Below are 72,089 nucleotides of genomic sequence, written 5' to 3' on the forward strand. Positions count from 1 at the left end.
CTGTGAAGTTGAAGAGAGATGTCTTGGAAATTTGGGGCCCAAAAGGTAAAAATAAAAAGAAACATTGAAAAAATTACAAGAATATTTAATTTACAAGTATGTTTATCAGTATGTAAAATGTATAGTAAATAGAGTTTTGGACAAGGCTCTTAGAACTAACAAAGACAGATATTTTCTTTTTAGTATCATAGCAACCTACCCACCCAATAAACTGCCCAGCCTGTGTTCTAAGAAGCTCGAGAGTTTGCCAGAACAGCAGAACACCACTTTTATTTTTAGTAGAAAATACAGATCTGTTATTAGCAGCAGCAAAATGCAGTATGTCTTATAGGAACTTTGCAGACAGCCATACACATAACAGTCTTTTTTTAACTTTTACCATGGATACTACTTTTCCTCTCAAAATCAAGATGTTATGCAAAGAACGCCTTTCATGATTTGATGCTCCAGGCACAGAGCTGAAGTTGTGTAGATTTCTCCTCCTTCTCCCCTCCTATCTAATGTTTTTTCTTTCCTCTTCATTCTCCAAAAAGAAAAATGAGACTTGATGGAGCGTTCAGTTTTTGTTGCTTTTTTTTGGTAGAAACAGTCTGTTAGGGCCATGGAGAAGATTGCCCAGGACACCTGAAGGCATTATTTTATGCCAGTCATCTGCAAGGTATGGTTTTTAAAATGTTTATACAAAAATCTAAGAGCTGGGCACTCCCATTTCAATTCTGATCAATGTATAGTTGCGTAATTATAAAGTAGAATAAAACCAAAAGTTTATTTAAATCACCAAAATCAGCTTTCTTAATGGGAAACACATTGAAACTAGTTCTCATTCAGAACTGAATGAATGACATCATGGCCAAAACCTTCAACTGATGGAATATTTGATGCATATAAATAATGTAAAGTTGCCGTAGAAGGCAGTCTACGGGATTTCTAATACTTCAGCTATTGCTGAAAAGTACTTCAGGTTTTCTTTTCATAGGGACCCAAAGCAAATTCTCATGGGTTTTTATCAAAGAAAAGACAGAATTACTTTTGAAATGCTTCTGAATTCTCATTAAGTTTGAAATACTTGCAAAGTCTGCAACATCTGCAGTCTTTCTTTTTTCCCCAAAGAACAAGTACCACATGCAAGATGGAATATTAATTGATTTTTTTCTTTTATGCATTTTTAGTAATGCAAGTCACTTGAGGAAAAAACTTAATTGCAATGGCACAGCATCCACAGACTCTGAATAGGCGGAGTATAATGAATGATTAAATGTGAGGTCTCACTACTGTGGCAGAAAATTGGACAAACCTAATGATACCAATGACTCTTTCTTTTTTGCAGATTTCTTATGATTAAATTAAAATGGTGAGCCAAAAATTTCTCCACCATTAAAACCACTTAAGATTTCTTGTTATATGGAAGTTAAACAGAAGTCGTGATTTCAAATCTTTTTCAAGTCCAGTAACCTCCAGAGGGTGGAGCACCCAGACACCTTGAAGCTGATCTATTTATTGACAACCTGAGAAACAGGAAGCCCTTTGTCTCTAAAAGTCTCCAAGATCCAAAGGGGCTTCTCAATGGATTTGTTAACAGTGTAGCAGGGGTACATGCAGAGAAGATACGTCAGTGTTTCTGTGGTTTAAAAAACACAGCACATGGTGCTATTTAAGAAACCTGCCCAGTAAAATTGCCGCAAGTCCCATTGTAAGAAGATTCTGTATGGATTATAGACCCATTCACAGCTCTTTCATTATAAACATCACTGTTTCTATGGCCCTCAGAAATTTTTATTCTTGAAAGAACCCACTTTTTTTTCATTCTGGCCGTACCTCTACCACTGCTTACTCAAATCAGTGTAGCTGAGGTCATTTTGCATTTCTTGTCTGGGGCTGTCAAATTTATTTTCAGCCTTGTCAAGTTCAGTCTTTGCTTTTTCTCTCTGTGCTAAGGGGACATTTAGTATAAAAATGCTTCTGTTGGCATTTCTTCTTCTGTCCCCCTTTTGACATATTTTTGTACCACATATTGCTCCGTGACTGCTCTTGGTTCATTTTAAACCACAGACTATTTTCTTTCTTCACTGTCTCTCTTACAACCCCTAATGCAACCTTCAGGCTCCCTGTGGAAAAGCAGATATTTATGGTATTTGTTTGCTATTCTTGTTTCATCTGAAGTGAACTCAGAAATTTTATCAGAATACCCTGAAAAATAAATTATGCAATGCTACATACGGATTTGGGAAAAGCATGGTAGTTTCTCTTACCAGCAGTAAAATGCTTCCAGTGGTACACTCTGTATCGTAAAAACCATTTCATTAGCTCTGATGACTTTAGAAAAACAAAAGCCAAGCACAGCTTTGAGAAGGATTGAAATCAAAATATTTTCAAGTCATATGCTATGGAATGGAGAATAGATAAATCCCACAAGGGCACAATTTCTTTACTTATTAATCCCATAATTTACTTAAGTTAATAGCTACATATAGTCAAATATTAGTTCTCTCACTGATAAGCAACTCACAATTCAATTTTGTCCTGGGGGCTCACTACTCAGAGTTAAATTGCTGTAGATAAAATCAATCATAGGTAAAATTTAAAATGTCTTTATTGAAAAAAATTCAAAATAAAGATTAGGAAGTAGAATGTATAAAAACTAAATGGAAATTTGTTTCAGTGGTAAAAATTCATGGTACTGATTATAGTAATCACTTTGCTATACCATTGTAAACAGTTTCCATTTGTTCACAGATCAGTTCACAGATTGATCTGTAGAGTAAAATTACGCAGTTCCATGCTTGCTTGTTTCTATGCACTTACTGATTTGTTGTGTATTCACCAGGAAGCCCCCAGCACATCTGTGGCTTTTATAGCATGTTGTGCTAATCAGGGGAGCACTGCTCACTCACCCAAGCTTCTGCCAGGTGCAGTGGTTCAGATGTTCAAAATTTGGAATAAGTTCTTCACACAGCCTTTTTCTGTTGGTCTATCATTTTTTCATCCTTAAGTTGTCTGTATCTGCATGTTTCCTAGATACACACAGGCACATCTCTCAAAAAAGGGGGTATGGTCATCCATGAGCTGAACAAAGTTGCATCAAACCATGCTCTTGGAACAGGAGGATTGAGAACCAATTTATGGATGCAGTTTTATTTCATATCTTTGTCAAAAGAAAGGCTATTCAGGTTGAGCACATTTTGCCAAGGGAATTCTGGATTGTCTAGAATTTTTGCACATCTTTCAGCATTATTGAGGGTCAAATGCACATCTACTGTATACTGTGGATTCAAATTTTTCTGTGTACATGTTATTGCCAGTACGTAATTAAATGTGTAAATAACAGAAAGCTCCCATCACAATTTTAGATTCGCTTGGAAACACACATGGTCAAGCCAGATACCTTTCTTCTGTTAAAAAACAAACAAACAAACAAACAACTCCAAAGAGACCCATTGTAATAAAAATATTTTCATTAAGGGAATTGGAAGAAGCATCACTCTTACAAATGAATAATTGTCTGGTTTAAAATATATGTATTTAGGTTTCTGTGATGCCATCACATTCTTCCTCCCTTCCATTTCATTCTGCATTTCCGTGGAATAAAAATCTGCCAATAATTCCACAGTGAACATCCTAAAATTTCCTCCCTGCTGGAGGGCTGAGTCTCCACAAGTCTCTCCTGGAGTGTTTGCCTTGAGATGGAAGGGTTTTCTGTTTTCTTGTCCTGCTTGCTCAGCCCTGCTTGTCCTTCATGTGCAGAATCTCCCCAGGGTCGCTGGCAGTCATTTTGCAGTTTTACAAACTTGGCAATTGACCTTTCTTTCTAACCCAGGGCAAGGACTGCCACAATTCCACAGGAGATAAAAAGCCATGTGCAGATCCACATGTTCAAGAGCAGTGTCACTCCTATATTGCTGCTTGCTCAGGACTCCTCAGTATACAGAGTGTATGTATGACAAAACTTTGCTGTTGTTCTGGTCTGTTTATTTCCAGGAATGCAATCCAAAGCGGTGTGAGAACTGATCAGTGCTGCACTTGGCATGAACATAAGGGCACATCTTAAATGCCATAAAATAAAATTGCAGTGGTACACTTGTGAAGTGGATATCAATCAATCAGGATAATTAAACCACTATTCTTCATTCTCCCTCATTTTTATTTTTAATTTTTTTTTTTCTTTAGATGGATGCAATTGTATAACTGAGACTGTATAATGTGGAGCTTTAGGTGTCTATAATGTGTGTCTTAATTTCAGCTGGAACAGAATTGACTTTCTTCAGCATGTCTGAGTAGATACTGTGTTTTGGTTTTAGGAGAAAAACAGTGAAGGAAACACCAGCATTTGTAGTTGTTGCTGAGCAGAGCTGTACAGAGCCAAGAACATACAGTTTTCCCTGCAATCTTGCCAGTGAGGAATAGACCAAAGATGCTGGGAGTGGGGGACTGAGCCAACAACCACATAGAGCTAAACTACCTGTCAACTTAAATCACAGCACTTCAGAGAAACAAAACCAGCAGCTCCGATGATCAGAGCCAAGCAACCCTAGAATGTGCAAGAAGGTTCAAAGGAAGGAAATTAATGGTGGAAAAGCAGTACTCCTGGTAAGAAAATAGCAGCACTTTGATTTCTTGGAGAGAGCTGGAGACGGTCTGTTCTGTTTGTGTGGAAAGGAATAGGTTTCCTTGTTATTCTTCACCTTTTGAGCAGGGTTCTGAGTTTTCTTATCTTTGTCCATGCAAACAATTGAATCATGGATTATCGTAGAGTTAATAGGTATACCATTTCTGGTCACTAGGTGGAGGTGGGTAACCAAAATGAGGACGAATTACACGCAACTTTTACCTTTAACGCTGTCGTCCTTTGGACTGCAAGGAATCTATTTTATCCTTAGAAATACTTCTCATACCGGCTTGCTTGAGAACAGCACGACATCAGTATTTGCCAAACCATAGGTCTGTATCAAGCAAAACTTATTCACTGCGGTTTTAAAATAGATATCAATATACATGATATACATACACATATATATATATATATATATGGTAACAGTTTGCATAATTTAATCTGAGGTACATTTTATTAGCAGTAATTCACTTCTACATTTAGACAAAGAAGAACATCATTTAGGTCATGTATGTTTATACACATGTTTGCAGAAAATTAATACATGATGTAAGGAGAGAAGAGTGATTTAAGAATATTTATTTAATGCCTACTAGACCTGGAATCAAGTACAAGAAGTGTTACGTACTCCTTTCTTTTCGGTAAGAACCCATTTCATCTTTATAATTCATGCTACAGCTACTTGTTGCTTAGTTATTGAAAGGATCAGTTTCTAGGGAGAGTGCAAACAGTCAGAGAAGGAACTCCTTCAAGCACTGAAGACAGTTACAAGGATGTATTTTAGCCTAGGACTCCTCTGTGCAGACCTGTATGGCTGTGATAGTGAAGGAAGACTTGCTGCTGAAGCTGGTCTTTTGCTTCCTATGAGACAGATGAGAGCTACAGAGTTGCATTCTGAGCTTCTTGGGAAATACAGATTTTAATTTTCTGATACTGTTCATGAAACTCACAGGCCTCTTTTCTTTAGCTGAAATGACTGGTTAGTAAACATCCTGCCCTTTCAGAAACAGTGTTGAATATACACTGATGGACTAGATGTATGCATATTTTTACCATGTTCTTGCTATAAATGGAGATAAGCAGGACTGTGTACTGGTTGCAGAGCCAGGTTTGCTGCATTGATCAGCACAGCTTGTAGGTGCAGTACTGGCAGCACTGTGGTGTGTCATACAGACAACTGACATTGGAAGATGTGCCCCCTTAAAGAAGTAAAGTTGGCTGGTGCTGCTGCAGAGTGTTGTTGGCAAATGAGAGAGGACAGGATGCAGTGGCATATAAACAGGACTACTGTATTAGGTGAAACTACACATCTGCCTTGCTACGTAGCTCACATCCTGTGTGTGTATGCAATGGTCATTTTGGACAAGATTATAACAGCATGGCTAGTATACTCTTATACTAGCATAAGATAATTCCTCTTGAAAATGACAGATTGTGGGTTTTGATGAAGATGTATACACATGTGGTCATGACCAATCTCTTCCATTCTTTCTAGTGTTCCATTTTTTAATCTTTTCTTAGTCCTTTTAGCTTTCACAGCATCCTATGGCAGTGAAGTCTATAATTGACTGATTGCTGTATGGAGAACCTCCACATTATGTTTGCTTTCTTCTGATTATCCTTCAGATCTCATATTATAAGAAATCATAATATGTTTTTTCCCATTCCCAGTCTTCATCACATTCATTATTTTTTATGTCTCAGTCACATTCTTTTTTCAGATGCACAGTTCAATGTGCGGAAAGAGGAGGGATGGAGATCGTACCATCAGCAGGGTTCAGTCACACATTTTTGAAAGTGATTTAATATGCATCTGCTTGATGAGGTGATGTTCATTGGAGATGCTTGTTCTCTGTGTTCTGAAGGACATAAAGTTGCTTACTCTCTTCTCATGTTATAAAAGGTAGTTTGCACTCAGGCTGAATCAGTCTTTGATTAGTAATATATTGCTGCCCAAATTTGAAACTCAGAATGACAAACTCTTTGAGCCCTATTTCTCACAATGATGTGTAGAGTGCTGCTGCCAAGCAGAACAATTTGCAAGTGCCCAGAGTCTTCCTGGGGAGAGGATTTGTCTGCTCATCCTCCTTTGTGAGACTTAAGGCCTTCTTCTGCTCCCTTATGACCAGTATATCCAGAGAATTTATCTCAGTAGCTAGCACCATCTGCCTAGGATCTCTTGAAGATCTCTGGATGTTGAAATTTTTTTTCTCTTAGGGTTTGTCTTTGAAATTCATTTTTAATTCCTTGTTTGTTGGTGCAGGAGAGTCAGTTCAGCTAATAAGTTTTACTCAAGGGTTTATTATCTACAATAGTCTACCTCTCTCCTTACTCCTCCAGCTTTTGTTTGATGCTTTCATTTGACTCTTTCTTCCCTTTTTGTTACATCTTTGTCATCCCTCAGCATCCTGTAAGTGAAGTAGGACAATTCCATCCACACAGTAAAAGCACATGCACATGTACAGAGGGAGCATAGAATCATGGAATCATCTAGGTAAGAAAAGACCTTTAAGATCACCAAGTCCAGCCATCAAACTGACCTATGAAGACCCATCACTAAACCATGTCCCTTCATTCCACATCTTCGTATCTCTGTGTCTTCAGCCTGTCCCTTCATTCCACATCTTCGTATCTCTGTGTCTTCAGCCTGGTGCTGCAGAAATTCTAATGCTTGGTAGGAGAAACACTGACAGTAATGCACTGCTTTCATTCCAATAGGAAGGATGTTCATCATACATCTGGTATAATGTCTCAGAGGATTTGGCTGAGATATTTTACTGATTGCAGTGTGTTCACAAGGCTTCCTTCACAGTGCTGGAACAGTCCACCTGTCACAGTGATGAAACAACACATGTTTGTTTAGTTCTTGGCAACTGGAATCCTATCAGGATTCTTGAACTTGAAAACTACGATTTTTTCAGTTTAAAAAAAAAAGGTTTTCTTGAAGAATGTGGATTGACTGAACTCTACTAGTAGGACTTGGTTAGCTGGGAAAAATTTACCCCTACAAATAATCAACAACTGCAAAGTACAAAGTCTACTGAAATGTAAATGAACTCATTATCGATTTCTACGAGCTTCTATTTAAGATTTGAAAGAAAAAATGACCCACATATAACAGTACAAGAATGAATTGCATAATTATGTTTGTTAACTAGCTCCTCTCTACAAAGCTATCTGAGGTCCAGATATTTGCAGTGTCTTGAAAAAAAGTCCTGCAAAGAGTAAAATATGTTAATACTCAGCAGCGATGTAGACTCTCCACTGCTGTCTCCCAGGTGGAAATCCTTTGGAGCTACCAAAGGATACAAAGCATAGACTTTTATGACTGTAAGCATGGTCTTCATGCCAAATATGATGACCATGTTTACAGTCATAAAAGAATAAATAATCACTAGGATACTCTGAGCATTACTGAGGCATAGGCAAAAATTATTGAACTTCTCAATTCCATGAGCTCATTTATTTCCTTTTTTTATATCACTTTCTCTATTTCTGTGGCTGTTAATAAAGTAAATAAATGCTAGAACCTGTAAAAGTACATCTAGTATATTTTGCATATTTCAAGACTCTCTGCCAGAAAGTATTTTTGTTGCTATGTGTGAATTCCAGACTAATCCAAGAATGGGCTCCACAGAGGAAAGTCTTTGGATGCTTTACTGTGTGAGGCTTGAGATTCAACCAAAGTCAGCTAGTACGTCATCACTGTTGTCAATAGCTCTGTGCAGAATTTCTAGTGTACCTGGCTTTTCTCATTTAACATAGTATGGGATTAGACAAACACACAAGAAATTCTACACAGGGCTATATAGTGCTCTGTTTTAACTGTATTTTCTAAGTTATTTAAGAAACTGTAGCTGTGTCAAAACACAGTAGATACCAGGATGTCCTCTTTTGTTGCAAGAAGCAAGTGTAGTGCAAAGGGAGACCAAGGAAAAAGCTGGGGAGGGAGAGGAAAACCAAAAATGGAAAAAATAATATCATTGCTTTCAATCAGAGCAATATTTAAAAAGAAATGCCATGGAAAAACATTCTACTAGATTTTGTCTTAACATTTTGATGTTTATTTTAGAGTAAACATTCAGTAATCATTTTCTTTCTGTCTTGGCATCAAGTTATTGCCCTTTTTTTTTTTTACTTTTTTTTACTGGAGCATTGCACTCTTGACAGGATCCAGCATTTTCCATCAAACTTAGCTCAATCACAAACTTTTCTTTTGTTGCTTTCCTTTCTATCTCAGTAGTTATTCCCAGTCATGCCTGATCAAAAATTTGCCTTCATATTAAAATTTCAGTTTCACCTAAGCATCTTAAAACATTGTTTCTTGTCCTTTTAAGACTACTTTATTACTTTCATATGTAGTGTATACATTATAGTTTTGTATGTTTTATATATTAGATGTAGATTGAGTATACTTTGTTACTCATATTTTCCCATTTGCCTTTTCTTGAAAACTTACATAAATTTGCTTAGGTAAGAATTTTAAGACATTTTTGAGAGATAGACATAATGTCAGTGCCTTCATTTTTATTTAACTTGTTAGCTAGTTTTGCTAATTGCTTCATGTTTTTAACAAGAGACTGTACTTTGCTCTTGTACTAGCAGCTGTCCTGTTGACCTTTTTCTTGTTTGGCTGTACTTCAGCTTTGCATTTGTATTTTCTGTAAAATTCCACTTGCTATTTGTCTTCTGATATTTATGTGAGGATATTTCTGCTCCTTTGAGGGCATATGAGCTTCCTTGAGGGCCCAATTAACATTTTTTTCTTGAACTGTAGGTTAGGTTGGCATATGAACATTGCCACTAGATTTCTGTAAATCATTTCACTTTCCATTCTTATTAATATAGCAAAAAAATGAGTCCTGTATGATTTCTAAAACAAAAGTCTAATACTTCAAAATGCAAATTTTGGGAGGGATAGTACACACTACATACCCAGAACAGTACATCTCTGGTATCTGTGTTGGAACCCAGATCTTGTGAATTCCAGTTCCTGGATCTTCTGCTGAATCAACTGGTGAAATAAGGCAGAACTTTTATTTTTCTGTCCCAGTTACCTTGTGTAAAATTTGAGCAGAATGTTTATGTGAAATGGAAAGGTTAGGTGCTATCTCTATCTATAAAAGCTCTGTCCAACACAGAGGAGAGAATGTGCCATGTGCCAGTGTGCATGTGCCATGTGCATGTGCCAGTGGGAATAGGAAATAAGAAAATTAAAATCAGGAAATCATACAGTTATGAGATGTCTTTTTTGTCAGCAAAAACTGAAAGACAGAGTGTATAGTTAAACCTTCAAGGATATTTTACAGATAGTGAAAGAGAGGTCCATTTAACATTTTGGTTGTTAGAGTTAGGGTATTATGGTTAGGTTTATGTTGGACATGATGATCTTTAGGGTCTTTTCCAACCTGAACAATTCTATGATCCTATGATTCCAGGCTTTGAGGAATATATAGACAAAACTAGAAAGACAGTACAACACAATTTAAAATATTAAAGAGGTATAAAGAAAGAGAGAAAGCAATGGAGAATGCAAAGGATTTTAAAACAGCATTTTTAACATTCAGTGAATTTGTGACCTACCCCAGATTGCCATCATTTTTTGTTCTCGGCAACCAGCTGCCAAATAATCCACTGCTTTCATTGAGAAATGCGTGATCTCATTTTTTATCTGCTTACAGAGGAAAAATGTCCACAGTAATTTGTAAATGTTATTTCTTCTTATTATTTATTTATAAATCTTTGAAGTACTTGTAGTAAAAAATGCACATTTCTAGATGGGAAGGAAAATGGAATATTCATACAGTACCTGCAATTAAAGTCTGAAGTACCTACCCCTTAAAGCACAAACTTCATAAATAAATTTATAGACCATATTATGAGTGCATGTTGAGGTGAGTGGGGAGTTCTTGAGAAGCTAATTACTATTCTATATCCTAAAGGTGTCTTATCCAATTTACCAGCATTAATAATTCTGCTTATGAGTCATACTAAATTTAAGACTTTGCAGCAATTTACCTCATATTAAAAAGTAAAAGAGGGAATATTCTTCTGTTCGATAAAATACATGCCAGTTTTAGAAAAATTCCCTCAACAGCATAATCAATACTACAATCAATAATAGCTAATTTCTTTCTTTGATCATAAAAAAGAAAAAAGTAATTAAAATCCCAAGTGAATAATATCACTCGCCTTTACCTCGCTCTTAGTTTTTTCAATGGCAAAATGTGTTCCAATTAATCTTAAATTGTAGTTTTGAAAAGGATAATTTTTTTTAATCTGTGTGCATGCACATATGCCTGTCTGGGCACGGAGGTGATGGGAAGTGTATCCTTAGGCCCCAGGGATCAAGTCTCTCTCCAGAGTCTAGCTGTTGTCTGTTTTTAGAAGAGAAAAATAGGCTCAGCAGAGGGAATTTCAGACAAACTCAGCCTGTTGTCTTCTGCATTTCTTGTGCACTGCAGAGATGGTCACTGAGATTTAGCATCAAGCATACATTTCTGTAGCTTTTTCCTTATCACAAATGATTCATCCAGTGACTTAATGGAATATAAATTAGATTTCCCTTTGAATAGATAATTCAAATCTGTTCAAAACCAGCATTTTTTAACATCAGCTTCAGAAGTGTCCTCTTGCAAGTTAACAAGTTAAGTACAATAACTGTGTCTAATCTATTAGAATATTTTAATACTTTTCCCGTAACATAGAGATCTGTGAGTATGTAGTTACAAAGTCATTTCTGGGACAGTTCTGTTAGTCAGCTAGGCAACAACTAAGACTTCATAAGATAAAACACTGCATTTTAAAAATGTTTATTGTTTACTTATCCCATTTTTACCTAAAAACTGTGAGGGGCACTTTCTTATTCACTTTTTAGCATATTTCATTTTACTTGAAGTAAATATATTATATTTATATATAATACATTATACACATAACATATTATATATATAATATATTATATTAGATTTACTTGAAGTAAATATATTATAATAAGACCACCACTTCCCTCAAAATCTATAACAAAATGGAGCGAAGCATTTTATAATACAAATTCATATATTTAGAGATAAGCAACAATAATTTTTGTTCTTGCTTTGGCACTAAGAATTGAAAATATGAGAATTTTAATTATACTAAACAATACCAGGATGTTTGTAAGCCATGAGTATGACGAAGCATTATAAAGGCAAATATGAGCCTAATGTAACAGATAAGGTAGTAGGAAGAAATGATGCTCAGTTTTTCCTCTGGAGGTTTGTCATTACTGGAGCTGCAGGGTCCCAGGCTTGCAGGTTTCCTTACCTGCAAGTCAATGGTAACTGTAACACCCTATCAATGCTTTGCCCTCTTTCTTTGCTACATCTGCTCAGTATTACATTTGTCATGAATATAACTTACTTTTGCAAACATAATGTACTATGTATACTGGTGATCAGTATAGATGCATACTGATGTGTCCAGAAAAATGAGTCTGAGCCATGTCTTCCTTCCATATACATTTAACAGTTTCTTATGCACAATAATTTATTCAGCATGGCATGACAGAAAATCTGAAAATTATTTTTTTGCTTGGAAATGCATTTATCCATACACTAAATACATATGCAAGTTGCAGTCATCAACAAGGCTGTGTCCAGTTCATGCTATGGTTCTTTTGAGATGATGTTCTGATACTTCTTGATCTGCATCTTCTCATTAATGAGTACATGGGATCCTCCCCAGTCCTCTGATGGACTAGACACTCAATTCATTGAAGTGATAGTTAGCTCTCACACTCTCAAAAACCACATTGTTTCTGATGGACAAGTAAAATACATATTTAGGCTTTTAACTTTCCATGAGGGTATGGTAATACTTTGACCTGCAGTGATATCTATCAGTGTAAGAGTGGAAGATAGCAGCAAAACTACTTTGGATGACCATTTATAGCTCTTGTCATCCATGTACACCAACAAGAAAAGAAAAGCCGTATACCCACAATGTGGATAAAAGTTAGTTTGTAAGACCATAAAGAATAATGTGAGTCTACCCTTTAAAAACGGACTAAAAGATTTCACATTTTTACTATTTAAGAAAACCTGTAAAAGTGTTAGTAACTATTCTAACTGTCCTGCCTAAAAATATGCAATGTGTGTGTACAGTTAAAAACTTCAGAGCTGATTATCAATAGGGGCAGAAAATTAAATACTAGAGGAATGTTTGACTATAAATTAATTCCACTGTAGAAAATCAATTTCGTGGTTAAGTAATGTTTGCTAGCATAACCAATAAACCTCATTATTGAAAAAAGATTGAAATTCCTTATCTTTGCAAAGCTGTGCTAAGATAAGAAAAAACAACATTTATTGCAATTAAAATGAACTTTGTTATATTTAAAAATATTTTATTTCTAAAAAGTGAAAAATAATGAACATTACCAGCATGTATTTTTCCATAGTCATAACAGGTAAAGAAAAAAAATTAAACAAGCTTTATTTTATACCCTAAATCCAAATCCAGTGGAAGCTCTGGAGATGTGCCAAGAATGAAAAATTATTCTCTCAATCTGGGGTCTGAATTAAATTTTGCTTTGTTCTTCTTTTACTCTTAAAATGGCTTTTTACTTCAGTGTTTCACTGAATGAGCAAACAGGTTACTTGCAGATGTACCTTAACTGTGGATATTGGAATCCAGATTCGGCCTTGGCCACATCTCAGTCTGATGATGAAGGTCTGTGCCACACCAGTTATCTTACATCCCGTGTTTTTTGTGGTGAGGAAAGTTGTGTCAATGTGTAGTCTGAGGAAGAGTACTCCAGCAAGTATTTCACCTTTAGCCATAGTGCAGGCTCCAAGCCAAAGCCTGTGTAGCCTATATTCAGCAATGGAATTTTGGATGTACTTTGTCTGTGTCTTTTTCTGCTCTGGGCTAGATGGGAACCTGTACAGGATCTGCATAAAGAGGTTTTAGAAAAACGTCTGTTTTAAAGCTGAGATGCTGTTCACTCAAATTTGTATTCGAATGATGGAAGGAATGTACCTCAAGGGCTGACTGCTGGAAGTGGTACAGGCAGATATGCCAGTGTTTGGATTCTGAGGGCTGATGGTTATCTGTTCTGTTTGATCTCTGTACTTCTTACAGCTGAGATGAAATTGGTCAGGTGATTGATATTGGGTCATGTTAAAATACTGTGTTGTTGCCTGTGGCAGCTCAGGAGTGGATATTTCATTCATTCAACTGCCTCTACTTTTGGAGTGAGAACTTTTAGGAAAGGACTGGGGTCTAAATCTGAAGGCAACACCTATCTACAGCTGTTCTACATGATGCAAGGTCTTCATCCTTTTGTTGACACTGACAGGCAAGATTCCAGGGCAACCTGAAGAGGATAAATTTGAAGTTATTAAAGTCTTCCCATTCTGAATGTACAAATTCCAGCCTTAATTCTCTCACATCAAATAATTTTTCCTTTCTTTTTCCTTTGGCTCTCTCCTTCCCCTCAGCAGCCCCCATCTTATTAAGTGATAAATTCCTGACATGGATCCGTACTTTTAAATACAAATCTTTTGCACTAACAGCTAGTTTCTCCCTGGAACTAATTTGAAGCTTAGCAACTATTGGCCTTTTCAGACTTTTTTAATGTGTGTCAGAGTTTCCAAAAATACTGACCTCTTGTATCACTGTAAAAGTTGTAATACTTCCTGGGATACTGCTCTTGATATCAAATCAAATGATAACTGAACTGACCGAGCATTCCCCTGGGCACAGGAATTAGCATAGCACTGAGCACTGTATGAATGTCAGAAAACAATTTTGAATCTAATATAATCCACGTAACAGCTGGGCACAGTGTACCTCTTAACTTCTTTTCCTGGATGCATGGCAATTAATAAGAACATATGCCCTTATTTTGAGTCATGGTTTTTATATTTTAATACAAGTTCATAGTCATCAGCATGTGCAGGTAACAACTTGAAATATCATTAGCACTCTTAGCTTTCTTGTATGGACTCTTTTTTTTCCTCTATTTAATTGCACCATCGTGAATATTATTCCTGTGTTTAAAAACATTGCATAACACCATAATGCAGTCTATTACAAAGTTAGCCCCATCTCCCTCTTTTTTTATAGCTGTTTAATGGTTTAGTTTGCAACCTTAGAATTTTTAACACTTATGTGTAATGCGATTAATGTTTTGACATGATTAGTGATTTATTATTTAGTAATTAGTAGTTCAGTTAAATATTTAGTAGTAATTTTAGTAATTTGATAAAATATTTAGTAATTAACATGATGCTAAGGTTGTAACATTTGTAACATAAACAATAAGATCATGAAAATCAACACCTGATTTGGCACATGTACTGCTTTCAAGTACAATTACATATAAGCATTAAGATACAATCTTTTAATATTCAGTGGAATAGTGTCAAGGAAAAGTAATATGAACAATGCAGTCCAGTAACTTTTTGGACACTGCTCAATTTATTAATAATTTTTTTTCTGATATGAATTCAGCAAGTCAAGAATGGCTTTCGGGACATTGAACACAAAATGAAGAATGGGTCTCAGTTTTGTGCTGTACATAAAATTCTAGGTGCACATTAGAAACAAATTAAACTATAATTTTTTTTCCAGCATCTTACATTGTTCATTATTTGGTTCTTGCACTGGGGTCACGTTTATATGCAAGCTGTGCTACCCTCTTAATTTCAAAATAATCTTTCCTTCTTTCACATTTTGCATGAAAATGGTTGTCTTGAGTTGAAGAGATAAAGAGAACTTACACTTTGTATTTTGTTTCAGAACTATCTTTATTTAGATATTCTGAACTTTCTTTTGTTTATATTCTGAAAGTATAGAATTTTTTTAGTAGAAAAATTGATAGGTGAAAGATAGTGAATACAGATCTCTCAAATCTGATCATCAAATAAGGGAATTTATAACAGTTCCTGGGCTTTTACTCTTATTCATTTTATACAAAGACCATACCCATCCCCTTTTCAGTCCTGTTCTAGGGAAACCTCTTTAGCAGGGACTAGACTCAGTGATCTCTACAGGTCCTTCCTAACCTCTACAATTCTGTGATTCTGTGATCTTCTATTAATGGGAGATTACACATCTGTAATCTGGAATCTGGAATTTAGCTGTTTGGTACTTTTAGTGATGGCTGTGCCATTTCATTAACACAAGATCTGATTTGCTTGGAAAATATTTGACTCAGAGAAAGCTTTTGAGTACCTCAGCTGTCCATCTCCATGGCAGTTTTATGTCTCTGATGACAAAAATTTCTGTATGGTTCAGTTGTGGCTGAAGGTGACTAATGTGCAGTCCTTCCTTGTGTTAATTCCATTTTATACCTTAAGTATTTCACATCTTAAAATGTGAAATTACCTGATCGTATTTATAAAATTTTATAGAGTTTTTTTTTCTTACAATTGTCCTTGCTCTAAGGAAAATATTTATAATAATGATATAATTTATAATAATGATATAATAATATGCTTTTATTTCTTTAGGGCTTCATTCTTTGCAATGCATTATGTGGTTTGGTGAAAAGGGTGAGCATTATGAACCTGAGTGATACTGTCCAGGTTGCTTTTGAAGATCTCCAAGGAGGAGGGGTGCTGCCCAGTGTTCTGTCACCTGCACAACACAGAAGTGCTGCCTGGTTTTCAGACGGAAGCTCCTGTGCTCCTCTGTGCACTCTTGTCCTGGCTCTGGGTGCCCTTCACATCATTCAGATGTGACTGTGCTGTCATTCAAGTTCTCACCAAATCACATTTGATTTTAGACAAAATCTTATTTCTTTTCTTTCTTGATTACAACTGGCTAGCCTGGCAAATTCACAATGTTTGTTTTAAGAAAATGTCTTTCTACAGATTCTATAGGAATACAGTCCCATCTTCCCACAGTTGTATTTATGCGAGAATTGTGAAGTTAATGGATGAACAGTTTTATCAGCCTTCTCCTACATAAAGCCAAGGTTGTGAAGAATTTTATTCAATAGAAACTTTATGTATCTTTTTTTAATAAATCCACAGATAATATTTTGGTATGATATTGGAATATATTAAAGTAGTATTAGCTTCCTTAATATTCACAATGTATTAATATTGGGGAAAAAAAAAAAAAGAAGAAAAGAGGAAGAATGAGACCATAACTTCAATGCTGGCCTGAGAAAATAAGGACAAATGAATACCTAGAAAGTTTGCCCAAACTACTGGGTAAGGTAAAGTATACTTCTTAATTTTCAACAGGAATATAGTTAGAACATAAGTGGAACTATTTTTCAAGCAATAGAAAATATCTGTCATGTAGATAGAAGATAATTTTTGTAAAAATTTCTTATGACTTTAAAATGCTTTGAACACATGTATTGAAATCCATGTTTGCATAATTCCTGTTAAGTCTTTGAGCCCAATATTACTGGTGGTTAAGTGTACCTGATGTTTAGAGCCTGTCTTCAGGACAGGTGTACAGTTCTAATGCTGGCTGGATGAATACAGTCTTCACCCTGGAGGTGTTCAAGGCTAGGTTGGACGGGGCCTGGGCAGCCTAGTCTGGTATTAGATGTGGAGGTTGGTGGCCCTGCCTGTGGCATGGGGGTTGGAACTTCCAACCCAGGCCATTCTGTGATCAGCCTGACCTTGGTGCCAGGAAAGGTTATGGAGCAGATCACCTTAAGTGAGAGCGCACAGTATGTGCGGGAAATCTGGGGGATTAAGCCCAGCCAGCATGGGTTCATGAAAGGCAGGTCCTGCTTGACCAATCTGATCTCCTTCCATCTGATCCACCTGATGAATGAGGGAAAGAGTGTTGACGTAGTCTATCTAGACTTCAGCAAAAACTTTGACAGTATCTCACACAGTATTCTCCTAGAGAAGCTGTGGCTTGGACTGGTACACTACCATTAAATTATCTTAAATATGAGTAGAAGAGCAAGCACATTTTAAAAATGTGAACACAACTGTACTTGAAAATGATGCAAGTGATTAACTGGGCAAACAATAGGACTAGACAATCTTCATATAGAAAAATACCATCACTACTGTAAATAAAGTGCCCTAGAATTTGTTTTTCAGTGTTCTGCTGCGAGTCTTCTTCATGCTATGAATTTGATATAGTAACATTCTGTGCCTGGCATTAGTCATTATGATATTAGGTAATCATTACCTTTGTATTAGATTGTTGTTCAGTAGTCAAAGCACTTCATAAAGCATTTATATGTGTCTTTATATTTTCCAAATATCTTCATGTCAGACCTTTTTAAATTATGTAAGCAGTGTTTGAAGTTACTCCTAGCCTCTGGAACCTGAGTCAACAGCATGTATCTAGGTAAGGGGAACAAAAAAAAGCTAAAACAAGAAAAAATTCATAAACCCTTTGTTACCACCACACAGAAAGAAATGGAAACTTACTTCTCCCTACAGATTAATACAATATAAATGTAGGCTTTTTTTTTTTACTTAGACTTACTCACTATCACTATTCAAACAAAAATAATGGCTAAGTACTACACCTCCTCTTAAATATGGGATTATGTGAAAAATGTTCTGAATATTAAAAGTTTAAGACATATTGGCCGCTCTTAAAATACCTCACTGGGTAATTACTCAATGTTCTGTTTTTGTAGTGTGTATTGGTTCTAGCTTCAAATACTGATAAGTTGAATTTTGCAAGCAAATTTTCATGAATTTTAGTGCTACCTGAAGAGATGGAGTAACTTAAAACATGAAAAGCTGTTTTTAAATCTTAAATATTTAAAAGCTCAAGAGACGTCTGTTTTCCCTTATGAGTGCAGAGAGAGTCCTAGCAACTAGACTAGATGTAGGTAAAACAGAACTTTTCAGTAGCTAAATGTTGGTAAATTGATTCATGGTATCTCCCTTGTACTTCATTCTCTTTACTGCTTTTGTAGTTTTAATAAAAATGATTTTAATTTCTTTTCTTCCCTGAGCTGATCCAGTTAGCCTGCCAAAGTGATAGAAGTGTCTCTTAATTTGTGACACAGTTAGCTATCTCATACTAAGTTAACTTCTGTTTAGTTTAGCTTAGTTTTCCTCCTTGTTAACTAAATAGAGGTAGCTTTTCTGTTAAGCCAGTATCAAAACTTGATTTCATGGGAATATATAACCAACTAAAATGTTCTTAATCTTTCATATTCGGTGATAATAGACAAAAAACAAAAACAAAAAACAAAAAACAAAAAACAACAAAACCCAAGCCCCCTGCCCATTTCACGCACATTACTTTCAAGTCATTATTTGACAATTCTGTGTTTTGCAGATCTACAAATTAGCTGGCATTTTAAGTTCTAAAAAAAAACATATCTTCAGTAGGATTTTATAGGAATTTATGGGCAAACACACATAGCAGCTGTATTTTTTTAGTGACAAATGATATTTTAATTTCATTCCATTGCCATGAGATAATTCTAAGACCAATAGGTAATAAAAATACGAGGTGTCTGCAGCTGTTGAGGCAATCTTGTCATTTCTACTTTGTGATGCAAATTCAATTTTTTTTATCAAGCTTCTGCTGTATAATAATTTGAAGTTAATTCATATGAAAAATATAATTATTTCTGAATCAAGGACTATTGCAATTAATGCATTTCTGTACAACATAAAACAATGCATTTTCTACTTAAATAGTTTAGCTTTAAATGAAGCACAATATGCACAGAGATTTGTGTATATCACTGCTTTTTGGAAAAGTTGTCTTAGAAGAATCATAAAAGATAAGCATTAAAGTTTGTCACTTCTAAACAGCAGTCTTTTTGCTGATTCAGTCATCTCAACTCTAAATTGGAATTTATTTAAGAGCTCAAGAGTGACTTAAAACTATCAAAATAACATTTCATTATCCTCAGTGAATTGGTATTGTTCAAAGTTTTAATTAAATGAAATGGATTCAATGAAATGAAATTAAATTCAATTGGATTCAATCCAATCTGCGTTTGGATTGCTAATTTAGGATCTGTTGTCTTCATTTAGATCAATGCAGAAAATGAAGGCTTAGAAAACTTATATATAAAGAAAGAAATTAAAAATTCATGACTAAAATTTCTCAAGTTTCTTTAAATAAATCAGGAATGTTTGATATTTCCTCTGGGGGAGAAAAAAAAAACGACAATATCTGGATACAAAAAATATCGTGTTAGATTAACTGACAAAGTACATAGTTATAACATTCAATTCTAATTAACTAGTCCATGATGTGTTGGAATGAAAAGCACTGAATGATTCTGATTCCTGTAAGAATGTAGAACAACCAAATAAGGTGATGGTTTTCCAGGCATTTTAGCGTTGCTCCTAGTATTTGGGGCTTTCAGTGATCACTAGTTAGATGAGCCCGTACTTTTATTAAGTAGCGGAGTATTTCCAGAAGAGTGTAAACTGAAATACCCACCCTAAAATCTTTCGATAACAGGGTCTAAGAGTGCGACTTTTTGAACCTTGCACTTAACCAGTACCGATATCTTTAATATCACCTTACAGGCGTTACAGGTTAAAATACCTGTAGTGACACAAAATATAATAATTGTCCTGTTGCAGCAAATAGGGGACTGTTTTATTTTATCTGAATTCTTTGATTTATATGTGAGACACAACCAACGGTGAAGTGGAATTTATTTAAATTTATGAACTTTAGGATCAACAAGCCGTGGTTATGCTTTCTGCTGCCCGCGTCATGTCATTTTCCCCTCTGACAGTGATTTGGGAACAAGAACATATGGTAGAAAATATAAGACTCCTTTGACTCTTGATATTGATGCCCATAGAAAAACTGTAATAGGAACATAAGTTACCAAATAGTAATTCCCAAACAGACATAGACTTGTAAGTTAAATATTCATTATCTAAAATACATGTAAAATAGAAATGTAGATGTAAATGACATTGCATTTTGTTAAAAAATTTTATTATTTATTTCTTATTCCCTGAAGCCTATCCTGAAGGCATAGACATACAAACCCAAGTCTGATGCTTGATTTAATCAAGACTATCACAGTAGTTCAGTCTCTGTGTGTGATGAAAATAGCTGTTCAAAAAAAAACCTCCACCTTTTGTTGATTATTTTCTTAATGTAGCTGCCAACAAGAATACTTGAGTACATGTATTTTAGGTTATGTTTGTTGCACCTCTTATTCATTTTCATCCTCCAAACATCTGAAAATCAATACACCAGCTGCACAGTATGATACATTTTATGGTTTAGTAGAAACAGCGATTCTGAAAGCTTTAGTAAAGGAAAGGAAATGATAATGCACTGAAAAATATAGAATTAATGGAGTTGGGTGGGATGGAGTGAGGTAAAATTCTTAGCTGAATTCAGAAGCAATGTTTTCTTGTGGGAATCAAAAATCCTATTTAACATCCTCTGAAGTTCTCTCTGTGATTTTGTTTTTGACAGTCAAATCTATAAATTCATTGGGCAGATATTAGAGACCTATTTCCAAATCATTTCTTATTTAAGTCATCTTAAAAGAAGAGAATTAAATCCCTTGTTTCTACTTGAGCAATTAATTCATCCTCTCAGTGTTATGGGTGAATCATAATTTCAAAGATTTCATGATTATTCATGCAAACAAAAAGGCAGAAAAAATAAGTTGATTAATTTTTGCTGCTTTGGAAAAGGAGAAAACTAAAAGGAATATATAGTCTCTCTTTCTCTCTTCTATGTACATCAATCTAGGTTTTCATTTTCCTTGCTTCTATTTTAATGAAATTCAATATCATTTTCCTCTCTAAGGAACCAACCAACAATATTTCCAGCATTTTATCTGACTTATTTTGGGATATGTCTGAAGGAAAATGATTTTTACAGATATATTTACTTTTTATGCATGTAAACTAGTTTTCTTTGCAGATTTTAAGGTGCTCTGATCCGTGACATAGGGGAAAGATCCTAAGATTCAGTCATACACCTATGAGGACTATCCAGTTGTATACTGGACCATCTGGAAGCCTTGGTTCTAGTACAAGCACTTTCAGGAGTATTATATACATTACTGTGTGCTCCCAGTGAACAGATACAAGATTTTCTTCTTCTCTTGAAATGTGAACCTCAGCTGTCTAGCATGCAGTGGATATTACACCTGCCAATGTTTTTAAGCACTGGGATTAGTTTGTATTAGGGTGGTTCCTCTATGTTGCTGGAAGCAAGCTGACTGTAGACCGGAACAGTTACTTCAGCCAAGACTAAGGCAGCTGCTTCAGTCCTTCAGTTCTACAGTACAATAGCTTTCAAAATTTCAAGAGCAATTTCTGAGGTATCTTATAGATTTTTATAAGAAATCCACTTCAGCTGAGTCTACAGAGGCAAAGCAGAATGACAACACATGAAAAGTTGATATTATGTCAGAGCATAAGAATTTTACATATCTATACTGGGTGCAAGCACTGCTGTTATGAACATTTCAAACAATTTTTATGAGCATGGTGTTGCACTGAAGGTCATTCATGTAAGTAGTTTGCTCTGACACTGGAGCACAGAGCAAGGTACTGATAACTAAAAAATTTTTCTCATGAAGTTGTTCTTCATGACACTGATATAACTGAAAGTTTAATATTGGAAACTAACTTATTGCCTTGCTCAGATTATGGTTACATTTTCTTTCTTTTCCGAGTCGCATGACAGGCTAGTATAAGACTTATTAGTTCAAGGTATTTACTAAGTCTAGAGAGTCTTCAGCAAATAAGTTCTTCCTATTCTTATAAAAGAAACCATAAATAGTTATCTCGCTTCCTCCAACCAAATGACTCTTTCAGGAATAACCCAAAAGTTTTGCTTCAGAATATAATAAAACAATATCTTCTTTTACAGACAAAAAGTTCCCTGGGGGCTGCAGACATCTGAACAAATTCTAGGGATTGACCTCTGTTTTATACCTACTAATGCCCAAGCAGAATCTTATTGTCTCCATTTCTTTTCAGTCTTCTATCTTAGTACTGTTCTGCTATTTAAAGTCCTGTCTCCCCAGCGTGTGCCCTCCAGCAGCAAAGCTGCAGAGAGATTTGAATGTTGAGATGACTGAAGTCTGTGTGCTTCCTGGGAAAGAAGTTGTCCGCAGGCACTCTGTTGAGCTAAGAATACTTTTTCCAGCAAAGACTGTAAATAATGGAACTTTTTGCTGTTTTGGGGATGGCTCAAAAGAGATTTTGCAGTTTTAAGGAGTTTTTTTTCTCTATCTAGTATTTATTTTGCTGATTCAAACCAGAATATTCAGTGTTGTGATTCCAAAGGAAACATTTTTAGGACAAATGTTACTATATTACAGGATTGATGTTTTTTTTGTTTGTTTGTTTAGCTGACTAAATAGTGCACCATTTATTAAATTAACTTTATTTATTAATTTAATTTAAATTAAATAATAAGAATATCACCTACTTTTCAATAAATATATTATTTATATGAATATATATAATAAATTATTTACAGAATAAATAATAGTAATATAAATAATAATATAATGAAAATATAAATAATGAATTATTTATATAATAAATATAAATAAATATATTTATTGAAAAGTAGTTAATATCCTTGTTATTTAAAACTATATATATTTTTTTAATTTACAGCATTTGTACAAGTTTGATTTACTGTTTATGACAGATATGGAACTTCAGAGAACTTGCTGGGCAAATTTTATCTTTTGGAAGATTAAGTTGATAGTACTTAACCTGGTAATTCTGCTCAGAATTTTTCCTTATATTCTCGTGGCTTCACATGCCCTCTGATTTCTCTGGCTGTCTAAAATTATAATACATAGAGTAGGAGTTATCAAAGTAAATTAAAATTACGAATCTTCTCCAAGTATTTTCCCTCATTTCTACACTAAACATAAGGTATAATGTATTCTTCCTATTAGTTCTCTTTCAGTATTTTATAATTTTTTTCCTTTCCCAAGGAAGAGTCCTGCCCTTTGTGATCCTTGAAGACACTGAGTAATTTTATCTAATACTTCTTTATTTTGCGTACAGGGATGGAGGTAGCTGGAAACTACAGAAGAATCTGTGCTGAACACAGGTCCATGGAGGCTATCTGCAAAATTAGCGTGCAAACTGGAACAGCAGTGAGATGTGGTGTTGGATTTGTTATTAGTTTCTTTGGAAGAAGGCATAGGGAAGCTACACTCTCAATAGCAGGTAAGTGTTTGGGAGAGAAGTGTGTGTGTGTTTTGGGGGTGTAGGTAGCTGGGTAGTGGTAACAGAACTTGGCTATCCTAAAAAATGTCAAAGGTCTTCCCTGTGCAAGTAGTTTCAACAGACTATATGAAGTAGAAGAGTGCAGTAACAGAGGAAGCCTGGAAGATAGGCAAGATCATACTACAATTGCATTTCTTAAAATTATATTAGTTATTTGAATTTGACAAAAGCAAAGAGCTGTTAGCTGTACCTGGATACAATTGGATTCTTACTAATATTTAAATAGATAACCAGATAGGTACTGACAGTTCATTGTGTTTCCCTTCACTTTCTCCCACTCTCCATTTATGAGAAGGAAAATAACTTCTGAACAATAATGAACTGTATATGTAATAACCTGGTTTTTACTGATTTGCTAGTACAGATCTGAGTCTTGAAATATTTTCTTGCCATCAGACCACAGCAGCTTTAAACTGCCTCCTGGTCCTTGGTGATGTATGCTGTCCAACCTTTACTTACTGTTCTTTTGAAGGCTGGTGCCAGTAGATGCTGTGTAAAAGACAGGTTATTGTGAATGCTGCAGTGCTAACACCATCTCAGGTACTGCCTGACAAAATTCTGGTATGCAGGGCAGAGCACTCATCAGATGCTGTGGTAATTTAGCTTTCGCTGATGGATGTCATTGTGCATCTGGGCTTATCATATGATACTCTGTATAGTAAGATACATTTGTTACTGGGGTCATACTCCACTATTTTACTGGAAAAGTGATTTATTATTTATTTTCCTGAAAAAAAACCAAAAACTTTTAGTAATCCTAGCATACAAAAGATAATGTCATTTGATATTTTTACTTATTCATTGCACATTACAAATTTTGTTGTTTGCTTGTTTTTGTTTTTCATTCCATTTAATTCAAGATAGAAAAAGATGGATAAAAAGGCACAAAGAAACCATTTCTGTACACTCTGATGGACTTGTCTAATAGCAAATAAACAGATTATGGGAAAAGATATGATACATAGTAGAAGGAAATAATTTATTTGGCTAACTGTAGCCAGCTTTCTGTAGTGAATTTGATACATACTTGCATGGATTCTGTCAAAAGTTGCTAACTACCAGAGATCATAAATTGAACGTGGAACATTGAACATTGCACATACTCTTCCAATGTCCAAAAAACTCTGTACAGTTTGATTATTCTGGTCATAGTCCTGTGGAATAGTTCATTAATATGCAGCACTCTAGTATTTCCCAAAGAGTGGAATGTCAATGTAAAATTTTGATCTGCAAGGACTCCCCTGTGGCACTTGTACGAATGTGTAACATCATAAATTTTGGCTAGCAACCAGTGTTGGTAGAAGTTCTAAGGCGTAAACTTCACAGTACATTCTTTACTTTCTGCCACTTTTAAAAATCTTTTCATAGGAAAAAGAGAAAAGGAGATTGCATGCGTACCTGCATGGATAAAAATGGAGGGGAAGGTGGGTCCCTTCAGAATAAATTTTTAGTTATTTTATCATTACTGCAAATAGAAGTGACTGTCTTAAACATATATATATATAGACTGAAGTGCAAGGACTTTCATTTTTAAGTAACTGAGCATGATTCTTATCCTTTCATTTCCAATCAATAGTACCCACTGTACGCTTACAGTACTTACACCTCAGACAATAAACGCTGCTAGAGCACACACATACAAGAGTACAAGAAGTCCTGGTTTAAGGAAGGTGAAAACTGTGTACCACTTGCAGAGCAAGGAAGGCTTACTTCATGCTGCGCTGCTACACCACCTAGTGAAAATATTCTTGGAGATGAGCATAAATACTAACACATGCTGTGTGACTATTGAATGACTTCAAAAATCCTTTTGTCCTATTGAAGCACTTTGGTTGAAGTCAACAGGGTTGCACTGAAATGAGAGAGTACTTTTATGTATGACATTCCTTTTCCCATACATCATACCAGACTCCTTTGACCTATACAACACCTGCATTTTGGTGAAAATGTGAAGGCAATACTTGGCAAATACTTTCTTTGTCTTCCCTTTTCCCACTCCCTCCCCATTGATGAGAGAGTTCTTGAATAGTTTTTGAAACTGCTCTAATCACTTGGCATAGCAGTGAGAGAGACCTGATTCCATGATGTGTGATGTATATCCCCATCAGCAGGGAAGAAAGAGGAAATGGCTTTTTCTTAAGTTGGTAGGTCAGCTTCCCAGAATACCCCTTAATACACCTTTTCACTTTTTTTGTGTGTGGTAACATTTAGATTTGTAATAACTTAATTTCAACTTCAATTGAAAGAGCAGCAAATGGAGCAAAGCTAGGAGACACTGGGAAATAGTGTTTGGGCAGTGAACAGAGGGCAGTCTTACAATGGAGTGCAAGTGTCTGCAGGAAGATCAAACCTGAGGCAATATATAGGCTTACCTAGAAATAGTCCAATTTTTCCCCAGTGAAATTAGTTTTTCTTATACTCTGAAAGTAGTCCCATTTATTTCAAAAAAATATCTAAATGAAGAATATAGATCTGGGAGCATCTGGGTGGGTCAAAAGTCAGTCCTTGTCCCAGTCTTTCTTTCCATACTCCACAAAAATTCTCACAATCACAATGACATCAGGCCTGGGCCTACCAGCATATTTAACTAGAGATGAGAAGATTTTTGCTTGGAATTATTCTGTCAGCCAGTTCAGCCACACTAAGTAATCCTAAACTAATTACAAGAGTACAGTTTGCTAACCTTTACTCTGTTTTCTCTCTAAAATGGTATTAAAAGGCAAATGCCTGAAGTGACTGTGACAAAAAGCTCCTGCAGACATCCATTCAGATGGATGTGGCGGGTTCAAAAGTGCCCCACTCCTAAGAGAACTAAGCTCCCTGCTGCCTGCTGAACTGCTTATATTGAACAATTATTAAGTTGCTTATTAGAAATACAAGTCTTGAAGATAAAGATAAACATGGAAATGGTGCTTTGACAATGAGATAAAAATCCAAATAATTCCTTTGGCTGAAAAAATATAATCTTTTCAAAACAGGCTTACCTACATTAGTCTGATTTGATGAATGCAGAAATACAAACCTTAAATCTAAAGAAAAGCATGGTAATGGTATCTTGACACTGTAGTAAAATTTAATTAATTCCTTGTAGTGAAAAATATTAATCTTTTCAATCCTTGCTTACACTGTTTCAAGTTTTTGGTTGCAAGTGTGAATTAGATAGGGAGCCCAGCAAGTCAGATTCTGGATGTTGTGAATTTACTGATCCTTTCAGCTGCTGGGTTAATTCTATGACAGCATTTGCTTTAACAGTGACATTCATTGCATAAGAGAGCACATTGGCCCATATGTATGCAGTGGATTTTCATCTGAAATTTGTAGACCCTCTGTGATCCAGAAATCTGTGAACTACCATTCAAGGCAAAAGGTTGTGAGTAGTAAATAAAATCAGTTGTTTTCCAGGAAAATCAGTTGAGTTAGCTGCTCTGATTTCGTGTCATTTTCTTTGGGTAACTCGAAAGGCCGTTGATACTGCACAGGAAAGATCTTCACATTGGTAAAGATGCAGGACATATAAAGAATAGAGATTATGTGCTAGAAATGGATACATGTTAGAAGAAAAGTGGACAGTATTTGCTCCTAATTTCTTTTAGGTCTCAGGTGCATTAGAAGAATCTCAATTTGAAACAAATTTAAAAAAAATCATTCTTGTCTGATAGAGACAATCTGCTATCCCTGCATAATAAAGAGAGTTCAAATGCAGGACTTGATTTAGAGGAAACATTACTATACCCAGGAGCAAATGCAGACACTGCTCTGATTTTTCAGCACTCTACTCAGATGCAGTGGAAATGCACAGTGTATTCAATTATATTTAAAAGGGAAGGGACATGAAACTAGAGCTCTGCTTCCTGTTATCCACGTGAACTTAGGTGTATTTGTCCTTTATGAATGACAGAGAATGTTCTCATCCTATTTTCTCCTCCAGTCTATGTAATTGCCTGTATTGTAATAGTTTTTGGAAAAGCAAATACATGCTATGAGAACCTATTCACAGAAAGAGGGCCAGTGTCTTTTTGCTAGCTTTTTTCTTTCCCCTACTTCTTCTAATGCTGAGTTTGAGATTCCTTCATATAATAACACTAGATTCTTTCTAACATTTTTAAACTGTTTATTTCTGTGAGTCATTGGGAAGACAATGGTCTCTTCAGACTGTCATAGCCTTTTTAGCATGATAGCCTGCTATTATAGGAGTAGAGTTAAACATCTGCAAATTTTCCTGCCTGGAAAACTAATTCTATTCTAATATTTTCTATAGGAGGCAAAAAAAGCAGTCAGTCTTTAGAAAGAAATTAAAAGAAATTAAAATTATCTACCTCTATGATTAAAGAGCTTGTTAGAAAGGACTACATTTTAAAGCCCAGAGTGACAGCTAATCTAATGCTACTGCTAAATCCTTTAACATATCTAGACATTTCTATGTTAAAAATAAATACACAAATTTCAATTTACATTTTAGAAACATCTGCAAGTGTACCAGAAATGAGGAGGAAAAAATGATTTGCAAAAGAAAATGACACATGAAAATTCTTCTCCTTTTTGTGTTGATATATTGAATGAATGGTGGTTACGACTCAATTAACTCATACTGGTTTGAATGAGAACCAAATGTCTACTTAGAACTGTTCCCACTTTGTTTTAGATTCTGTACTGTCTCTGGCACGTGTGAAACAGCACGTCATCATTAGGTTACCCATGAGATGTCAATAAAATGATGTCATACTTGGGAAGGTAATTGAGGGACAAAGAAAAAAGACATGAAGATTAGCATTGAAAGTGAAAGATGTAAGTGTATTGCAAAGCAAACTAAAGTATGCCCTTATCTGAAGCAGGTGATAGAAACTGAATGTGAATATTATAGTTCTTTACAGTGCTGAAGACAATCTACTGATGTTAACAACAGAAAAAAATCTGCCAATAATTCCACAGTGAACATCCTAAAATTTCCTCCCTGCTGGAGGGCTGAGTCTCCACAAGTCTCTCCTGGAGTGTTTGCCTTGAGATGGAAGGGTTTTCTGTTTTCTTGTCCTGCTTGCTCAGCCCTGCTTGTCCTTCATGTGCAGAATCTCCCCAGGGTCGCTGGCAGTCATTTTGCAGTTTTACAAACTTGGCAATTGACCTTTCTTTCTAACCCAGGGCAAGGACTGCCACAATTCCACAGGAGATAAAAAGCCATGTGCAGATCCACATGTTCAAGAGCAGTGTCACTCCTATATTGCTGCTTGCTCAGGACTCCTCAGTATACAGAGTGTATGTATGACAAAACTTTGCTGTTGTTCTGGTCTGTTTATTTCCAGGAATACAATCCAAAGCGGTGTGAGAACTGATCAGTGCTGCACTTGGCATGAACTTAAGGGCACATCTGTATACCTCAAAATTTAGAAAAATGTGGTGAGTAGATGGTCTTCAGATCTCTGGAGCAACACTTTCTCATCCAGAAACAGTCCCACTCCTCACTCCATTTCAGCTGTATGGGCTGGTGGCAATCACTGCTTAATTGGAAGGTCACTGTGCCACCAGCCTGTTCTTTGCCATGGCAAAGAAGCAAAGACCCAACCTGCTAATGAAGATGAGGCAGACTGGCCTATACTTGAAGGGAGAAAGGGCTGAGCCAAACATCTCCAATTTCTGAAGAGACAAAGTATACCTTTGCCAAGCTGTTCTCTAGGGAAAGTAATCCACTTGGTATTTGTGGGGAAAACTGCAGTTGTTTAGGCATATTTCAACAGTGACAACAGTTGAAATTTAGTAGCACTATTTCACTTAGCAACCTTTGGGTGCCTCCTGGCAGTCCATATTAGTGAACAGTGAGTCAAAACAAACAGGAGCAATAGTAGTTATCAGTATCTTTGCAATATCTAGACACAACATAATCAGCTTCAGTACTTTGTGTTTGCTTTTTGTTGTATGGTTGTTTCTTTTTTTTAAATTAGTGGTGGAAAGGAATTTCCTTAGAAATAAAGAGTTAACTCCTACATTGCAATATGTGTTACCTGTACTGAAGAATTTTTTAATCTGGACACTGGAAAAGGCACAGTAGTGTCTGATAAGTATACTGTTTAGCTGATACACTGATCCCAAAACTCTAAGATGAAATATGTAGCACTGTGTTATGACTACAGTAAATCTAGCAGCAAGGGGCTTCTTCATTATCTCAAATTTATTTATTATTTATTTATATTTATTTATATTTATTTATTTCCCTAATTTATTTTTATTTATTTTTTTTAACTTAGATGGACATAATTGTGTAACTGAGACTGTATGACTTGACATAGAGATTAGGAGTCCATAATGTTTGTCTTTGTTTCAGCTGGAATAGAATTCATTTCCTTAAGCATGTCCGAGAATATGCTATGTTGTGATTTTAAGAAAAAAATGTCGTCAATAACTTCAGCACATCTAGGTGATGCTGAGGAGAGCTACACAGAGACAATAAGATACAGTTCTCATTACAGTCTTGCGAATGACGGATGGGCCCAACAGTAAAGGAGTGGGGGAGTGAGTGGGGTACTGCCTCACAGTTAAAAGAAACAAATGAATGGAGGAAAAGGAGCAAACCCTGTAAAAACCACGTAAAAAAACAGCAAAAAGAAACGTAGCACATCACATAGCACATCACAACAAAAGCAATGTAAAGGTAAGCACAAGATACCATATGAATAACACGAAACAAATTTTATTGTGAGTAAACAATTCACATTGGACACTGGATGAAATAGTAATGAAATAATACCAAAGAAACACCCACAGACTGAACATATGCAGGCTCACCTCCTGACAAGCTATTGTCTCCTGGTAGCACTCAATGCTTCTTCCAGCAGGCTCCATTTCCCACTCAGGTGAGGGGAATTGGCTCTTGCCCTCTGTATGGGGGGCCACGTCACCCAGGCAGCCAAAGCAGCAATAACGCAAAAGGCCAACTACAGCAAAGACCCGAGCCCTGCTTACAGGGAGGTCGCCCAGCTCAGAACCAGCCTGGTCACCAAGGTGCCGGCAGCGCTCTACTGAAATGAGACTGTGCTCCCGCTAACAGGGAGGTGCTTTTGCCAGAAAGCCTCTCCTTCTCCCACATCCACAGGCTTCTGCTTCCTCCTCTTGCTCGCTGTTGCCTCCCGGTTCCATTTGCTGCTTTTTCCTTCTCTGGAGCAGCGCCTGAAAAATGAAGGGTCCCATTACACCAGAAGATCAACAACCCCACCACCCAAGGAAAACAGGAAACCCAACATCAAGAGGGAGCTCGGCACACTACAACCCAGCTACAGAAGTATTTACACCCCCCTTTTCAAATTCATCCCAGAAAAAAACAAAACAAAACAAAATAAAAAAACCCCACACAAACCAGAAAAAAAAAAAAAACAACAACACACAACCAAAAAACAACCAAACCAAAAAAACAAAACAAACACAGAAACACAGAACAGCATTCTCACCCATGCTGATGCGCTGCGGAGCTCCAGCCGGTGCTGCGGAGGGTCACAGAGGCGGGCAGACTGGGCAAATGGGGCTGGGCACACCAAAAGCAGCAACCAAAGGGTCACCTTCCCTGCTTACAGGGGTCCCCTGACGCTGCCACCATTGCAAAGGGCCTGGGACTCCAAGGCACGGCCAATCCCTGACTTACAGGGCAGCCTTGCTCCACAGGCAGAGGGAGGCTCCTTCTCTCCCACACCGGGGCACCTTGACCCATACCCCACTAACGGGGGGGTCGCCCCACACAGGCTGCCAGCAGAGCTCAAAGGCTCACGCACCCAGACCCTGATTACAGGCGGGGCGACGACACCCACGGAGCCACAGAGCTCGGTTTCCCCCCCAGCAGCAGGAACGACACTCAGCAGCCAGGCAGCGGGGTGGCACGGCCAAAGGCCACCATCAGGATCCCAGCCCCAATTGCAGGGAGGGCGCAAGCCCAACCTCACCTCTCTCAGCCCGAGCCTCTGAAAGGCCGGGGTCACATACCCGCCTGACTACAGGGGGTCTTCTCTCAGAACACAGCTCACCAAACACACGGGGCACACACAGCCCTGTCTACAGGACGGTGCCCAACACCTCAGCATCGCCAAGAAGCCCCACGGAGCACGCGGCTCCCACCAACGCCTGAGCTACAGGCTGGCCCGCCCGGCTGCAGCACAACACCACGCCTTTGCAAACCCAGGGAACAACCTCGACCCGCCAAGCGGGGAGGTCGCCCCAGCTACAAGCAGCACCTCAACCTGCACCCTCTGACGGGACAGGGAGGGGTCATTCCCACCAACTGGCTGGCTAAAGCAGCCGCCCCAGACCTGATTACAGGGGGGCGGGCCGCTACGGGGACACAGGGCTCCACAGATTGTGACACGCACCCTGAGTACAGGGCCATCACGCCGCCAGCAGAACAAGCGGCCACGCAGGGACAGGCCCAAGCCCTGGCTACAGGGCGGCCTCGGCCACAGAATTACCATGTACAGGGCTGTCGTCTTGACAGGCCACCAGCAGGCAGCAACGCCGCGGGGCCGGAGGAACAGGGGCAGGGAAACGGCACCTACCCTGCTTACAGGGCGGCCTTGGCCACAGAGCTACCGTGTGGCTCTGAACTCTCCTTAGAATAAAGGATGTGACAGGACACTCACTGTGCTCGTGGGACTAAGAGGGAACACCCCACTTGTGCCACGCATCAAGCCCTCCATTCCCCCTTGGGAAGTCCAAGCTAAGCTGCAGCCATTTTTGTGGAGGCCTAAAGGGAAAGCTCAATCACACTGTCACAACACAAACACGTGCAAGGAAAGGAAGGGGAACACACACACACAGATGGAACGTTCCAGAAGGGAAGGACAACACAGCGCAGCTAAACCCTGGGAATAAACCCGCACCCACGAGCAACAGGAAAGAGCCTGTGACCTGCCTCCAAGCTGCGCGGAGGTTACAGACCTCAACGCGCCAAAGGGCTTCGCACATAAGACAGAAGGCTGAGACAAGCACCCCGAGTACAGGGCTGTCGTCTTGACAGGCCACCAGCAGGCAGCAACGCCGCGGGGCCGGAGGAACAGGGGCAGGGAAACGGCACCTACCCTGCTTACAGGGTGGCCTTGGGGTCCAGCGAGCTCCATTTCCCACTCAGGTGCGGGGAGGTGGCTCTTGCCCTCTGTACGGGGGGCCACGCACCCCAGGCAGCCGAAGGAGCAATAAGGCAAAAGGCCAACTACAGCAAAGACCCGAGCCCTGCTTACAGGGAGGTCGCCCAGCTCAGAACCGGCCTGGTCACCAAGGTGCCGGCAGCGCTCTACTGAAATGTGACTGTGCCCCCGCTAACAGGGAGTTGCTTTTGCCCAGAGAGCCTCTCTCCTTCTCCCCCATCCACAGGCTTCTGCTTCCTCCTCTTGCTCGCTGTTGCCTCCCGGAGTCCCACTCGCTGTTGCCTCCCGGAGTCCCACTCTCTGCTTCTTCCTTCTTCTGCAGCAGCTCCTGAAAAATGAAGGGTCCCATTAGACCTGAGGGGCAACAACCCCACCACCCAAAAGACACAGGAAACCCAACATCCAGAGGGAGCTCGGCACGCGACCACCCAGCCCCAGAAGCCCTTACAGCCCCCGTACCCAATTCCTCCCAGCCAAAACCACTGAGAGCAGCTATTCTCACCCAGGCCGATGCGCTGCGGAGCTCCAGCCGGTGCTGCGGAGGGTCACAGAGGCGGGCAGACTGGGCAAATGGGGCTGGGCACACCAAAAGCAGCAACCAAAGGGTCACCTTCCCTGCTTACAGGGGTCCCCTGACGCTGCCACCATTGCAAAGGGCCTGGGACTCCAAGGCACGGCCAATCCCTGACTTACAGGGCAGCCTTGCTCCACAGGCAGAGGGAGGCTCCTTCTCTCCCACACCGGGGCACCTTGACCCATACCCCACTAACGGGGGGGTCGCCCCACACAGGCTGCCAGCAGAGCTCAAAGGCTCACGCACCCAGACCCTGATTACAGGCGGGGCGACGACACCCACGGAGCCACAGAGCTCGGTTTCCCCCCCAGCAGCAGGAACGACACTCAGCAGCCAGGCAGTGGGGTGGCACGGCCAAAGGCCACCATCGGGATCCCAGCCCCAATTGCAGGGAGGGCGCAAGCCCAACCTCACCTCTCTCAGCCCGAGCCTCTGAAAGGCCGGGGTCACATACCCGCCTGACTACAGGGGGTCTTCTCTCAGAACACAGCTCACCAAACACACGGGGCACACACAGCCCTGTCTACAGGACGGTGCCCAACACCTCAGCATCGCCAAGAAGCCCCACGGAGCACGCGGCTCCCACCAACGCCTGAGCTACAGGCTGGCCCGCCCGGCTGCAGCACAACACCACGCCTTTGCAAACCCAGGGAACAACCTCGACCCGCCAAGCGGGGAGGTCGCCCCAGCTACAAGCAGCACCTCAACCTGCACCCTCTGACGGGACAGGGAGGGGTCATTCCCACCAACTGGCTGGCTAAAGCAGCCGCCCCAGACCTGATTACAGGGGGGCGGGCCGCTACGGGGACACAGGGCTCCACAGATTGTGACACGCACCCTGAGTACAGGGCCGTCACGCCGCCAGCAGAACAAGCGGCCACGCAGGGACAGGCCCAAGCCCTGGCTACAGGGCGGCCTCGGCCACAGAATTACCATGTACAGGGCTGTCGTCTTGACAGGCCACCAGCAGGCAGCAACGCCGCGGGGCCGGAGGAACAGGGGCAGGGAAACGGCACCTACCCTGCTTACAGGGCGGCCTTGGCCACAGAGCTACCGTGTGGCTCTGAACTCTCCTTAGAATAAAGGATGTGACAGGACACTCACTGTGCTCGTGGGACTAAGAGGGAACACCCCACTTGTGCCACGCATCAAGCCCTCCATTCCCCCTTGGGAAGTCCAAGCTAAGCTGCAGCCATTTTTGTGGAGGCCTAAAGGGAAAGCTCAATCACACTGTCACAACACAAACACGTGCAAGGAAAGGAAGGGGAACACACACACACAGATGGAACTTTCCAGAAGGGAAGGACAACACAGCGCAGCTAAACCCTGGGAATAAACCCGCACCCACGAGCAACAGGAAAGAGCCTGTGACCTGCCTCCAAGCTGCGCGGAGGTTACAGACCTCAACGCGCCAAAGGGCTTCGCACATAAGACAGAAGGCTGAGACAAGCACCCCGAGTACAGGGCTGTCATCTTGACAGGCCACCAGCAGGCAGCAACGCCGCGGGGCCGGAGGAACAGGGGCAGGGAAACGGCACCTACCCTGCTTACAGGGTGGCCTTGGGGTCCAGCGAGCTCCATTTCCCACTCAGGTGCGGGGAGGTGGCTCTTGCCCTCTGTACGGGGGGCCACGCACCCCAGGCAGCCGAAGGAGCAATAAGGCAAAAGGCCAACTACAGCAAAGACCCGAGCCCTGCTTACAGGGAGGTCGCCCAGCTCAGAACCGGCCTGGTCACCAAGGTGCCGGCAGCGCTCTACTGAAATGTGACTGTGCCCCCGCTAACAGGGAGTTGCTTTTGCCCAGAGAGCCTCTCTCCTTCTCCCCCATCCACAGGCTTCTGCTTCCTCCTCTTGCTCGCTGTTGCCTCCCGGAGTCCCACTCGCTGTTGCCTCCCGGAGTCCCACTCTCTGCTTCTTCCTTCTTCTGCAGCAGCTCCTGAAAAATGAAGGGTCCCATTAGACCTGAGGGGCAACAACCCCACCACCCAAAAGACACAGGAAACCCAACATCCAGAGGGAGCTCGGCACGCGACCACCCAGCCCCAGAAGCCCTTACAGCCCCCGTACCCAATTCCTCCCAGCCAAAACCACTGAGAGCAGCTATTCTCACCCAGGCCGATGCGCTGCGGAGCTCCAGCCGGTGCTGCGGAGGGTCACAGAGGCGGGCAGACTGGGCAAATGGGGCTGGGCACACCAAAAGCAGCAACCAAAGGGTCACCTTCCCTGCTTACAGGGGTCCCCTGACGCTGCCACCATTGCAAAGGGCCTGGGACTCCAAGGCACGGCCAATCCCTGACTTACAGGGCAGCCTTGCTCCACAGGCAGAGGGAGGCTCCTTCTCTCCCACACCGGGGCACCTTGACCCATACCCCACTAACGGGGGGGTCGCCCCACACAGGCTGCCAGCAGAGCTCAAAGGCTCACGCACCCAGACCCTGATTACAGGCGGGGCGACGACACCCACGGAGCCACAGAGCTCGGTTTCCCCCCCAGCAGCAGGAACGACACTCAGCAGCCAGGCAGCGGGGTGGCACGGCCAAAGGCCACCATCGGGATCCCAGCCCCAATTGCAGGGAGGGCGCAAGCCCAACCTCACCTCTCTCAGCCCGAGCCTCTGAAAGGCCGGGGTCACATACCCGCCTGACTACAGGGGGTCTTCTCTCAGAACACAGCTCACCAAACACACGGGGCACACACAGCCCTGTCTACAGGACGGTGCCCAACACCTCAGCATCGCCAAGAAGCCCCACGGAGCACGCGGCTCCCACCAACGCCTGAGCTACAGGCTGGCCCACCCGGCTGCAGCACAACACCACGCCTTTGCAAACCCAGGGAACAACCTCGACCCGCCAAGCGGGGAGGTCGCCCCAGCTACAAGCAGCACCTCAACCTGCACCCTCTGACGGGACAGGGAGGGGTCATTCCCACCAACTGGCTGGCTAAAGCAGCCACCCCAGACCTGATTACAGGGGGGCGGGCCGCTACGGGGACACAGGGCTCCACAGATTGTGACACGCACCCTGAGTACAGGGCCGTCACGCCGCCAGCAGAACAAGCGGCCACGCAGGGACAGGCCCAAGCCCTGGCTACAGGGCGGCCTCGGCCACAGAATTACCATGTACAGGGCTGTCGTCTTGACAGGCCACCAGCAGGCAGCAACGCCGCGGGGCCGGAGGAACAGGGGCAGGGAAACGGCACCTACCCTGCTTACAGGGCGGCCTTGGCCACAGAGCTACCGTGTGGCTCTGAACTCTCCTTAGAATAAAGGATGTGACAGGACACTCACTGTGCTCGTGGGACTAAGAGGGAACACCCCACTTGTGCCACGCATCAAGCCCTCCATTCCCCCTTGGGAAGTCCAAGCTAAGCTGCAGCCATTTTTGTGGAGGCCTAAAGGGAAAGCTCAATCACACTGTCACAACACAAACACGTGCAAGGAAAGGAAGGGGAACACACACACACAGATGGAACGTTCCAGAAGGGAAGGACAACACAGCGCAGCTAAACCCTGGGAATAAACCCGCACCCACGAGCAACAGGAAAGAGCCTGTGACCTGCCTCCAAGCTGCGCGGAGGTTACAGACCTCAACGCGCCAAAGGGCTTCGCACATAAGACAGAAGGCTGAGACAAGCACCCCGAGTACAGGGCTGTCATCTTAACAGGCCACCAGCAGGCAGCAACGCCGCGGGGCCGGAGGAACAGGGGCAGGGAAACGGCACCTACCCTGCTTACAGGGTGGCCTTGGGGTCCAGCGAGCTCCATTTCCCACTCAGGTGCGGGGAGGTGGCTCTTGCCCTCTGTACGGGGGGCCACGCACCCCAGGCAGCCGAAGGAGCAATAAGGCAAAAGGCCAACTACAGCAAAGACCCGAGCCCTGCTTACAGGGAGGTCGCCCAGCTCAGAACCGGCCTGGTCACCAAGGTGCCGGCAGCGCTCTACTGAAATGTGACTGTGCCCCCGCTAACAGGGAGTTGCTTTTGCCCAGAGAGCCTCTCTCCTTCTCCCCCATCCACAGGCTTCTGCTTCCTCCTCTTGCTCGCTGTTGCCTCCCGGAGTCCCACTCGCTGTTGCCTCCCGGAGTCCCACTCTCTGCTTCTTCCTTCTTCTGCAGCAGCTCCTGAAAAATGAAGGGTCCCATTAGACCTGAGGGGCAACAACCCCACCACCCAAAAGACACAGGAAACCCAACATCCAGAGGGAGCTCGGCACGCGACCACCCAGCCCCAGAAGCCCTTACAGCCCCCGTACCCAATTCCTCCCAGCCAAAACCACTGAGAGCAGCTATTCTCACCCAGGCCGATGCGCTGCGGAGCTCCAGCCGGTGCTGCGGAGGGTCACAGAGGCGGGCAGACTGGGCAAATGGGGCTGGGCACACCAAAAGCAGCAACCAAAGGGTCACCTTCCCTGCTTACAGGGGTCCCCTGACGCTGCCACCATTGCAAAGGGCCTGGGACTCCAAGGCACGGCCAATCCCTGACTTACAGGGCAGCCTTGCTCCACAGGCAGAGGGAGGCTCCTTCTCTCCCACACCGGGGCACCTTGACCTATACCCCACTAACGGGGGGGTCGCCCCACACAGGCTGCCAGCAGAGCTCAAAGGCTCACGCACCCAGACCCCGATTACAGGCGGGGTGACGACACCCACGGAGCCACAGAGCTCGGTTTCCCCCCCAGCAGCAGGAACGACACTCAGCAGCCAGGCAGTGGGGTGGCACGGCCAAAGGCCACCATCGGGATCCCAGCCCCAATTGCAGGGAGGGCGCAAGCCCAACCTCACCTCTCTCAGCCCGAGCCTCTGAAAGGCCGGGGTCACATACCCGCCTGACTACAGGGGGTCTTCTCTCAGAACACAGCTCACCAAACACACGGGGCACACACAGCCCTGTCTACAGGACGGTGCCCAACACCTCAGCATCGCCAAGAAGCCCCACGGAGCACGCGGCTCCCACCAACGCCTGAGCTACAGGCTGGCCCGCCCGGCTGCAGCACAACACCACGCCTTTGCAAACCCAGGGAACAACCTCGACCCGCCAAGCGGGGAGGTCGCCCCAGCTACAAGCAGCACCTCAACCTGCACCCTCTGACGGGACAGGGAGGGGTCATTCCCACCAACTGGCTGGCTAAAGCAGCCGCCCCAGACCTGATTACAGGGGGGCGGGCCGCTACGGGGACACAGGGCTCCACAGATTGTGACACGCACCCTGAGTACAGGGCCGTCACGCCGCCAGCAGAACAAGCGGCCACGCAGGGACAGGCCCAAGCCCTGGCTACAGGGCGGCCTCGGCCACAGATTTACCATGTACAGGGCTGTCGTCTTGACAGGCCACCAGCAGGCAGCAACGCCGCGGGGCCGGAGGAACAGGGGCAGGGAAACGGCACCTACCCTGCTTACAGGGCGGCCTTGGCCACAGAGCTACCGTGTGGCTCTGAACTCTCCTTAGAATAAAGGATGTGACAGGACACTCACTGTGCTCGTGGGACTAAGAGGGAACACCCCACTTGTGCCACGCATCAAGCCCTCCATTCCCCCTTGGGAAGTCCAAGCTAAGCTGCAGCCATTTTTGTGGAGGCCTAAAGGGAAAGCTCAATCACACTGTCACAACACAAACACGTGCAAGGAAAGGAAGGGGAACACACACACACAGATGGAACTTTCCAGAAGGGAAGGACAACACAGCGCAGCTAAACCCTGGGAATAAACCCGCACCCACGAGCAACAGGAAAGAGCCTGTGACCTGCCTCCAAGCTGCGCGGAGGTTACAGACCTCAACGCGCCAAAGGGCTTCGCACATAAGACAGAAGGCTGAGACAAGCACCCCGAGTACAGGGCTGTCATCTTGACAGGCCACCAGCAGGCAGCAACGCCGCGGGGCCGGAGGAACAGGGGCAGGGAAACGGCACCTACCCTGCTTACAGGGTGGCCTTGGGGTCCAGCGAGCTCCATTTCCCACTCAGGTGCGGGGAGGTGGCTCTTGCCCTCTGTACGGGGGGCCACGCACCCCAGGCAGCCGAAGGAGCAATAAGGCAAAAGGCCAACTACAGCAAAGACCCGAGCCCTGCTTACAGGGAGGTCGCCCAGCTCAGAACCGGCCTGGTCACCAAGGTGCCGGCAGCGCTCTACTGAAATGTGACTGTGCCCCCGCTAACAGGGAGTTGCTTTTGCCCAGAGAGCCTCTCTCCTTCTCCCCCATCCACAGGCTTCTGCTTCCTCCTCTTGCTCGCTGTTGCCTCCCGGAGTCCCACTCGCTGTTGCCTCCCGGAGTCCCACTCTCTGCTTCTTCCTTCTTCTGCAGCAGCTCCTGAAAAATGAAGGGTCCCATTAGACCTGAGGGGCAACAACCCCACCACCCAAAAGACACAGGAAACCCAACATCCAGAGGGAGCTCGGCACGCGACCACCCAGCCCCAGAAGCCCTTACAGCCCCCGTACCCAATTCCTCCCAGCCAAAACCACTGAGAGCAGCTATTCTCACCCAGGCCGATGCGCTGCGGAGCTCCAGCCGGTGCTGCGGAGGGTCACAGAGGCGGGCAGACTGGGCAAATGGGGCTGGGCACACCAAAAGCAGCAACCAAAGGGTCACCTTCCCTGCTTACAGGGGTCCCCTGACGCTGCCACCATTGCAAAGGGCCTGGGACTCCAAGGCACGGCCAATCCCTGACTTACAGGGCAGCCTTGCTCCACAGGCAGAGGGAGGCTCCTTCTCTCCCACACCGGGGCACCTTGACCCATACCCCACTAACGGGGGGGTCGCCCCACACAGGCTGCCAGCAGAGCTCAAAGGCTCACGCACCCAGACCCTGATTACAGGCGGGGCGACGACACCCACGGAGCCACAGAGCTCGGTTTCCCCCCCAGCAGCAGGAACGACACTCAGCAGCCAGGCAGCGGGGTGGCACGGCCAAAGGCCACCATCGGGATCCCAGCCCCAATTGCAGGGAGGGCGCAAGCCCAACCTCACCTCTCTCAGCCCGAGCCTCTGAAAGGCCGGGGTCACATACCCGCCTGACTACAGGGGGTCTTCTCTCAGAACACAGCTCACCAAACACACGGGGCACACACAGCCCTGTCTACAGGACGGTGCCCAACACCTCAGCATCGCCAAGAAGCCCCACGGAGCACGCGGCTCCCACCAACGCCTGAGCTACAGGCTGGCCCGCCCGGCTGCAGCACAACACCACGCCTTTGCAAACCCAGGGAACAACCTCGACCCGCCAAGCGGGGAGGTCGCCCCAGCTACAAGCAGCACCTCAACCTGCACCCTCTGATGGGACAGGGAGGGGTCATTCCCACCAACTGGCTGGCTAAAGCAGCCGCCCCAGACCTGATTACAGGGGGGCGGGCCGCTACGGGGACACAGGGCTCCACAGATTGTGACACGCACCCTGAGTACAGGGCCGTCACGCCGCCAGCAGAACAAGCGGCCACGCAGGGACAGGCCCAAGCCCTGGCTACAGGGCGGCCTCGGCCACAGAATTACCATGTACAGGGCTGTCGTCTTGACAGGCCACCAGCAGGCAGCAACGCCGCGGGGCCGGAGGAACAGGGGCAGGGAAACGGCACCTACCCTGCTTACAGGGCGGCCTTGGCCACAGAGCTACCGTGTGGCTCTGAACTCTCCTTAGAATAAAGGATGTGACAGGACACTCACTGTGCTCGTGGGACTAAGAGGGAACACCCCACTTGTGCCACGCATCAAGCCCTCCATTCCCCCTTGGGAAGTCCAAGCTAAGCTGCAGCCATTTTTGTGGAGGCCTAAAGGGAAAGCTCAATCACACTGTCACAACACAAACACGTGCAAGGAAAGGAAGGGGAACACACACACACAGATGGAACTTTCCAGAAGGGAAGGACAACACAGCGCAGCTAAACCCTGGGAATAAACCCGCACCCACGAGCAACAGGAAAGAGCCTGTGACCTGCCTCCAAGCTGCGCGGAGGTTACAGACCTCAACGCGCCAAAGGGCTTCGCACATAAGACAGAAGGCTGAGACAAGCACCCCGAGTACAGGGCTGTCATCTTAACAGGCCACCAGCAGGCAGCAACGCCGCGGGGCCGGAGGAACAGGGGCAGGGAAACGGCACCTACCCTGCTTACAGGGTGGCCTTGGGGTCCAGCGAGCTCCATTTCCCACTCAGGTGCGGGGAGGTGGCTCTTGCCCTCTGTACGGGGGGCCACGCACCCCAGGCAGCCGAAGGAGCAATAAGGCAAAAGGCCAACTACAGCAAAGACCCGAGCCCTGCTTACAGGGAGGTCGCCCAGCTCAGAACCGGCCTGGTCACCAAGGTGCCGGCAGCGCTCTACTGAAATGTGACTGTGCCCCCGCTAACAGGGAGTTGCTTTTGCCCAGAGAGCCTCTCTCCTTCTCCCCCATCCACAGGCTTCTGCTTCCTCCTCTTGCTCGCTGTTGCCTCCCGGAGTCCCACTCGCTGTTGCCTCCCGGAGTCCCACTCTCTGCTTCTTCCTTCTTCTGCAGCAGCTCCTGAAAAATGAAGGGTCCCATTAGACCTGAGGGGCAACAACCCCACCACCCAAAAGACACAGGAAACCCAACATCCAGAGGGAGCTCGGCACGCGACCACCCAGCCCCAGAAGCCCTTACAGCCCCCGTACCCAATTCCTCCCAGCCAAAACCACTGAGAGCAGCTATTCTCACCCAGGCCGATGCGCTGCGGAGCTCCAGCCGGTGCTGCGGAGGGTCACAGAGGCGGGCAGACTGGGCAAATGGGGCTGGGCACACCAAAAGCAGCAACCAAAGGGTCACCTTCCCTGCTTACAGGGGTCCCCTGACGCTGCCACCATTGCAAAGGGCCTGGGACTCCAAGGCACGGCCAATCCCTGACTTACAGGGCAGCCTTGCTCCACAGGCAGAGGGAGGCTCCTTCTCTCCCACACCGGGGCACCTTGACCTATACCCCACTAACGGGGGGGTCGCCCCACACAGGCTGCCAGCAGAGCTCAAAGGCTCACGCACCCAGACCCCGATTACAGGCGGGGTGACGACACCCACGGAGCCACAGAGCTCGGTTTCCCCCCCAGCAGCAGGAACGACACTCAGCAGCCAGGCAGTGGGGTGGCACGGCCAAAGGCCACCATCGGGATCCCAGCCCCAATTGCAGGGAGGGCGCAAGCCCAACCTCACCTCTCTCAGCCCGAGCCTCTGAAAGGCCGGGGTCACATACCCGCCTGACTACAGGGGGTCTTCTCTCAGAACACAGCTCACCAAACACACGGGGCACACACAGCCCTGTCTACAGGACGGTGCCCAACACCTCAGCATCGCCAAGAAGCCCCACGGAGCACGCGGCTCCCACCAACGCCTGAGCTACAGGCTGGCCCGCCCGGCTGCAGCACAACACCACGCCTTTGCAAACCCAGGGAACAACCTCGACCTGCCAAGCGGGGAGGTCGCCCCAGCTACAAGCAGCACCTCAACCTGCACCCTCTGACGGGACAGGGAGGGGTCATTCCCACCAACTGGCTGGCTAAAGCAGCCGCCCCAGACCTGATTACAGGGGGGCGGGCCGCTACGGGGACACAGGGCTCCACAGATTGTGACACGCACCCTGAGTACAGGGCCGTCACGCCGCCAGCAGAACAAGCGGCCACGCAGGGACAGGCCCAAGCCCTGGCTACAGGGCGGCCTCGGCCACAGAATTACCATGTACAGGGCTGTCGTCTTGACAGGCCACCAGCAGGCAGCAACGCCGCGGGGCCGGAGGAACAGGGGCAGGGAAACGGCACCTACCCTGCTTACAGGGCGGCCTTGGCCACAGAGCTACCGTGTGGCTCTGAACTCTCCTTAGAATAAAGGATGTGACAGGACACTCACTGTGCTCGTGGGACTAAGAGGGAACACCCCACTTGTGCCACGCATCAAGCCCTCCATTCCCCCTTGGGAAGTCCAAGCTAAGCTGCAGCCATTTTTGTGGAGGCCTAAAGGGAAAGCTCAATCACACTGTCACAACACAAACACGTGCAAGGAAAGGAAGGGGAACACACACACACAGATGGAACTTTCCAGAAGGGAAGGACAACACAGCGCAGCTAAACCCTGGGAATAAACCCGTACCCACGAGCAACAGGAAAGAGCCTGTGACCTGCCTCCAAGCTGCGCGGAGGTTACAGACCTCAACGCGCCAAAGGGCTTCGCACATAAGACAGAAGGCTGAGACAAGCACCCCGAGTACAGGGCTGTCGTCTTGACAGGCCACCAGCAGGCAGCAACGCCGCGGGGCCGGAGGAACAGGGGCAGGGAAACGGCACCTACCCTGCTTACAGGGTGGCCTTGGGGTCCAGCGAGCTCCATTTCCCACTCAGGTGCGGGGAGGTGGCTCTTGCCCTCTGTACGGGGGGCCACGCACCCCAGGCAGCCGAAGGAGCAATAAGGCAAAAGGCCAACTACAGCAAAGACCCGAGCCCTGCTTACAGGGAGGTCGCCCAGCTCAGAACCGGCCTGGTCACCAAGGTGCCGGCAGCGCTCTACTGAAATGTGACTGTGCCCCCGCTAACAGGGAGTTGCTTTTGCCCAGAGAGCCTCTCTCCTTCTCCCCCATCCACAGGCTTCTGCTTCCTCCTCTTGCTCGCTGTTGCCTCCTGGAGTCCCACTCTCTGCTTCTTCTTTCTTCTGCAGCAGCTCCTGAAAAATGAAGGGTCCCATTAGACCTGAGGGGCAACAACCCCACCACCCAAAAGACACAGGAAACCCAACATCCAGAGGGAGCTCGGCACACTACATCCCATCCACAGAAGCCTTTACATTCCCCCCTTCCCAATTCATCTCCCAGCCAAAAAAAATAAAAATAAAAAAAAATCCACAAACCAGAAAAAAAAACACCAACACAACACACAACAAAAAAACAACCAAACCAAAAAAACAAAACAAACACAAACACAGAACAGCTTTCTCACCCATGCTGATGCGCTGCGGAGCTCCAGCTGGTGCTGCGGAGGGTCACAGTGGCTGGGCAAATGGAGCTGGGCACACCAAAAGCAGTGACCAAAGTGTCAGCTTCCCTGCTTACAGGGTACTGGAAACAGTGCTTTATTTGCAACTATGTATTGTACTGCATTTATTGTGGTGAGTCATCATGGGAGCTTGGCTCTCCTGAAGACTGACTGTGCCCATAGTGATGCAGAGGTGCTTTTGTGGGCAGTTTCTCTCTATACCCTTTCTCATCACTACTTTTCTTTTCTTGCTCATTTGATACTCACTCTCCCTTAAGTTCATGTTTTCTTTTTTGCCAACTCCAAACATCTACTGCTATGGATTGCCTTAAAGTAACAAACTGTATTTCACATTGAGGCTTACTCTTTCTCTGGGCATCCTCTCCTTTATTACGATAGAGCTTCATTACATTAACCTTCTTAAACACTAGTACACTACTCAAGTGCTTCCCCTCTCTTATATCAGTGTCTCCCTCTATTTGTGCTCCCCCAGTTCCCACCACGAGTTCACCGAGATGTGGAGATACAATTCCTCGAAGTCATTACAACAATATCGAGATATTTTTACTTTATTATTACTGCTTGCCGTTGTCCTGTAGCATCTTCTACCGCGAGTCAGCTCGCCCGGCCCGGCCCCCCGGCTCCGGCCCGGCCCCCCGGCTCCGGCCCGGCCCCCCGGCTCCGGCCCGGCCCCCCGGCTCCGGCCCGGCCCCCCGGCTCCGGCCCGGCCCCCCGGCTCCGGCCCCCCGGCCCCGGCCCGGCCCCCCGGCCCCGGCCCGGCCCCCCGGCCCCGGCCCGGCCCCCCGGCCCCGGCCCGGCCCCCCGGCCCCGGCCCGGCCCCCCGGCCCCGGCCCGGCCCCCCGGCCCCGGCCCGGCCCCCCGGCTCCGGCCCGGCCCCCCGGCTCGTGTCGCGTCCTGCTCTCGCCTCCGATCCAGCCCCTCGCCCCTCCGACTAGTTCCGCTCAGAGCGCGCTCAGCGCCGGCCTCTGGAGCATCCCCACCATTGCCGTTGTCCAGGAGCCCGCTCGGAGCCCGCCCAGCCTCCGCCCCGCCTCCCTCCCTGCCCATCTCTGTCTCCTACCAGCTCCGCCGCAGCTCGGTCCATAGATGTCGTTTGCCGCCTTCCTCTTGGAGCACACAGATTCTTCTCACACACTGAGGCACACACCTGTTGCGCCCGGGTGTCTTATATAGGTGTTCCCGCCGCCCGCCAGCCAATAGGAGCCCGGAACGCCTCTCGCTTTTCCCGCCGTTTTTGCTTCCCGCCGCTTTTGCTTCCCGCCTCATCGTTCGCGCCCTTTCTCGCTGAAGGCGACCGGGGCGGGGTCACCTGAAGGTCACGGCCGGGGTTACCTGAGTGCACGGGCTCCTCGCAGGTACTGCCCATCTCCTCAGGGCAGAGCCACCTCACAGGTGGCCCCACCAAGCACAGCGCTCTGGCAGAGCTGCGTGTGGGGCACTCATTTCTTCAATTTCAGTGTTTGTTTCTTTTAACAGTCATATAAACGTTATGTGTTCTTCCACAAACGTAATAAAAAAGCATATATATATATATATGTATGTATATACATGTATGTATATATATGTATATATGTATATATATATATATATATATATGTATATATATATATATGTAGGAGGCATTACTTGAGAAGCAGCCCTGTAATATTTACAGAGAATTAAACTATGGACTTAAAATATTACTATTCTAAAATTACTAAGCGTTCTGAGCATACCCTCCTGTGGTTCAAAAGTCTTCCTGTGTTATTTGTTGTAAAATAAACTTCAGGGGGATACCTGTAAAAGACCACTTCTGGATGGATTTTTATCTCAAGCACTATTTGTGCTTATGACTTATCTTAAATAAGTTGCATTGTAGACACTGCCCTGGATGTTTTCAGCATCCATGTCCCCAACCAGAAAGACGTATTTTCATCAAGGCTGATTGTTGACCCCTGGTGACATCTGTGACTACCACATGCAATCTGCCAGAAACTGGAAGTTGCTTGTGGTATTTCAGGCACTGCAATGATTGTCTCTTCTTAGAGTACAGTTCCCATCTCAAAAGGATGTATTTCTTCTTCTTTGAAATGCACTTTATTAATCTAATCCATCTCCTCTTATCCCATCTTTTCTCAGGCTTCACTGTCTCCTGGCTTGCTGTTTACAGAGGACTGAATTCTGTCTGTACTTTTTTGAAGGAGCAACAGTGATTTCGACTGAAAGGCATCTGATCACAACAGCAGTTTTGCGTTCTTTGCTGCTGCTTTACCACTGTTCACTCTACTGCTATTCCTCTGTATTTTGAAATATGATTCACTCAATGATGTTATTTCTATTAATACAAATTCATTTCAAGAAGGCATGTGTTTAATTGCATATTGCCTAGAAGCTGGAAAAGAGCGAATCAGAAACTGTCAAGCAAAGCTTGTGATTTCATTATTCGTCCTTCTTGTAAGTGTGTCCCACCAGACAACATGGAAATGATACTGCCAACACTATGGTCCAACCTGGCCAAAAACTATGTAATCTATCCATGTATTGGAGGTATAATAGGCCACAGTCTAGGCAACATAGTTACGAGACTCCTGCTTACTAGAAGGCAACATTTTCTTAAGAAGCATTCGGGGCACTAAGAGTGCTGAAACCCTTTTGAAATTTTTTTGAAATCCCAGCTGGAGGGCTGGGCTCGGGTGAACCTGATGAGGTTCAACACGGCAAAGTGCAAGGTTTTGCATTTGGGCCGGAAGAACCCCAGGCACCTGTACAGGCTGGGAGGAGCGGTCCTTGAGAGCAGCTCGGCAGAGAAGGACCTGGGGGTCCTGATGGACGAGAGACTGAATATGAGCCAGCAGTGCGCTCTGGCAGCTCGAAAGGCAAACGGGATCCTGGGCTCCATCAGGAGAGGGGTGGCCAGCAGGGACAGGGAGGTGATTGTCCCTCTCTACTCGGCTCTTGTGAGGCCCCATCTGGAGTACTGTGTCCAGGTGTGGAGCCCTCAGTACAAGAAAGACATTGAGATTTTGGAAAGGGTCCAGAGGAGGGCGACTAAGATGATCAGGGGGCTGGAGCACCTCCCCTATGAGGACAGGCTGAGGGAGTTGGGCTTGTTCAGCCTGGAGAAGAGAAGGCTGCGGGGTGACCTCATTGCAGCCTATCAATACCTGAAGGGAACCTACACCCAGGAGGGGAGTAAACTCTTCAAAAGGGCCGACAACAGCAGGACTAGGGGAAATGGTTTTAAGCTGAAGGAGGGAAGATTTAGGTTGGATGTTAGGGGGAAGTTCTTTACTAGGAGAGTGGTTAGGCCCTGGAACGGGCTGCCCAGGGAGGTTGTGGATGCCCCGTCCTTGGACGTGTTTAAGGCCAGGTTGGACGGGGTCCTGGGCAACCTGATCTGAATGTGTATGTTTGGTGGCCCTGCTAGGCAGGGGGGTTGGAACTACATGATCCTTGGGGTCCCTTCCAACCCGGGTGATTCTGTGAAAAGAACCACACTAGAACACCAGTAACTGCTTGTGTGGCTCAATCAAATATGCTGCAGGAAGCTGGTAAGATTACCCTGCTTGAGCTGAGCACAACAGATACAGTCAGCAGCAGTGGTGCAGGTTAGAGGCATTGCCTCTGCACATTTGTGTTATCTTCATGTCCAAATGCATTCCTATTTCTCAGAAAGAGCTGGAGACAGTTTGTTCTGTTTGTGTGTGTTCCTTGTTATCCTTCACCATTTAAAAAGTCCTAAGAACAGAGTTCTGAGTTTTGTTCACACAAACAATTGAATCATGGATTATCGTAGAGTTAATAGGTATACCATTTCTGGTCACTAGGTGGAGGTAGGTAACCAAAATGAGGACGAATTACACGCAACTTTTACCTTTAACACTGTCGTCCTTTGGACTGCAAGGAATCTATTTTATCCTTAGAAATACTTCTCATACCGGCTTGCTTGAGAACAGCACGACATCAGTATTTGCCAAACCATAGGTCTGTATCAAGCAAAACTTATTCACTGCGGTTTTAAAATAGATATCAATATACATGATATACATACACATATATATATATATATATATATATATATACATATGGTAACAGTTTGCATAATTTAATCTGAGGTACATTTTATTAGCAGTAATTCAATTCTACATTTAGACAAAGAAGAACATCATTTAGGTCATGTATGTTTATACACATGTTTGCAGAAAATTAATACATGATGTAAGGAGAGAAGAGTGATTTAAGAATATTTATTTAATGCCTACTAGACCTGGAATCAAGTACAAGAAGTGTTACGTACTCCTTTCTTTTCGGTAAGAACCCATTTCATCTTTATAATTCATGCTACAGGTACTTGTTGCTTAGTTATTGAAAGGATCAGTTTCTAGGGAGAGTGCAAACAGTCAGAGAAGGAACTCCTTCAAGCACTGAAGACGGTTACAAGGATGTATTTTAGCCTAGGACTCCTCTGTGCAGACCTGTACGGCTGTTGATAGTGAAGGAAGACTTGCTGCTGAAGCTTTTTGCTTCCTATGAGACAGATGAGAGCTACAGAGTTGCATTCTGAGCTTCTTGGGAAGTACAGATTTTAATTTTCTGATACTGTTCATGAAACACACAGGCCTCTTTTCTTTAGCTGAAATGACTGGTTAGTAAACATCCTGCCCTTTCAGAAACAGTGCTGAATATACACTGATAGATTAGATGTATGCATATTTTTACCATGTTCTTGCTATAAATGGAGGTAAGGAGGACTGTGTACTGGCTGCAGGAGTATTCAGAGCCAGGTTTGCTGCTTTGATCAGACAGGCTTGTAAATGCAGTACTAGCATAATTGTAATAGTCCTTCTGTATAGTACTTTAGGAAAAGCTGCTTGTTTATTTATTTATTTATTTATTTATTTATTTATTTATTTATTTCCTTTGCTACGTCTCAGCTCTATCATATTTTTACATGGTTTCTGGGTTTCAGTCCAAAGCCTTTGCAAAGTTACTTTTCTTTAACTCTATTGTGAGAGCTGAATTCTGATTTGATCATTATAAACCTCCACATGATGTGAAAACCATCTTATGTTCTTTTAATTCCTCTGAAGTGTTCTTTAAAAAGCTCAAAGTATTATTATTACTTCTTTAGGTCATTCCCCTCCATTTAGTTTTACTGAGGTTACCCTGAGTGTACTGGAGAATAATAACTCAGATAAAGTACTGTAGGTCTCAAACTTATCACTACACAGAATTTTCAAATAACAAAGCAAGTAAACTACAGCCTGTCATGTTAAGCCTCACTTTTTATTTCAAGTCAAATGTTCCTCCATTTGAAGACAAAAATACAGTATTGAAAACTCAAACTTCAAGTTTAAGACAGTCTTATCCGTTGATGCAGATACTCAACGCATTACCTTCACCAGCTGAGGGGCTCCTAAATATAAAAGCAGCCAACACTTAGTATCCTCGCCCACTCTGATAATTCATTTTCCATCCTGATATCACATCTTCTTCTGTGATAATGATGCTTTGAACTGCTGGAACATGTCACCATCTGTGGTATTTACAGGTTTGGAATAACACATTATTTCATTAATACAATTTAATTCAACTAGTGTTATTGAGTTAATTATATTCTACATGCCGCAAATACTGAAAAGTTTCATTTGAAAATACTCTATTCTTTTCTGGAGATATTTCTACTATATTGTACTAAACCAAGGTGAAACCTTCCATTATTATTCCCACTGGGTTTGTTCACAGAAATTGATTCACTAAAAGAAAAAAAAGTAGTCAGAATGAGACTTCTCCCAGTTTAAGAACATCCTTAAAGATAGGGTACTGCTGGATAGAGTCTCAAAGCTATTTTTTTTATCTAATTAGACTGGCTCCCCTACTATAGCTATTTCTGAACAGAAAACTAGAAGCTGTTGGATTTTTTTATGACTGAACAAGGCCTATGTGAGTCGAGCAGACTTTTAGCTGCTTCTTCTTTTAATAAAAGAAAAAATAATACAGGATTATGCAAATGTGTAAGCATGCACATGTAAATACTGAGTTAAATGCGTGAACTGCATAGAGCAGAAAATTCTGTGATAATGAACCAAAATGAGCGTAGTTACTTTATAGATCTTTAAGGATGCCATTTGACTTCGAGTACCAGAGAGTTCTGAATAGGAGATTAAAATATTCACCATCTGTACTGCTTCTTTTTATATCAACAGGGTTGTCCTAAGCTCAGTTTCTGAAACTTTTTGGTTGGACTATTGTATGTCATGTTCAGACAGTAAATAGTCATCTCTTACACCTAAATTGAAGCACTCCGTTCTTGAAATTTCAGCCTGTTTTCTCATGCCACACATCTTTTTACAAGAACAGGCAAAGCTGGCCACCAGGCCTGTGGCAAACATCCCATGATCCTGGGTAAATTACTATTGCACCTGTCATCTCAAGTATGTCACGTATACAGCTTCTTGTACTTCATGTACACATACATGCATCAGGCTTTTTAATGAATTATCTTTCCTGTTTTATTTTGCATTTTGTAGTTGAAGTTTCATTGACCAAGAGGAGGACAGAGAATTCGTTGCTCTTTGTCCTAATACTTATATACTTCCAAAAGAAAAAAATGGTTAATCATGGATGAGACATCTCACTCTCTGGCTCATCTCCACAAATGTGTTGGTCAAATAATAACAAGTTATCAGTGGCTTTGAGCAGGGGGACATTTTTTACTTAACTGTGTGAACTGGGAGCTCTCAGTACATGCAAAGAGCTATCACTGATATTTTACTACTAAGTGAAGTGTTAGCTGAAAGGTAAATCACAGTTCTTCTGGGATAAATCATGGTTTTGTATACTACTGTGGAAAGCCTCTTGGGGAACAGTTCCAGAAAGTTAATTTCTGAAAACAGCTGAGCACCTTTTTAAGCAGTGTATCTAGTCTGTGCCTACAAAGCCCTATCATGAATGTACTGCTCAGTGAATGTGTTTTCTGGGTTCACAGAGGGTTCTTTTGACAGAATGGAGAGGGAAAAAGCTTGTCAATCCAGTACTGTACCTGTAGCTAAGAAATATGCATACATCATCATTCTCTTTGATTTTAACCTGTTAAAAAAGGCTTACAGAAGAAAAATAAAATGAAATAAAATAGAATAAAATAAAATAAAATAATGAAGATGTTGGTAAAAATCTGCATAACATCTGATTTACTGTGAAGGTACTACGCAGAGAACTAAGATAATTCCGAATGTCTGCATGATTCTTTACAGTACCTATAAATTCTGAAGGACTATTGAATGATAGCAATGTGAGAGAGAATAGAAAGCAATATATAGAATAAGTACTGCAAAGATAGCATCATATGAATATGAAATACTTAAAATACACTTGTTTGCAAACATTTTTTATTACTTTTGTCTTCTTTTCTCCCTTGGAAATGCAAACGATACAAAAACTTAGACTTCCTACTGCCAAAATGTATCTTTGTGACAGTAACTTTCTTCTTTACTGAAGAATTAGAGGGAATAAAACTTTCTCTGGAAGCACAGTATGGTGTGTATTCAAATTTTTACTTTTTCTGGTGCAATTTAGAGATACCACTGAAACTCTAATCTGATGACAAGGCTACTAAATGAGATGGAATGGGACTGTAATTTCTAATAATTACAGTAGGGAAAAATTTAAACTGGAAAGGTCTGTGTTACAAAAATAAATTTAAAATACTTAACGTTCTAAATTCTGTGATCTACCTGTAATGACACTGTCAAAGTTCAAGTAATATTATGCAACACATTAATAGTATTTTGGGATGATCTTTGCAGCATTCAAGACTTGAAATAATAGTAAGACTGCCTTACTTCAAGGAATAGTTTAAAATAAAATTGATTTCAGGGGGTGGTAATCTCATTAATTTGTAAGTAATATAAAGGTATGAGAAGAAGGAAAATATACTTTGACAAGCCATTGTAACACAACTGCAAAATCAATAGTAAGAATGATGCATGTGTTCTATTTGACCATGTTTAATATTAATAAACATTTCTGTGCTTCTGGTTTCCTGTACTAATTAATGAGGTGTTGCTAGAGAGTAGAGCACTGTGCATGGAGCACACTTGGTAGAGGAGAGGTGTTCTGACTGAAGAGAAGTAATTTTTGTGTGCATGTTATGTAAGTTCATCTTCATTTATGAAGTTTCATGATCTGAGACCTAAGTAGAAGTCTTGACTCAGTTAGAAAAGGGTTTGACATAAACTATATGAAGGAGGTAAAATGGTTGTCAGTGCAAGATATCTGCAAACAAAGACTTGAACAATTGGGATTTCTGTCAGGCAAATAGAGAGAAGGGTGCTGAACTATGACTCTCAGGCCTTACTTGCTGGCCAGGTGTAGAGTTAGTACAAGCTGGTGCTGAGGAATGCTACTCCAGAAATTTCTCTATTGGGTTGTGTTGTACTTTGCAATCAATGAGGTTTCAAGGTCTAAATCTGTATGTAGAGAAGCATGTCTAACAGGCACAAATATAGCAAGATTTGCTAGTTTTCTAGTTTGGTAATACTAGCACATTTTCTTGCTAACTTATTGGTTCTTGTTTTTGTTCTGAAAGAGCACCTGAGTTTTCTTTCAGATTCACCTGAATGTAATCCTGCAGTTTGCTCAGCAACCCAGCTGAGTATGCCAATTTACTGATTAGTTGTTAACTTCATGTTCTTCTTTCTATTTTCATAATATAGGTTTTTTCTTAATTTTCTCCAGAATTGCTGGTAGTTAAATATGTGGAAGAAGCCTGTCTCACTGGAGTTACCGAGTTTTATGAAGTAACTCTGTATTGCCATCTAAGTAGTGCAGTGAAGAATCTTGACTAGAGTTTTCTTACAAAATACGAGTCTGTGAGAAACTGCGGTATCAAATGTTATTTATATTTCAAATGTGAGAGTTTTTATGGATTTTGAATAACCCGTCCATACAGAAACTGGAAAGTGGCCACATTTTTCATTCCAAATTTGTGAATTAAGAATGGAATGGAGCACTAAACCCGCAGTCCATGGGGGAAACAAAATCACTCATTAACTCCAGGCTAGATTAGATCACATCCCTTGGAATGACATTACTTTTTGATTCAGACAATGATCACAGGAATATTGTTGACCATTTCAAAAGAAATGGTATCAATATTGCAATACTAATATTCACTTTAAAAAAGGAAGTACTTCTCATCTGTTCAGTGATTTTTAAATTATTTAATGAAAGAAATCTGCCTGGGTTACTAGATTCTTTTGGAACTAAGAATTTGTACACCGTGATTAGTTTTCAATCCTGTGTTTGCAAGTTGAAAAAAAGTTTAAATAGATCTTACAAGATTTCTCATATTAAGCTGCTATTACACCTGTAAAGCAGTCATGATCTGCTAAAATATAAAGTCTACAAAGTAGAAAAGTTGGTATAAATACAATAGTGATGAGATTCAGAAGCTCTTATAAGCAGTGCTCTAAAATGGATTCTGTCTTTATGGATGGTAAAAATTTGTATTCTTTCCTTCAAAATGACTCCTTGGCATTTATTTTGTTCATGTTACACCTAAAAGTACAGCTGAGACTGCAGAATTTCTAGAAAGGCTTGTGCTATTCTTGTTCTGAACACACAGTTCCTTTAAGGAAAATACCTGCTTAGAATTCATGCAGTGGGCATGAAAAAAGAATATTTTCAAGTTAGAAGTAGATAAAAGCTGTTGATTGTTCTCGCTTTCCCAGTAATCAACTGTCTACCCACTCCCTTGCAATTTCTGAAAAATATATTGCTCATATACAAATAATTCATGTCTTGAGCTACAGGCTGCACTATCAACTTGACATTGCCAACAACACTAGACCTTAAGGCTACATCAAAACCACTTGGAAGTGGAATGCAGTTTTTGAGATATGTTCTTCTAAACCTTTCTTTTGTATTTGCTCCATTACTGTAACTATTTTCTATAAAATACCCACTACTTGACCAGCAGGCTCTTACACCTTTTCCCTTCATTTTTATCCCAGCTCTCAACAGGGATGCGTAGCAAACACAGTACTTGATATTTTTGCCAATGCTGGGATTTAAAGAGAACTGCTAACTCAGAACACATAAGTAACAAGCAGTCTCCAGCTGGCAGCTTTGCTATTGCCATCTAATGACAGTGAGAATATAGACTTGCATTACACTTGAGACTTAACAGATTATATTTAGAACATGAACTGTAGGCTTTAATGATATGTGATAATGGATTGTGATCAGGTTAGAAGACTGAAACAGCCATAATAGCTTTTGCAAGTTACAAACTTTGAGCTGTCCTGTGTGAAGCCACTCACAGTCACTTTACTGCAGTGGTGCTCAATAGCCTAGTTGCCAATGAGGCCCTGCTACTAAACTTTGAGGCTGCTTTTGATGTGGTCCCTCATCTCTTTGGCTTTCTCATGCAGAAAATTGTAAGGGCAATTTCATAGGTGTCTTCCTAGCATGCAATGGACACTAAGTGTGAAGACTACTCTGGCAAGCTTTACACTTTGAGCATGTCATTCTAGCTGTTTGATCTATGTGATGGGATGAAGCACAACCAGACTAACTTACATCTGTACAATTGGTTTTAGTGTGCACATATACAGGCATGTCTTTTGTGTGATTTTATAGTCACTACCTAACTAGTAAAAACACTTTCAACATTAGGAAATACTTAAAATTGAATGCTAAGTTATTTTTACTGCTGGGCGTGCACTTTAATAAACATATACAGGCAGTAGCTGATGAGTAGTTGACATTTAGCAAACTGACCTGAAGCTGCTCAGGGATGTGACAACTCAATCCACATATTTTTTTGTGCAAGTTTGCTAACAAATATATTAGCCTTGTATATCAATAGTTCAGCTGTTCTACATTTCCTTGTAGAAATGATGAAAATAAGGTCAACCCTTTAGCATACTCAGCTAGAAGAAGCAGCCAACCAAGTTCTGTGAAACAGCAGAGAGCTGAATGCTGGGGTCTCTTGCCCTAATCCTTGGGATGGGGCTGTGATTCTCATAAATACTGGCTACAACAAGAGATTTATAATTATTTATTACTTTACTAACTTCAGTTCCTACCTTAATTTTTTTCAGACAACTGTAAAAACCGAAATTTCAGTTCTCTTTGTGCATTTTCTCAGTGTATACTAATTTAAACTAGCTTTTATGATATTCAGTGGGAAAGCTGTTCAAGGAAAGTTATTTAGCTAAATAAGCTTACTGTTGAATGGATTAGATCTCTCAAAAAGATCTGCAAAATACACAAATGCAAGTTCAAAGTTCCTCCCTCCTGTACCAATGCATTTTATAAATTAACCATTAAAAGAAAATAAAGAAATAAAAGCCTTTAGCAATAATACCCCTGATATCTAAATGGCAAAGCCTCTCACACTGCAGAAAATAAGTAGATGACTAACAGTAGTGTAAGGGTTAATATTTGTTGTAGGATATCATAGAAAAAAATATGAGGTTTTGATATTAAATGTGCACTGCATGAAGGTTAGTGCTATGCCTGCAATGATATAAGTTCAGCATGATTGACCTATTCCCTAAGGCAGTTAACAGTGTTATGTTGAAATATTCATGGAAAAAGAGACAGTAGTAAGGTCTAATTAACATGTCTCTCTCTTGGATACATAAACACACAAAATAGCAAGAGGCATGGTAATCTCTTTGTTATGTTGATTGCTATTACTGTCTACAGGAGTATTTGAAAAATACAGGCTGATGGAGTGTCTTCACATCCGGTTCGGGCATTGCAATGCTTACTATGGAATGGGAGTACAGGTTTGTTTAACATTGCAAGTATCAGCCTCTCCACTTAAACGTTTTGGAAGAGCATTGAAAGAGATCATTATTTGAGGGATTCTCTAACAGTTCCAATGTACGTTTCTTTTTCTGTGCAAACTGTAGGATGACAAATGCTGGTAAAAGGTCATCAACAGATAGACCAAAAATCTGAGTCACATACAGTAGTCAGAAAACCATAAATACAGTACATAGACATAACTCCAGCCAATGTTAGTATCAAAGAACAGGGCACCTCTGTATGAGGTGAACAGATGCAGGTCTCCAGCTGGTAGTTCACGCTGCATACTTAGCTTTAGTATTCTAGTAACTGCCATCCATGTCCTACAGCAGTGATATACCGCAAACTTTTTAAAGGGCAGACTTCAGAAGGCTGGAGAGAAAAAAAAAAAAGCAGCAAGGACAAAAAAAAAATGAAAGAAAAGAAAGGCTGCAGGCTGGTTTTGCTTGCTTGTGCTTTTTTTATTTTAATTTTTTTTTTTCCATAGAGCATTTCATTAAGGAAACAGACTTTAGTATGTTCTAAGCATTTAATAAGAACTGGAGTGTTAAGGTGAAAAAGGCCATCACCTCGTCAGAGACAATAACATTTGCAAAAATCACAGATCATGCCTAAACTCAACAGGTTTGACTGGAGCAGAGAGCAAAATTCAGGAAGAAATGAGGGCGAAATGAGGATCAAAGAGTAGCAGGTGAAGGACATAACCAGCCTGACAAAGCGTGGTGGGTGGAACACACGAAGCTGCTCTAAAACTCTAATGCTGTCTGATGGTACTGGATTGCACATTTAAAGGTCAACTAAAGCAGTGTTCTGTGTGTGGTTGTTTAAATGTTAAGAACTTTAATGTTATGAGAATCTTGGTTCTGATGTAATTTCACTCTAATGCAATCTCCTCACTTACATACTGTGCAAATATAAGCAGGCTTTGACTGGTCATTGCTGAAGTCCTGGAGGTAGGAAGATCTGATATTTCTGAAGGAAATCCTCTGCGTCTCACTGCTCTCCGGGGCTTTCAGTGAGTAGATACAATGTGTCCCTGTAGGTCTCCACCTCAAGCACCGTAAAAAATGCCTCTCAAGCAGGGCTGGAGATCTATAGTGCATCCCCTTACAAAAAGAATTATCCAGTTAATTATCCAGCGATAAATTTTTGTGCTTCAGTAAAATTGTCTGGTGGTATTGCAAAAAAACAAAAGTAGCTTTAGAAAGTGCCCATGGTTGAACAGTTTTTTTGCATCTATAGAATCTAATTGAAATGCTTCAAGCTCTAATGACTTAGGACTTTCTCTTGGAAGTGCTTGTTAAAAACTTACCACAATTTGCAGCCCCTTCAAAGTGATCACAGGGCAGACTGTATTCTGCTTCAGCAAGGAGGTGCTTATGGAATCATCCAAATTTTTAGGATGAGGGATATCTTGAAGGCTTCTAGAACCATCGGATGAGCTGTGCCCACAGGCAGGAGCTGGAAGAAGAGGATCCTGACAATTATTTTCTATGTTTATACTGAAGACTAAGAGTGCATTGATTTTTTTTTCTTTTTTTTTTTTTCCTCCTTTTCTTCCCCTGATAAATGTGTATGAACCACCCTGACTAGCTGGGAAATTTTCTTGCATTTTTGCAAAAGCATTTTCAACATAGTTGCTCATGTGGAAAAGTTCAATATTGATTTGATACATACCTCTCATGATTTCTTTCCTGCTGAAATTTCTTGACTAAACAGCTCATCAATCCTCAGCTGAAACACTGTAATCCTTTAAAGTTATCTCTGCAAGACTGTACTTTATCTGTCAACAGCATTCACATTTGCCATCTGAATTATTTGTATCTCTCAGCAAGGAGGAACATAGAGTCTGATGGGTACTCATATCTTGTTAATTAAACAAGCTAATTAATTTGTAGTTGGCTTATGCATCATAAATTATTTAAGGGAGAAATTCAAATTACAAAGGGAACATGGAAAAAACACAGGTTCTTTTAAAACAGTTTCTGGAAAAAAAAAATGTGCTTATTATCTGCAATAACAATAAAACTAATGTGATTTAAATCAAACTTAAAAATGAAAAGCCCAAAAGAATTGTACAGTGTAGTACAAAAAATAATCGTAGAAAAGTCAGTAAAATTTCTTTTAGTATAATCCTAAACAAAATAAAAATATTTTAGTGGAACTCTTCCATTACAGAAAGAGCTTTATTCCCCAAATATCTCTTAAAAAAATTTATGTTGCTATAACTGCATTATGTATATTCAACAAGAATGTACATGCCTTACTTCTTTATATTCAAGGAAAGTTCAGTAAGCAAGGACAGACAAAAGACTAATTCTGCTTAAGTTGTTTGTTTTTTTTTAACTCTATGTCCACACATATTTCATAGTGTCTGATCTAACATGCCACTTCCTAGAACAGCTGCCATTAAGTTGTCTTCTTATGGATTCCACAAGGCAATGGAATCCCTTCAAGAGAACTTCCCAGAGGGCAGCTGTATAATCAATGAATATTAAGATGTTATAACTACAAAATAAAAAAGAGAGTTAGGCAAAGCAGACTATGATAACAAAAAGAGAATAGATAGAAAGCTTACCCATATCCTGGGCTCACTTACAAAACTCCAGCAGAGTGGACCTCCAAAAAAGCTGGGTGGTGCAGTTGATATAATAAAAGGAAGGGACACAATCCAAAGGAATCTGGACAAACTACATACGTGGGCCCATAGGAATCTAATGATGCTCAACAAGATTAATTGCAAGGTGTTGTACTTGAGTTGGGGCAATCCGAGATATATGTACAGAATGGGAGAACTCACTGAGAGCAGCTCTGAGAAGAAGGACATGGGGCTCCTGATGGTCCAGCCATGAGCTAGGAGTGTGCTTTTGCAGTCCAAAAAGGGCCAAATGTTTCCTGGACTGCATCAAAAGTGGGGTGGCCAGGAGAGAGAGGGAGGTGATTGTCCCTTGTATTCTGCCTTGTGAGACCTCATCTGGAGTACTGTGTCCAGGTCTGGGGCTCCAGCACAAGAAGACTGTGGAGCTGTTGGAGCAGATCCAGAAGGGGTCCAAAAGGATGACAAAAGGGTGACAAAACACCTCTTCTATGAAGAAAGATTGAGGAAATTGCTGTTGTTTAGCTTGGAAAAGGCTCCAGGGAGACCTCATTATGTCCTTCTGGTAACTGAAGAGAGATTGTAAACAGGATGGAGACAAACTTTTCTCAGATTCTGACAATAATATGACAAGGGGAAATGGTTTTAAACTAAAAGAGGGGAGATATCACTCAGAATAGTGAGGCACCATCACAGGTTGCCCACAGAGGCTGTGGATGCCCCATTCCTGGAGGTGCACAAGGCCAGGTCCAGTGAGTTCCTGGGCAACCTAAACTGGTGCCTGACTTAATTGTTGGCAATCCTGCCGAAGGCAGTGAGGTTGGTTACTAGATGTTCTTTAAGGTTCCTTCAACCCAAGCCGTTCTATGATTATTGAAAATGAGCAATTCTGGCAAAATTACAGCATTCATAATGAATGGAAGGACTGCTTTCCACAATCTTTACCAGAGAAAAGGGATGGAGAGAGTCTGCCTTACAACAAGCTGTCCATCCATACAACTCAGCAGTCACAGAATTACAGAATCATTTGAGTTGGAAGGGACCTCTAAAGGTCCAACTTCTATCCAGCTCCCTTGCAACTTTTTTTTGCAAGAGAAACACAATGAATGCTTTTGCAAGGGAAAGCTTGTTGTAATACCTCTTGTAATGCAAAGAAGTTTACCCATGAGTGGTAACTGCACAGAGCTGGGACTGCTTAGCCTAGAGAAAAAAAAAAAGAAAAAAGAAAAAAAGCAAGATATGATCCCATCAATATCTGTAGATATCTAAAGGATGGGTGCAAAGAGGACAAATCCATTTCAGTGATGCGTCGTGCCAGGACAAGAGGCAATAGGCACAAACTGGAGCACAGGAAGTTCCCCATGAACACCAAGCAGTGCACTGTTCTGTGCAGGTGATGGAACATTGGCACAGACTGCCCGGAGAGGCAGTGGAGTCTCCTTAGAGATCTTTGAAAAGGGCCAGGGTGTGGGCCTGAGCATTCTGCTCTGTTGTCTTTGTTGGGAGGGGTTGGAGCAGGTGGAACACGAGGGTCATGCCAACTTCATGCTGTGATTCTGTGAATATTACTAATGTATTTTAGATGCTTCATGAAAATGTACTGCTTTTTCATGTAGAAACTCACTTTTTCTCTTTTACTTTACTTGCTAAAGGAATCAATCTAAGATTCTAAACATGCCTGCTGAGTTTCTCTTCTTGTTCTTCTTATTTTTAATTTTGGGTAACTGTACTCATCCTTCGGTGAAGTCCTGAATGCACTGGAGTGCCAGGCTAAGTAGAGGAGGGTAAAGTAATATTAATGACTACCTAACATGAATGTGAACAAAAAGTAATTTTTCAGGGTAATTTTAATAAGCTCTATCTCCTTGTAGGATTATTTCTGTGTTGTTTTGCTGTTGATGCTGTTTGTTTGTTTTGATATGTATATGTTGCAGTTCAAATCACTCTCTACAAGTCCCAAGATGGGCTGATCTAACTCATGACAACCTCTAGCTGTCTTTTTTTTTCTTTTTTTCTTTTTTTTGATTGGTTGATTTTTCATCCTTCTGCTATTTCAGAATTACAGTAAATAAAAATTGTAAATATGAAACAAAATAATTCTTGTAACAAAAGACTTTGCTGGAACAATTTTACTGCAAATTCAATCAAGAGGTTGTTTCATTTCTTCCTAATTTTGGAGGATTCTTTTCCAAAATTCACAGAAGTTAAGATGCATTATGGCAGAATAAGAGTACATGCATACAAGGACATAGAGTTGTATAAATAAATGGGATTAAACACCTGTGTTTACATGGTCCTCTAAAATTTCGTGCTACCCAATGAAATTTAAGAGGGCTGATGAAACAAAAGGCAGGTCCTTAGTGGGAACCTCTGGTACCATTAGAACTATGATCCCTTTTTTTTCAGGATTTTCACAGTTCAGCAAGAGAAGTTATGTAAATTGGACATCAAATCTCCACCACCTATTGAATTCCAGCATCCTCTCAGGCTCTTTCAAGACCTCAACTGATCAGCCTTTTCCAACAGCTAGTCTATGCAATTTACCCAGCCTTGGGAACCCGTCCACGAACAAACACTGCTCTGGTTGAGGAAAAACTGTTTTAGAGAGTCTGGTCCAGAACCTCATTGACGATCTCATTCAGTCATTAGTCAGAGCAACTAGTGTGAACAGGGTTGTTGTCCAAATAAGTGCAAAATATATTAATTCCTATTAATATTATAATAATATAATATGTAATATATAATATGCAATATGTAATATATACTATGTAATATATAATATATAATATATAATACATAATATATAATAATAATAAACTCATTTGTTCCTTCTAATTTATATTTTGACTATGCTTTATAATGGAAAGTAATTACAGTTTTACTTTTGGGTAACATGCACTGTTTTCACCCCTATTGATCAGAGCATGCTATCTGAGAGCAATACACATGATGCATTTAAAGAATAGTACATAAGCTTATGCAAAGGGCTTAATGTCCATGAATAGCTCCATGAGTAATGTAATTTATGGTATGATTCCTTAGTTCTTGTATGCTGTAACTGGACTGTTTCCTGGGGCTGGATTCATTTAATCCATCTCTAATCCATCAGTTTTTAATGAAACTGTAGAAATATTTTACATTTAAAACATCTTGTCTTTAAAGTGGCCACCAAATAAAAAAAATATTATGGAATACTAAAGATTTGCAGGAAGACAGTGTAATTGGGAAATAAAGTTGAAAAGACTAATCCTTAATATAATGGGAGTTTTTCTACTCAGAAACTCTCTGGTAATTACATATTACATGGAGAATCCTTTCTTCTGCCTCAGTACAGAAGATGCACATAATAATGGACAATTAAACTCTGAGAAAGGCATTCTGAATAACTTCCTTTTCTGAATACTTCTTCAAAGCCTAAGTTATACCCAAGCTTTTCTACTGATGTGTTCAATTCTGAATTACTTTTTGGAAGTCCTCAGAGAAGGTTACTTCTGTTGTTCTAGAGGTGAAATAAACCTCCTCAGCTGTTGTCGTAGTATTCATATCCATCAAATTCCCTGACATTTTGATACCTTTCATTTATTCCAGAGGCATCCAGGAGCTTCTCACATGTTTATGGTAGTGAGTTATAAGGAACATTTTCACTCTATTTCTACTCATTGTTGCTGAATGTGGGGTACTTAAATCAATAGCAAAGACAGTTCCTTATTGATTTCCTTCAGTTCAGCAGAGTCATTTTGATCATCAAGTATGTTTTGATATATAGCTCTGGATAATCAGGGCTATAAAATTTTTCTGTGATTTAGGAAAAGTGCATCTTTGAATTATAGATTTTCAGAACAGTGCATTGGCTAGTTCAGCATGTAGTGTTTAATTGGGAAAGAATAATTTACAAAACATCAGCAATTGGAAAGTTATTAGTTATGTAAAATCTTGCTTATTAAAGAAGTTGTGGAGTCACAATCAAGTCTGATTTGTAACTGCTGTAAGCAATAATAATTTAATCAAAGCAAATGCTGTTATATTGCTTTGGAAACTGCAAATAATATTAGTTAATCAGAACATGATGTATGCTACACATAGACAAGGTCATGCTAATGCAGAGAGGTAAGCAGCTTATGTTTTAATGATTTGGTAACTGAAATACACAAGAAATTTCACAAGTGAAAGAAAAAGATACATCCATGGGATTTTTACATACATATATTTAAAATGACCAAGTAAGCTGAAAGAAACTGCCTCAGCTCAGTTAATGCTTCAACAAATATCACATTCGATATGTGTAATGTAAGCATTTTGATAGTTATGTCCTGCAGAAGTTTGGGTTTTTAGGCCTTTATTTTTGGCATTTATAGTCTGCTATTGAGTTTCAGACCCTAAAGGGGAATAAATTCACTCATTTCCTAACCTTGTTAAAGGGCTGGAAACAGTGTTTAAACTAGAATTTTAAAATAAGGTCACAGAGTAATCTGTGCACTTCCTGACAATGTGGTATGGAGCATCTAGTACTCAAAAAATATATATGATACAAAATTATAGATATTTTATGAGATAAATGAGTACAAACCTTCTAACTGTGTAGAGATAACTGCATTAGCAGGTCTTTTTGGAGATGTATGAGAAAAATGCATAATCTTTTAAAAAAGATAACGCTAACATGCACCTTTTTATAACTATCAGATTTAAATAAATAAATACTGGAAGCAGCAAACTATAGAACTATACGGTGCTCAATGACTACCAAAAAAAAAAAAAAAAAAAAAAAAAAAAAAAAGCTTATAAGCTTATTTTATATACCACTTTATCACAGATACACACAGATACATTCCTTGCATCATGAAAACACTTTTGCTTCTTGTACTGGAGAGGTCTCATGTATAGAAAACAAGACATTTATTTTCTTGTTTCTTCTATTATTTTTACATGTAGGGTCATTCAGACTATCACTATGAATACAAATTCTTCTAAGATCTTTGAAAAGGACAAGAACTGAGGGAGAATGCCAAAAGTAATTAATGTCAAATATTTCCTGTAGCTAAAATAATTCTTGGTTCCTCTGCAGTTCAGAATTGCAGCTTTGCAGAACTCATTCAGTTCATAAACTTTCTCACATCGAAAAATTCATATCCAATCAGAGAAATTTCTCCTAGGTTTTGTACATGTGTACATACGCACTATATAGCTAAAACAAAGATTTGATTTTTTTTAATGCTTCTAGATTTCTTCAAATAAATACTGGATTGCTAAATACCAAGATTTCCCTTTGAAGGAAAGGAAGTACTTTTCCATCAGTCTAGATTCATACAATTAGTTTGTCAAGACTTAAATATTCAGATGTCGTAACTATGTATAACTACCAGTATATCTCACTTCAGAGTGCACAGTTGGCAGAATTCTAAATAAATCTATTCCATTTTGGATTATCTTACATCTTGTTCATCAAATTACATTATTTGACAAATATGAAATACCTAAATTCTCATCAAACAGCTATGTTTAGTTCTAGGAGACAGCTTGTGATGTTATCAAACTTTGAATACTCAGTTCCCACTGTATTCTCTTAATTCCCTCTTGAGCTGTGGTATGCATGGGGGTTCAAGACAAGGTACAGAATACAGGCTGAAAAATAAGTTTGACAGATGGTGGAATAACTCTGAGAACAAAGACTGTCTCCAGGAGACAAGAGCAGAAGTCAAATGGGGCGCGTGAGACCCTGACTGGAGAAGAAGTATGTGAATAGAAGCAACTTGTGGCTCTGATTGGATGAGCACTTGCATGGGCAGTTAGTGTCCAGGCATGAAGGAGACTTGATAAGTGTTCTGTTGACATGTTGGGGGGATGGAAAGTCACAGGAGGGAGCTTAGAGATATATATAAGGGATGTTAGGCCCTGAAACAAAGGATTTGGATCTTTCACATCTGAGTCCATGCCTCAGACGCTGCAGGTAAGAGATAACTTCTGCTCATCTTGTTCACATTAACAGTTCTTAGAGTTTAGCCAGTGCTCCTGATGGATGAAAACACATTCAGTGAGCACACAGTGAAATAAACCCTTATTAGCACCTAAGCACAAGCAGATGTTAAAGATGAGATGGAACTCCATGATAACTCTGGAAGAAATTACTCCCTCTCGCTTCCCACCTCACCTTGCTTTGTTTGTCCTTCTCTCCCAAGGACATTGTACCAAGGTGACATGTCCTCCAGACGTCAGGAACATTTGTCATACTTGAAGGTTGATGTTATTTCATACGTCCCTGTCAATCATATGCAAGAAAATACTTTTCTTTTTTAAATGGGCAATAATCATTTAAATCTTATGATTTTATTTAAAATATGTTTTGGGTATCTCTTTCAAAGGGAAAGAAAAAAAAAAAAAAGAGGCCTTCTTCATCTTTGCCAAAAATGCATAAAATTGAAAAATAAAGTTGAAGAATAGCCATTTCGTAGTTGAGAATTTGCTCTATCAAATAGTGTTATTGTGCTCTTTGTAGCTGTTGTAGTTTCCATGGAAATAAATAGGAAGCATTATTTTTGGAACAACCTACATATTTTTGCTAGACTAAGTTCAAGACTCCCCCTCTTTCTTCTTTTATTCTTTCACTAAGGCCACTAAGCAAGATGAGTCAGAGCAGTTCTCTTTCTTGATGTGGGAGTGATTTTCTGTGGGAATGTGCATTTATTCATGACAGTGGGAGAGATGACCCTAGAAGGGAGGAGGAGGATAAAAAGAAGTAAGATATGTCAAAACAGCAGCACAAAAATATAAACTGTAAGAGAGATTTTACTGAAGAAAATGAAGTGTGGGTGATGTCACCTAGGATCGCTTATTAAAAAACAAAACAAATCCTATGAATATATATTCAAAATCTTGTATTTACATAGTTACAAAATGTGTAACTTCCATGTGAAATCCACTTCAAACTCCTATGTGAATCTAATAAAATCCAAAGGAAGAAGACAGGCAGGTTTTACTGCTTTTGTGAATATCTTTTTTTTTTAAGGTAGCAAATTAGGAAGAAAGTCTGAGTTTTCAGCACAAGTGGCAGATACTGAAGTTATCACAGTAGGAATGTAATTGGATGCATAGCATAGTTTAAAAACCACAGTAAACAGATTTTGTTTTTCAGCTTCCCTGAATTTCTTCAAGCAATTCTTTAAGAATTTTCTTAAAGAGTCTATCTTAACTTATGTCATTTTTATTAAATGTTTTCAAACCCATAATCACTTCAGTGGTCCTTCCCTCCCAACCACTTCAGTGGTTAAGTATGTCTATATTATGTTGGTGACGTTTGATGCAAGTTATTGCTTACCAGAAGAAAGAAAATGCTCATGGGCAGTCAGTCAATGAAGTAAGCTGTATGATCTGATGGAACCAGCAGGACTTACTTGAGATAAGTTAAATAAAGCACATAATTTTTCTCCTGCCAGCTGGTAATTACTTATAGAAAGAAAAACTAAGTATGCAAAACCTGAAATAATATTTTATATATCCAATAATTATACTTTTCACAATATGCCAAAAAAGAGTTTAAATTCATTTATGTTGAAATATTTAGTTGTAATATTGCTCTGTGCAATTTGTCCTAGTATTTATTTAGTATTTTGCTGATTAAAACATTTACAGAAAAAAAAGTTATACATTCATTTTGTAGTAGCTGGAGCAATATTAAACAGATAACATTTACGTGAGAGAATACTTATTGAGATAGGAAGGATTATCAGTTGTGAATACTATTTTTTTTTTTTTTGCCTTAAATACAGCAATATATTTCAAGTAACATGTTAACACTTAACAAATAATGACCATTTCTAATTTGTTTTGCTGTAATTATAGCAGTATATTCCAGTTAACTACTTTGAACTTAAGATGTTTTCCTCCCTTTTACAAAAAATAAAAGGGGGCCTATCTACTCCCTGGAGATCTTTGAGGAAAAAATTGCAGATTCTGAATATTTTCCATTATTCACATTATCTCAACACCGAAAATGGAGGTGGTAGTACCACTCAGATGCAGCACTATAGGGGCAGTTGGATGGGTTAACTTTAAATGTATCCTGGCTGTAGGTATAAAAGGAATATAACTGTGATTTATTTACTCAGTAAATAAAAAGAAAAGAAAGTAGGAAAAGATATTTCATGAAACTTTGGTTTGTTTTTTTTTCCTGCTTGCAGACAGAGTGACTGTGTGCAATAGCAGTTCTGGTATTCAGCTTTTATTTCTTCTGTGTATCTCTTGTTTCATTAAGCATGGGAACGCTCCTCTTAGAAAGATACATCAAGCCCCAGGCAAAACTTGCATGCTTCCTAGCAGTGCACTGACACATGGATCTCATTAGCTATTTTAATAAAAACTATGTTCAAAAGTTGAACTTGATAGTTTTCTGAGTACAAGGTTTTTAATTGGCAAACAAACTCAGAGTATATTTTTCTCTTTTTCCACTCTTAAAGTGGAAAATTACTTACTACTTACTACTTAAGTGTACCTCTGTTAGAAAGTTGAATGTTTCTAGATGTTATGCATTTTTGAATACTGTACATCAGCTCATCAGTAAATTGTTGGAAAGACTGTAAAATCTGTGAAATGGATAAATTGCTCTGTGTTCATTCTCAAAAACAAATTTTAGAAGGTGCAGCTTTAATCATGAAACAGTCTAAGTTATCACTGCATACCCAACTAGTTGAGTTCCATGCAAAGCTGCTGTTACTCATTTATTAAAACTTTAGCGTGAAATGAAGTATTTGGAGATGGTTTATGTTGGTAACTGTAATCACAGATACATTTTTCTTATTTACATGGGATACGTCAGTAGAACTGCACTAATTCAAAATTCCTTATTCGGGTATATCTATGATGTAATTATACAATGATAATATTTCTCAGTGTGGCTGTATGTTTACTGAGAAGTTTATAGATATTTATGTCAATAATATAATGCTTTGCACAGTAAGCTAGATGCTAGATAAAAAATAAAATGCATCCTCTTTCCTTTGTACATTCAACATAAAATACAGTGAACTTCAAAAATTATTTAGATTAAATGTTCTTTTCTTACAAAGAATAAAAATCAGTAAAACAAATAATATATACTTATTTTAAAGAAATCTCTCCCTATACCAACATCTCAGACTCATAGAATTGTTAAGGTTGGAAAAGATCATCCAATCCAACCATCAACCCATCATCACCATGCCCACATTTTTTTTTTTTATTTTTTGATTTGTATTATTTATTTATTTATTACTTTTGAGAAACATACTTTAGATACATTTGCAAATATTGTAAAGCAGCAATGCTTCTATCGTGTTGGTAATTTAGTTGGTCTCTTTAGTCAGTAGGCTCTTGCTTTTGCCACTCATTCATGAGAGTCATTCATGAAAACACTACTTAAGGATTTCCCTAAGATTGACCTAACCCGTTGTTTGCTGCCCTATAGTAACTTTGTTCTCTGATGTATAGCTCTGTACTCTTCCCCGTATCTTTAATCTTCCATCAAGTGTAGGACTTTCTTGATGCAGACTTATCCTATAGTCTGTTGTCTTAGATTTCTCATGCCTGTCTTTACCAATAAAGACTGAAGTGACGAAAGTATTAAAGGAGCTCAGCCTTTTCCATGTCCTTTGTCACAAGAGCCCCATCCCATTCAGCACTGTCCCTCATTTTATCTAGCCTTCCTTTTTATTCCTATGTGCTGTCCCTGCATACAACTTCGGAAGGTACATTTTTTACATTTGAGTTTTGCCTGGCTTCTTTTGTCCATTCATGCAAGCTTCCTGGCATCTTTACTTGACTTCTCACTCATAGTGGTGAACTGTTCTTGAGCTTGGAGAAGATGGTTCTTCTTTACGACTTCTTGGTAGAAGGCTAAAGTAATTATTGTTTTATGCAGAGTATACTGTGATTTCTTCATTTCTACTGAATCTAAGAAAATGGACAGATAGCTTCATTTTTTTGTTGCCAGCCTTACAGGTTAACTTTTTCTGTACTTTAGCAAGATATGTTTTCAATAAAAACTAAATCCTATTATTACAAAAATACTGGAAAAACGGCTTGGAAAATTATATTGCTGAGTTTTGTTTGGAACAGTGTCTTCACATAACAGCAAAGTGACATCCTGCAGGGTAATATTTCTTTCTGTTCATCCAGATAACAGAAAAATAAAATTGACCTTGGTGACAGAATTGACAAGTAATGATTTCTTATCCACTGTAATATAAAATAGAACAAAAATAAATGTCTAATACTCTCTTTACAGGTCTGCTTAGAAATATAAGCACTCATTCACAGTTGAGTATTTCTCATGTATAGTTTATTGCATTTTATCTTTTCAGTCAGGTATACTGTAGACTTTCCAAAGAGAGCGAGTACAAGTTATTTTCTGTAGGACACTTCTTAAAGCCAAGATGCAATATTTATTTTTAAAAAGAAAAAGGTTTTGGAAGGAAAGGAATGGTAAAGCAGTATTCCTCTTGATTTCAGCTGGAAATGGTTGAAAAATTAGTTACCATGAGCACTATTTATTTCATCATGCCCATGGTAGTTCCAAGTTTGAACTTCCAGAGTTCAAAGAAGGACAGAGAATTACACATAATTCATAGATCTGTTCTTTTGTCAGATAATGTCCTAATGAAAAAGCAAATACACTGTGACAGAGGGCAGTAACTAGAACAATGGAGAGAGAGAGAGAGAGAGAGAGAGAAAGAGAAAGAAAGAGAGTGGAAGACTTCAGAACATGCTATTTTACCTTAATTTGAAGTTCAAGAGTTGACATTTTCCCCTCAATATTTAGTTATTCAGTTGCATTTCATATCCACTCAGAAATGGAGAAAGTGCAATTTCGCAATTCATTAAGACAATGTATATCTCTGTCTGGTTTAGTCTGAATTGAAATGGCAAAATGAATGTTAAACTTTCATCACAAAATACTGCTCTGTGGACAGACTCAAAGGTCTCAGGATCTTTTCACAATGAGTTCTTTGCAATGGTTAGGTATCAGAATAGGGTTTTTGTTGTTGTTGTTTTGTTTTGTTTTGTTTTGTTTTTCCTGCAGTCCTAGTTCAGACAAATCTCCATCTATAAACAATTAAAAGCTTATCTGAAGAAATTTGTAAGTTACAGTTCATGACCACCAGTGGAAGATATTCTCAAGGCAGCACAGGTGACGTGCACCTCTTTTGTGCCTGGGCAGAGGTACCAGCCAGAGTTTTGACTATTGACACAAATTCATATAAACTTGTATATATTCCAGTTCAGGAATAATGGGAGATGACAACATTCCTTTCTGTGGAAGGTGGAAGGTTTCTTCTTTCACTGATCTAAATGCCTTATATCTTCTATTCTTGATAGAGTGTGCTGCTGCTCTGCTTAGAAAACTGCAGCAGTTCTCTCTTCTGGCCTTCCTCTCTGCTGCCTAACGTCTAAGTGTGGGATAAAGAAGGTTGTTGTATTACTAATGAGTGGTAAAGTTCAGCAATAACTTGAGCCAGACGTATACGCCCACAAGGCGCGTCCCCATTACATGTAACCAGTCCTGGCTGCGTCTAAAAGGTGGCAAGCACCTATAATAAATGCCTTTTGTTCTGCACGAGCGAACGAGTGCGCACCTCATTTACTCTCCTGCAAGAGAGCCCGGGCCGCCCTGCGACATCTGAGAATTAGGCAAAGCAGCCAAGTAATGTTCTTATTCTCTCCTCAAGAATGTTATTCCACAAGCAACTGAATTTCTTGTAATAGATATTTGGGTGAAATGACGATACAAACTGCCCCACAACCTTTACACTACCATTATGCCTGTTAATAATAATAATTAATTTTCTATAGTACAATCAGCTGCATTAAAATCAAACTTTCTCGAGTAGTAACAGGAATGGTATCAGTGTAGACAAGGTACTAAACGTTTCTACTTTTATGTGTATGTGTGTAATTCTAAGTATTATGTGGTCTACTGATCATGGATCTTCTGGCCGTAGATAATTTTACAGCAGAAAAGATGAAACTGAAGAACATGAGAGTACTGTCTGAAAATGTAGCCTGAAAACACCTTGTTTTGTATGGGCTTCTAGATGCTGAAGAGATAAAGACTTTATTGATAGATCATAGTTTTGTTTTCATGTCTTTCACGTGGGAGGATGATGCGCAACAAAATTTCTCTGAGATTTTGACTTGAAGATCATAAATTATTTCTCTTGAATTTTGCCCCCTTAATCACAGTGCACTAACATTTAGCCTAAGTAGATACAGGTCAGGATATTAAGAGCTGTGCTATGCATGCATTTGTATGTATGTTACATATTAATGACAAACCAAAATGATAGAGAATTTGATATGAATATTTCTAATTTACAAGTATGAGGGAAACAGTTACTTTTGTCTCAAGCTTCATTCATTTTGGACTATAACTATGAGCATACTAAGTATTCTAGATTCTCCCTTTTTTCCCACCACATGTAGAATTCAAATGCAGCTCAGCCATCTCCCTTAAAAAATACTGAATTACACTTTTATACAAGTTTATACCAGTGTCACGATATTTTTCTCAAAAACAGCAAAACTACAAACTAAAAGGTCTCTGACATTGTTTCCCAAGGTGAAGCTGAAAAATGAGAGATATTTGCATTTAAATCAAATTTTCTGCATAAATTGGAGACATTATTAAAAAGACAAAGTGGTGCTTTTGCTGAAGACACTAGAGGCTGTGCTGACATCTGTTATCAGTGCATGTTTAGTTATTGAATGTGCAGTACCTCACTGCCACAGTAAACACATTAGTGGAAGTTATGTTCTCTCATTTTTTGACAGATCAGAGTATGGTAGGAATGTACATTAAAAAAAAAAAAGGATAAACAAACAAACAAACAACAACAAAAAAACCCAAACCAACAAAACTGCGCCTAAATGGTAAAATCTGAAACTGTCAATAAAGCCAAGTTATTATGTTAGTAACGACCAAACCATCAGTGTGTTTAGAATCACAATTTAGCTGTGAATAAGTTGAGAAAACTACATATGCAAGTATGTATGATAAATCAAGATCACCTTAAATAATTTAGTGTCATTAAATAGAGAAAGAAAGTGATGAGGATCACACTTCATTAAGTGGTGATAGCTAGCATGTCTAATGATATGGCATCCTGGGCTCCATCAGAAGAGAGGTGGTCAGCAGGGACAGGGAGGTGATTATCCCTCTCCCTTCTCTGCTCTTTTGTGGACCCATCTAGAGTACTATGTCCAGGTCTCAGGC

General features: G+C 41.2%; 2 long non-coding RNA genes across 2 annotated transcripts; one reads left to right on the forward strand and one right to left on the reverse strand.

Moving 5' to 3' along the window:
• Positions 1–442: 442 nt before the first annotated feature.
• LOC125691642 (uncharacterized) lies at positions 443–29,722 on the forward strand. Its single transcript, XR_007376191.1, has 4 exons — positions 443–658; positions 4,296–4,584; positions 23,578–23,742; positions 29,100–29,722. It is a non-coding gene; the product is annotated as an uncharacterized LOC125691642 (long non-coding RNA).
• A 23,756-nt stretch (positions 29,723–53,478) lies between these two features.
• Positions 53,479–58,886, reverse strand: LOC125691640 (uncharacterized). Its single transcript, XR_007376189.1, has 3 exons — positions 58,835–58,886; positions 57,569–57,717; positions 53,479–57,362 (listed from the first exon to the last, which is right to left on the reverse strand). It is a non-coding gene; the product is annotated as an uncharacterized LOC125691640 (long non-coding RNA).
• Between the last annotated feature and the right edge of the window lie 13,203 nt (positions 58,887–72,089).

The sequence above is a fragment of the Lagopus muta genome, chromosome 4 (genome assembly GCF_023343835.1).
Source record: "Lagopus muta isolate bLagMut1 chromosome 4, bLagMut1 primary, whole genome shotgun sequence".
Classification (NCBI taxonomy): domain Eukaryota; kingdom Metazoa; phylum Chordata; class Aves; order Galliformes; family Phasianidae; genus Lagopus; species Lagopus muta.